This window comes from Aythya fuligula, chromosome 2, assembly GCF_009819795.1.
Source record: "Aythya fuligula isolate bAytFul2 chromosome 2, bAytFul2.pri, whole genome shotgun sequence".
Classification (NCBI taxonomy): Eukaryota; Metazoa; Chordata; class Aves; order Anseriformes; family Anatidae; genus Aythya; species Aythya fuligula.
In genome coordinates, this window is record NC_045560.1 from 133,130,095 (window position 1) to 133,202,183 (window position 72,089).

The window sequence follows — 72,089 nt, forward strand, 5'->3', positions numbered from 1 at the left end:
TTTAAATTGAAACACAGTGGTGATACTTATGCATATAAAATTAAATTTGCACAATATCATTTCAATTTAGTCAAGAACTGGAAAATATACAGTGAACGAAAACATTACGGACATTATCCATAAAATCATATACAAAATAGAATTGATTTCAGAAAAGAAAGATCTGCAAGGGGAGTTTGCTTCAAATAAAAATATTTCTTCAAAAATAAAAATTTAAAAAATGGAAAGTGCAACAACTGAAAATAACAGGTCATCTACAAGTAAATCAATGGGTATATTTTTAACAATGTATCAAATATGCCTCTTTTAAATAAAATTAATGATTACTGCAATGGTTTGATTACACCTGAAAGCCCTTTCTAATTCTTAAAGTATTTCCTCAGTAGTCTCCGTGTCCTCTGAAAGCAAGTTCTTGATATTGGAATGCATTTGTGGAATACAACATAGTACAGAAAAAAAAATGCAACAACACATGACCATCTTGTTTTGGCAGGAAGATACTTTGTAGGAAGATGTTACTATGACATTTAACAAAATATAAAGTGGGACTTTTTCTGTACTCTACCAGCTGCAATAGATCATTAGATTATAGTCCACAAACAAGATCTGACTTCACTTGCATAAGAGAAACTTTGTGGGACAAGGCTACTGCTGTTAAGCTTTTTTTTTTTTTTTTTTTTTTCTTTGTATTGTTCATTATTTGATGCTCTCTATGATCATTATTTGGTTTGGAAAAAATATTTGATTGGTGAATCATAAGTGATATATGGATAATTCCAGTTTTATCGTAAACATATGTTTCAATATGTGTCTAAGTAAAAATTCCTCATTATAATTCCTTATAATGAAAGAACAGGTTCTCAGTTCTCCATGCATTTTTTCATCACATCCAGAGTTATTCAGCTGCTGAGCTACAGAACAGGTCCAACTTGTCCCACATCCCTACATCACAGTTATGTTCCCAGATGCCATTCTACAAAATAATACAAACAAAACTAAGAATATCGTTTGTATCATTTACCTCTGAATATGGCCTACCCAGCAACTTCCAAATCCTGCACCCAGAACACAGAACACGGCAAGGTGGACCACCATGGTTGGTGCATTGTAAATATATATTAGAGAATAAATTATATCTTTAATTAACATCTTATATGCTTCCTGGTAATGCTGATTCTTTGTTTCTTCAACTTTTTACTGACATATTTTTCTTGATATGAGTGAAGTTAAACTAGGATTTAGTTGCCAAATTTGCTATGTACTGAGCACACCTGAGAAGTGCAGGATCCATCCCATATGCAGATGAAAAGAGGTTCCAAATGCTTCCAAGATTTCTATATAGCTAAATTTCCATGACTCTGGGAAGATCCTGGAAATCTGGCTACTGACATTTCTTTTATGTTACCACAGATCTTACTTTAGCTACAAAATTCTGCTGAGTATCACTTCCAGGCTGCTGAGTATATGTGTTAGAAACAGCAGAAACAGGTGTTGTAATCCATTTTTGTAGTTTTCTTAAGTTCACAAAACTTGCCCATTCTTACAAACTAATATATACACTTAAATGTGCATACTAAACTAAAAGAAGAAAAGCCAAAGAAATTATGCATTTCATAATAATAATAATAATAATAATAATAATAATAATAATAATAATAATAATAATAAAGCTTGTACTTTGCATGCCACCAATAAAATACTACTCATTAAGGTAGACTGATGCAATTGCATTGGACTGCCTATATTTTTGAATATAGATTTAGAAGTGAATTTATCACCCTTCAAGTGATATGTAGCCTCATCAGACTATTGTTCCCCTTCCACTCTTGAGCCCAGCATAACATTGCTAAAAAGGCTGAGATTCACCTAGTCCACTTTTGTGGACTCTGCTGGAATTGGGTTAGGAATGAATGTACACCAAAGACTTTGCAAGCTCTTCAAATGGAGAAGGAAAAGCTTCCTGGATTTGTATTGTCATCACTGCTGCTGTTATTAAGGATGATAATCTGGATTTTAGTAATAGGCTGTAGACATTCAATTAACTGTGTATGTGGTAACATTGAATTACCAGCCTGAAATTTCTTCTTTGCATGACACCAAAGAATGGATATTGCAGATCCTACTTAAAAGATATCTAAATAAAATGGGCAACTACCTTTGTTTGTCTGTCTGTTTGTTTGTTTTAGAAACTTAGTAAACAAGTCTGAATAGCAGGTATGGCAAACCTGAGCAGTGACAGCATCCAAAGTAAGGAGCTCAGCCATCCATGTGCTATCATTGAGGAGGCTTAGAGTCCAGTGATCTAGTTATGGTGGTTCTTTGTCTTGAGGATTGGTATGAAACAGTAAAGTTATTTTAGGGATGAAGAAAAAGAAGTAGGATAGTATCAGTGACTATGGTTCAAAAGCTTAAAGCAGACTAGAAGTGAGAGACTGGCAGAAGGATAGATAGAAAAACAGGTGAGACCCTGTTTCTAGGAGGACTTCAGAGTAAATTTAACTGCAGTTTCTCTCTTCTGCTTCTGTTTGGCAGTAAATGAAGATATCCAACAGACAAACACATGTTCAGCTCCTCAGCTGTCCTGTAGAGACATACATATAATTTTACAGAGGCTGCACTATAATCACATCAGGTCACCACCGCTTGTTAGTTCACAATCAAACATTACCATTTATTTTGGGGACATTCACAACATACTTTAAGTAGAATTCCTCCTCCCTTTTTTCTTGTGCTCTCCTCCTCCTCTTCCTCCTTCCTGTCTACAGCACTCTGTCATATATGTTGGGATATATTTGTTTGTACTGGATTTTAGATCAAGAAGACAATATACCTATGTAATAGGTCCTTACATGTTCACAAAGACCAATGAAAAGAAATTGTAGTACTTCAGTGTTTCTATGATTTTTGTGTGTGTGTCAAAGTGCACAGGGATTTTCTTTCTGATATCTCTTCTTTTTCTAATTGATTTAATTTCACAAGTACAAAACAAAAGTGTATTGTCTTTAGCTAATTGGTAGAAGAAGATTCCAAATACATTCATGACTTATACTGTTGCATGTTATCAATTTAATTTTACTTGTACATGGTTTTAAAGACCTTAATTTGCGTTTACAAGAAAAAGTGCCACAGAGCAGAGCAGCTACAGAAATAAAAATGACATTCTTCAAGCAATAAAAAGCTTCAGTAAAATCAACGTGTCTGAATTAAAGTCAGCAGAATAATTACATGTTTTCTTTCAGAAGTCAGGCTCCCTTCAAAGACTCGTTTGCAAGTGTAGAACTGATCTGTACTGGTGAAGTCAAAACATGAGTATGTTTGAATCATTTTTTAACCTGCAGTTTATTGGTTCTAGGTTGGTTCTAGAGGCACCAACTGCACTTGAGCAATGGGCAATTCCTCCCCGCTCTCAACAGACCCTTGTCAAAAAATGTTGATGATTTGTCTGTCTTCCATACCATATCACATACCATAGAACATGCCTGTTATTACTGTAAACCAAAAAAATAAAACTAGTAGGAGGAAAATAATATTCAGAATCTTAATGATTTCATAAATAGTTTTGCTATTGACCAACTCAAAAAACAGTCAGCATTTTTCAGGCAACATTGAATGTGAGTTGGATAGAACAAAACACCTCACACACAAACACTCACAAAATCCTACTTAACATGCAGCTAGGAAGTTCACTGTAGAGGAGAACAGCTGTGTAGACCAGCTACTGTGCAGTAAATTCCCAACCTGGCACTGTAACTTGCCTGTGTAGATAACCCCCCAAAACATTCAGGCAGGTCAATGAAATGCTTGTTTTTAGTGCCATTAACATGAATTACAGCTGTTTACTATTGCTGCAAGATAGTCTAAATGGAAAAAGCAAACGTTAACATCATTAAAGAACTATCCCACTATGAAATATGTCTCTGCAAAAATAATATTTGAAGTTCAATGTCTGTCATGTTTTCTATGTTCTTGGATAAAATATGTTTCAGAAATTAAAAAGTTTATTCCATCTGCCAGTCCTGCATATTCAACTTGAAATTTGTAAGTGAGGCTGTGTATTCAACTTGAAATTTGTAAGTGAGGATTCTGCTTTCTGGTTCCAACATCACTCATGGTAAAGATTTCATAAAATAAATTCTCCTTACATTTATGTTGATGACATGTGAATCACAGTACTGCCTCTCTGTGTGTGTTCTCCTACATGAAAAGCAATAAAAAGGGTAGAAAAAGAACAATGTATTAGTGTTGCTTAATTAACTAGACTTATGGTTTCTAGCATCTAGCAAAAGCTAAATATTTGTCAATGATAACCACTTTTTAGTAAGAAAGTTGTTTACTTTCTTAGCCCATTTAAATTACTGTGACAATTTCAACTGATCTGTGTCAACATTAAATTCTAGGCCATACCCATATACAATCTGCTGCCACAAAAAAAATCAGCATCCATTTCATCTGAGCTCACTGGTAGGTGTTTTCTCAAAGTGCAGCAATACAACTTATCAAATTGTAGAATCATTGTATGGTGTGAGTTGAAAGAGACCTTTAAAGATCATCTAGTCTGATAACCCTAACATAAGAAGGGACATATTCACTTGTCTTCAGACAAATAATATTAGGGCTAAATCTTGCAGTCTGGCATAAACAATTATATCATTTATAGTTGTTTTTGAAAATTAGAGAAATTAATCTCTGAAAAATAATTTCTTATTTATTTATTTATTTTTTTTTTAATGAAAAACTGTGACTCACAGTAGGGAAGGAGCAAAAAGGTTGATGAAGAACAGGATGTGATTCAGGTAAAAGAAATGAGAAGACAAAACTGACAAAAAAAAAAAAAAAAGTAAAAAAAGTACTTTTCACATCTAATGAAGGCTTCAAGAAAACATACTTTTTATGTCATGGCCAAAGAGTGAAAGTCAGGTTATAATAGTGTCTAGACTGTAATAAGCACAAGTATGTAAAAGCAGCATTTATAGCCGTAACACCAGCTTTACGTTTTAACTGAACGATATATATATAAATATATGCTGACATAACCATTACTTTTCTCCTGTGCATACTCAAGAAGAAGTACTGATAACGTGAGAAGAAGACAGGCTGTATGAGCAAATTATGAAACAAAGTAATTCTAAAACATGTTTCCAGTTCACATTAGGTGTGAAAGATGATGCCCTCTACTGACTTACTACTGACTGACAGGCAGGGAGGCTATCAGGCCTACTAAATTACAGGAGTTATATGTGGATTTTTTATAAAAACTTTCATGTTGGGTTGCCAATAATATCTTACACTTGACAAGGGAGTGGAAGGGTTGGAAACTGCATGTCTGCACACAGGAAGTGTAAATTAATTATTATTTATTTATTTTTTAATTATTATTATTATTTTTTAACAAGAACCCCTTTGAAGGGAGATGGGCAGAAATTAAAGCAAAGAGGGCAGAAAATCCCACTTTATTAGCATGTCTAGAAAAATACCACAGAACATTTGTTCAAATAAAAAATAAAACAATTCAAAACTGATCTTCATTGTGCATCTGTCTTTTGCTGTACAGGCATTTTGCAAATATTGTAAGTGATGTGATTTTATCTCGAAAGCTTAAAAAAGTGAATTTTAATTGTTTTTTGAAGCATTCTTTGGAAGTGAATTTGAAATATTTTACACTATGTAATCAAAATAAAAATATGACTCATATTCCTGAATCTTAAAAACAAAATAATGCATAGGCTGCATGCATGCACCTTAGTAAAAGATGCCAAGCTCTGCTTGGATTTGAATATCAAATATTTTTAAGTGCTACAATCTGCAGCTGAGGGAAAATTTGAAGATATTATTTGCTGAGTCACAATAAATAATATTTCAGAAAAGCATAAATAGCTTGCAGACATTTTAGGAAAAGAAAACTCATATACTTGGGATAATTAGGAATTACAATTTGATTTGAATTATTAAATTAGAACTGCTAATCACCGATAACATAAAGTCACCATTTTTTGCAGCTAAGAGAATTTTGAAACTAGGACTTAGGTGACTGCAGTCAAGTAAGAGTGAAATTCCTGGCCTTTTGCCAAACAGTTTGTTAGCAATTGTCTGAAACAGGCTATTATAATCTAAAAAACATACATGATTTGGGAATGCGAGGGAATATGACACAAGCTTTTCTAGTTTCTAATCACTTTGATATAAGTTTGTTAGGGAACATTGCTGGTTAATATTACTAAGTTAAAGTGTTTTTTTTTGTTGCTTTGTTTGTTTGTTTTTTAATATATTTATGAAGTGCAAAAAATATATTTTACTTTAATTTCCAAATGTTAAAGAAGAAATAAAATTTATATATATATATATATATATATATATATATATATATCATATATATATATATCATATATATATATATCATAGAGCTGGGTGTAAAGATTATTTCTGCAAATTTTAGTTAGTTGTGTGAAACCTACTTGCTTGTCATTTAAAGGAAACAGTGGGTTTTGTAGTTACTTTCATTTATTGGTTTGTTAATAAAAATTGTCAAATGCCGTGGCAAATTCAATGGAAATTGTGAGATTTTGTAAATAACGTTAAGAAGTCTGAATTGGTGCTTTTAACTATAACAAGTTCTTAATGTTAAATTATGGAGGTTAAATACAGAATAGGAGCTGATGATGGGGAGGAAGAATTACATCTGATCTACTCAGCCGTGTGACACTTCACATTCTTCACTTCATTCTTATAACAAGGAACTTGTAACCAATATAGGCATGCAAAGCTCTTACCAGACCAGCTGTTTTTAAATAATACCAAAAATCCACAAAAGAAAATATTTGTTCTTTATTTCTTATCTCTGGTATTTTCATAGATGTTTTATCTGAGTAATACTAGAAATAAAAATTTTAAAGGCAGCTATGTGAGGTTAGTTCTCAGATGATTTTTAAAAGCTTGGGGTACTTTGAAAAATGAAGTCTCCTTATTCTTTGGTAGAGCCTGACAGATGCCGAGTCCAAGAGAGCTGCAGAGCTTGGAGGCAGGAAGACAGTTGCTCTACATTGCTCAAAATCCACCTAGTACCACAAAGGTCATCTATGTGTTTCGTTTCTATCATCCAGCATTCATGAGGATCCTGTCAATTTAAAAACTAGAAAATATATGTCATAATTTCTTCCACAGGCCTTGGTGATTGACAGACTAAAATTCAGAGATTGTCCTGCCACTGTTGAGTGAAAGCAAACATGTCAGCCTATATACCCACATTAGTCTTTCTATCATGATTACTCCAACTTTACTAGCAAATGCCTTGTGAAGGTGGTGGAAATCTGCACTGAATAAACAGTAAACATGAGCAGACAGACATTTTAAGAAGTAAGTTTCTGAAGTGTTTTTGAATGTCCTCCTTGTAAGGGATCTCTGGATCACGATCACCTTCATTAACCTTTAAATTGGGATAAACAGGGATAGTTGTAATCTCGCATTCTGTTGTAAGCTTGCAATCAGATCAAGTTGTGCTTGTGTGTAACAAAACTGTTACAGAAGAACTTTCTGCAGATTCTGTTTCCCAAGGGAAATTTTGTCATGATATCCACTCCCCCAGTGGCTGAAGTGATGGAGGTAGGAGGTGGTGGAGCCCCACCTGCAGCCCCAGCAAGGGTGTCTGCCCTTGCAGACCAGAGCAGAACAGGAGGAAAGGTTGGCAGCAAAATGTGTGGGGGCAGCTGGCTGCATACAGAGAAAGGAAGGAAAATCAGGCCTGTAAATGCTTTAGAGGCGCAGATGGACTTTGACTAACACAGTCAAGTATGTGGAACTGAGGCCATGGAGTAACAATCAAGGACACAGTAGTTTCTTTCTTTTGTTTTGTTTCTGGTCAGATTCTCAGCCTGAAATCTTGGCAAAGTTTTTCCTGTGAATAATGGCAAGTGAAAAAGAAATCTATTATGCTGAGTTATTTCTAACAGTTGAGCTAGACAGCTCTGACTCATTCTGTTCTCATATGTACTGTGCATACACCCACTGTATATTGGCTGAGCACAGCTATAACCTTGCAATCATTACAGTCATGTCTTTAATCCATTTTTATTATGCTTACTGCCTTGATATTGAAATACCAAAAGAACTTAATATGAACTATTAAACAGCAACTTTAGTATGAATTAAACACACTCTACCCTTTAATCACATGTAGCAGATCAGACTGGCTATTTTCTGTGAGTGTGTACACTGACTCTTTGCCTCTCAGTGCTTTTTCCCTCCATCTTCAGGGACTGGTTATGAGTACAGTTTCAAGTAATATTTTGTAGGATAAAATATAACTTTAGACCTGTACAGATGTGAGTTGCTATATTCAGAATTACTATTTAGGAGGTAACCCTCTTTTTGTCATCTTTTAAAGCTGGATAAACTTAGGGTCAAATCCTTAATCTTAATGAAGGAAATAGTGAAAGTGTGTTTTCCTGGAAGAGATTTAGATGTAAACTTCAGATTTTAACTGTTTAATACATAACAGGTGATTTTAGAACATTCTGTTAATATGCTCACAGAACTATATATATATCTTTTTATATACAGATCATATAAAAATATTTTATATCCTTGTATATGTTGTATATGTGTATGTGTATAAATATAACAATTCATATATAAATGTATACACTTGTATGTGTGGTTATCCTGTTCTCCATCTTAAAAAGGACACTTTATGGTCCTCAGATATTTAATTTAATAGACTGGGAATCGAACCATCTATTCATCAGAAGAATTAAAATACATATGGGAAGAATGATTTGTTGGATTTTAAGATATGTTGTTTGTCAGTCTTGAGTATTTAAATGGTCTGTTTATAATTTGGTTTTCAGTAAGGAAAGTCTGTTCAAACATCTGGTAAGGGTATAAGTGAACTTTCCTCTCTTACATCATTCCATCCATGAAGTACTTGGAAGAACTATATTATGTGACCTCAGACTATACAACAATTACTGTTACTAGGTTCAGTGTTTCAACCTCCATTGTAAGATTTCAACAGTACTGTTTTGGTGCTATTGCTAAGGAATAAATTTATCTGAAATTTGAAAGGGATTGAATTTGTTTCAGATGGCCTTTCGGACCTGTATCTTAGGAATTAAGTGGTGTTTTATTTCTAAATATATTTTAATGGTCGAAATGTTCTCTTGCCATAAAACAGATTCTACTAACTTCACTCGAGCCAAAAAATCCTTTACGCTACAAGCAACTCAGGTGACCTAAGCAAGATCTTCAGGCAGTTGGACTCAAATTCACTGGTACAAAAACCAAATGTTTTTATGTAACTTGTAAATGGACAACTGATGATGAAAAGTCCCTGTTTCTCCTAATCTTCCCCTGCAATCCAGCTTGTGCATTGAATCCTTTATCCGTCACTCTGGAAAACATCATCATCCTGGCTTTCTTGAGACCTGCAATCTATACAACATCTCTAGTTCCACATGGCCAGATTGTATCTATTTCTCACATAAGAATCTTTTTCTTCATAACTAAGCTAGCAGACAGTCCCATTCTTTCCTAACCAGGAATCTTTCCCAAAGATTCTACTTATCTTGTATTTAAATTACAAATATTTATTTATTTATTTATTTATTTATTTATTTATTCATAGTCCCTTATAATACATTGTTTTACTGATTTTCCAGAATGCTGTTTGTATTGTGGCATGGCTTTGGTAGTGATGTGGGGGAGAGGGGTTGAGAGGAGGGGTTGTCTAGCATGGCCTCTGTGTGAGGAGCCCAGCAGCTGCCCCATGTCAGATCAGCACCAGCTCCAGTCAGCTCCAAAAGGGACCCACTGCTGGTCAGACCTGAGTCAGTGAGCAACACTGGTTGGGCCTCTAGGACAGCAGATTTAAGAAAGGGAAAAACAAACAAACAAACAAACAAACAAACAATACTATTGCACAACAGCAGATGGGAGAGAGGAATAAGAAGTAGCACTGCAGACCCCAAGGTCAGTTCCAAAGTAGGGCAGGAGGTGCTCCAGATGCTCTAGTTTGTATTCTTTCACTCCAGCACAACAAAGGACAGATAAGGAAAGTTAAGACAAAATGAAAGAAATGGTTAAGGCAGTTGTCTGATTCAACAGTTTCTCATCCTGTAATGGTATGTCTAGTATCAATAGCAGAGGTTTTTTTATGCAGCATAAGAAATGATGAGAGGAAGTAAAAGACCTGAATCAGGGACGGACATTGTGGTGGTTTTACTCTGCTGGGCAGATGAGCATCGCCACATCCACTCGCTCACTCCCCCTCCTCAAAGCAAAAGGGGAAGAAAATAATGATGATAAGGACTCAAGGTTTGAGATAAGGACAAGGAGATCACTTAACAATTAAAGTCATGGGCAAAACAGACTCAGCATAGAAAGATTAACAAAATGTATTGCCTATTACTAACAAGCTAGAGAAGTGAGAAACAAAGGAAAGAAATTAAAAACACCCTCCCCCTAACCACCCTCTTCCACCTCCTCCCCTCTGAGCAATGCAGTGGAACAGGGAATGGGTCTGAGATCAGTCCCTAATGCTTCGTCTCTGCTGCTCCTTCACGGTCTCTCTCTGCCCCTGCTCCATGTGGGGTCCCTCCCATGGGATACTGTCCTTCCCGAACTGAGCCTTTTCAAGAACTGCTCCCACATGGCTCCGTACCATGGGGTCCATCCCCCAGGAGCAGACTGCTCCAGCACGGGTCCCCCATGGGTGGCAGCTCCCCCCCATACCCCCTGCTCCTGTGTGGGCTCCTCTCCATGGGCTGCAGCTCTTTCCCAGGGCCTGCTCCTGTGGGGGCTCTCCATGGGCTGCAGCCTCCTCCAGGCCACATCCACCTGCTCCACCGGGGGTTCCTCCATGGGCTGCAGCGTGGAGATCTGCTCTATGTGGGACCTATGGGCTGCAGGGGGACTGCTGCTGCGTGCCTGGAGCATCTCCTGCCCTCCTGCTGCACTGACCTTGGGGTCTGCAGGGCTGGGTCTCACTCCTCACTCTCCCAGCTGTTGTTGCACAGGAGTTTTTTTCCCCTTCCTTAAATCCACTCTCACAGATGCACAAACAACATCACTTATTGGCTCAGCTCTGGCCAGCAGTAGGTCCCTTTGGAGCTGTCTGAAACCGGCCTTTATCTAACATGGGGCAGCTTCTGGATTCTTCTCACAGAATCCATCCCTGCATCCCCCTGCTACTAAAATCTTGCCACGTAAACCCACTGCAGATGTTCTTCAAGGAAATTTTCGAACAAAACAAAATGAGCAAATAGGAGTTGGAAGAAAAAGGAATTTAAGTGAAGAGAAGAAAAAAGGAGAAGATCACAACAGTAAATGAATTTGAGATGACTCAGACTGAAGGGGAGAGAATTTAACTGAAAGAAAAAAAATATGTAAAGAAAAAAAAAGATGAATCAAAAAAAGGAAGGGAAGGGAAGGGAAGGGAAGGGAAGGGAAGGGAAGGGAAGGGAAGGGAAGGGAAGGGAAGGGAAGGGAAGGGAAGGGAAGGGAAGGGAAGGGAAGGGAAGGGAAGGGAAGGGAAGGGAAGGGAAGGGAAGGGAAGGGAAGGGAAGGGAAGGTGTTCTTTTCCATCCTTTTTTTTTTTTTTTTTCTTTAACAAACAAATAATCAAACCCCTTGTTTCTATTGGACATTTATGTCCTGTGTTTCTTTCCAATGGAAACAAAAGTAGAATCACCACCCTGGACAGACTTTCAGAAAGTGTTGATGTTTTAAAACAAACATATACATTTTAAACATGATGAGAATATCTACTGAATTTAGTGGTACACATTTGGGAAGTTCTGTGGATTCTTTTCATTTTAAAGTTTGTTGTTATGTGTTTGTTTGTTTTTTTGTTTGTTTGTTTGTTTGTTTTTTCAAATCTGAACATATTTACTATGTCCAAGGAGAACTTTTTTATAGTCAAAACATTTCTGTCTTTTCTCAGCCATGTGTGGGGTAGTTCATGTGTATGTGCTTCCATTAGATGCGATACCAGCATCTGACACAAACATATATGCATGTGCTAGGAAGTACACAGACAGGAGATCTGATATGTCAGAACAAGTGAAATAGATTACCTTGAGTAGGCAGCCTGCAAACACTCAGTACAGCATGCATGTGCAAGGTGGCTGCACACACAATATTGCAGTTTAGAACTAATCTGCACATAAGCTTTTGTCATTTGTTGGGGAAATATCATGTAACCTTCATAGATATATAGCCCAGACTGCTACATATTTGGATATTTGGAAGTCCAAAAAAGTAATAATGTTTGTTTGTTTGTTTTCCTGAACAAAGTTTAGTCAGTGATATCTGAGGAAATCTGTAGGCACAGGCCTGTGTGTAAATTTGTCCAAGCTGGTATACTTAGTTCTGTAGGAATCTGGAATTACAAAGCAATTTGCAATGGAATGATAGAAGTTAATTTATAACATTCACCCACATGACAGCATTTAGATATGTGAGAGACAGACTCTTTGATCCTGCATTTAATAAGCATGTTTCCTCTTTCTGGTTGGTATACAGTTAATTTATTTCCTAGCAGTGGGTATGGTGCTGATGCTGTGTTTTGGATTTATGATTAAAATAATGCTGATGACATTCTGATGTCACAGGGCAATGCTTACACTAAGTCAAAGACTTTTCAACTTCTCATGCTGCCTTGCCACTGAGGAGTCTGGGGGAGTGTCCTGGTTTCAGTTAGGACAGAGTTAATTTTCTTCCTAGTAGCTGGTAGAATGCTACGTTTTGGCTTAGGATGAGAAGAGTGCTGATAACACCCCGATGTTTTAATTGTTGCAGAGCAGTGCTTATACCAAACCAAGGACGTCTCAGCTTCTTGCTCTGTCCTGCCAATGTGCAGGCTGGGGGTGCAGCAGGAGCTGGAAGGGGACAGACCCTAGCTGACCCAAACTAGCCAAAGGGGTATTCCATACCATCTGTCGTCATGCTAAACAATAGATAGGGGTGGCTAGCCAGGGGAGGGGGGCCGGACTGCTCGGGGTTAGGCCGGGCATCGGTCAGCGGGTGGTGAGCAATTGTATTGTGCATCACTTGTTTGTACACGTTATTAGGAGTAGTACTATTATCGTCATTATTGTTATTATTATTATTATTGTTATTATTATTTTCCTGTCTTAATAAACTGTCTTTATCTCAGCTCACAGGCTTCACTTACCCGTTTCTCATTTCTCTCCCCCATCCCAGAGAGGGAGGGGGGAGGGTGAGCGAACAGCTGTGTGGTGTTTAGCTGCCAGCCGGGTTAAACCACAACAGGGAGCAGCAGGATCTGAGGGGGAACATAACCAAGACAGGTGACCCAAAGTGGCCAAAAGGCTGTTTCATACCATGTTACAGTATACTCAACAGTAAACTCAATACTGTTACAGTATAATCAACATTAAAACTGGGCAGATATGGGCAGGAGAGAGCTCCTGTTGCTTGAGGACAGGCTGTGTATTGGACAGCTGGTTGGGAGCACTTGCATTTTGCATTGCTTATTGTTTATTCTTTTATTTGTGTGTATTCCTTCCTTCCTTCCTTCCTTCCTTCCTTCTTTCCTTCCTTCCTTCCCTCCTTCCTTCCTTCCTTCCTTCCTTCCTTCCTTCCTTCCTTCCTTCCTTCCTTCCTTCCTTCCTTCCTTCCTTCCTTCCTTCCTTCCTTCCTTTCTACCTCTTTCTAAACTGTCCTTATCTCAGACTACCACTCCTCACACTTTCTCCTTTTTTCTGATTCTCTCCATCATCCTACTTGGGAGGAAGTGAGCAAATGGCTATGTGGTACTTAAATTCCTTAAGTTTTCTCATTGGGTAGTTAGTAGGTTCAAAAGATGTGGCCTAATCTTCATCTTTCTGTTTCTTTGACTGTACCACATTATGTCAAAAAAATCATGCCAAAGATGTGGGCATCTTGATACAGAAGAACTTTGGTAAAAAATGGGCCTCTTGTCAAAACATATGAAAAGTTTAGGACTTGCATATCAAGAGGTCTCCTTGTTTTGTGTACTTAAGCATTTTGTATTTCTTCATCCATTCACTGCTGCAAATGTGCATGACTTTTTTTTTTTCTTTTTTTTTTTTTTCACTTGCAGGGATGTAACAGCATTATCCTTTGTACTCCCTCTTGGTATGAACTAAGCTGACATGTATTTCCAATAACCTTGTGCACCTTGCCCTTTGTGTTATAGCAAGTGAAAGCTGTAGTAAGGAAAAACATCCATCAGTAAACATTGCTTTTTCTTTTTTTCTTTCTTTTTTTTTTTTTTTTTTCCTATGTGCTTTTAATCCAGTTTGTACCTAGAGAGTCTGTGAATTCTTTTGCTCTAAAGGAAAGCAGTGTGCTGCCAACAGCTTAGCCCCCTAAGAATGTCAATCAATAGGGATCCAGGGGAAAAAAAAATCTGAGTACTACAGACTTGGGGTTTTAATTTCATTTCTACTTCCACCCATCAGTCTCCAAGTAACTGGTCTTTTTACCTGATTTCTATTTCTTTCTTTCCTGCCTAGACTATTTTCCTTGTACTTCAGAGTCCTACCATGTTCTATGACAAGGCCATCCTAACAAGACTCTAAGGAAAAATACCACAGTTAAAATCACAGTCTCTATTGTTTGTGTTGCTGTTCATTACTTTTCTGACAGAAAAAAATTGTCTCAGGAAAAAAAAAAAAAAGAAAGAAAAAAAAAGAAATGACAAATATTAATATTAATTGAATGGAAATCTACTTCTTTAGTACATAACTTACCACTCTCTAGCTCTCATTTCCTCATAACCTGTCCCTCATAACTAGGGACAGGCTTAATTGTAGCCAAGCTCCACTCCATTTGCTTTCATTTTAAATCCCAGTAAACTAGAGATCTTAGAGCTCCTGGGCCTCATGTTCATCAAGTGTTCATCAAGACTAATTTTATCAGTTTTCTGTCAAGGACTTCAGGGCTTCACTGTCTAACAAGAGGACCTGATGACCTGTTCTTGACACTGCTGGCACAAGAGGTTACTGGCCAGCCAAAGGAACCAAGCAGCCTGGATGCCCAGAAGTACATTTTGGTTCCCAAATTTCCTGTTTCATTGTTGTTGTTTTTGTTTCTTTCCTTTTAATGAACTTTTCCCATAGAAAGCAACACTTCTTATCCAATGTTACAATTTCCATTGGGAAAACAGTGATCTAAATATGTTGATATACAAAATCTTAACAAAACCTGACTTAGTTAAATGTCAATCTTTTCTGCATTAAATATATATTTGGTTTATAGAATGACCACTAGATATGCCATGTGAGCACTTGGTTATTTCATATTCAGCAGTCAGACATGAATTCTATATATTGGTGTATTGGTGTCCTGGTTTTGTCTACAACTGAGTTACTTTTCTATATAGAAGCTGGTGCTCTGTTTTGGATTTAGGATGAGAATAATGTTGATAACATGCTGATGTTTCAGTTGTTGCAGAGTAATGCTTACATTAAGTCATGAACTTTTCAGCTTCTCGTACCACCTTGTTAGGGGTGCATGAAATGCTGGGAGGGGACAGAAGCAGAACAGTTCACCCAAACTGCTCAAAGGGATATTCCATATATTCCATACCATGTGATGCCATGCTGGGCAGTTAATTTGGGATGGCTGGCTGGAGGAAAGAGGGCAGAGTTAGGGATGCGATGACCACCGCTCAGGGACAGGCTAGACATCAGTCAGCAGGTGGTGAGCAATTGCATTGTGCATTGCTTGCTTTGTACAATATTATTACTATTATTATTACTATTACTATTACTATTACTATCATTATCATTATCATTATCAATTTCTCTTTCTTTTCTGTCCTATTAAACTGTCTTTATCTCAACTCAGAAGCTTTTACATTTTTTCCCTTTTCTCTACCCCATCCCACTGAGGGGTGCAGGGTGGGGGTGAATGGTTGTGTGGTGCTTAGTTACCTGTCAGGTTAAACCACAATTGGCTATAGCTGAAATGTATTAGGTCATTTTACCAGAACCTGTAAAGCGCTCTTATCCAACATCTATATGCACAAACTGAACAGGAAGAAGAATGTATTGTTACTAGATTCTGCCTATTATTACATACATGTATATGTTCATGATACTAAATGTCTTTTCAGCCAATAGAAGTGAATATGTTTCTTAGAAACTGTGAATTCTAGTACCTAAGACCTGGAAGCAGAAGCAGTTTAACTCCCACATCTTCCTTCATTTTTATACCAGTCATCTCTATCTCTCTGCCAATGAAAAGTGTTTCCCTGTGGTGTTATCCTAATGGTATGAGACCCATGCAATGTAATTACTCTCCAGAGTGTCCTTGAAAATCTACTCCATGCTGACTGCTGTTTCCAAAACTCATCTTCTTAGTCTGGTCCCAGTTCCAGTTATACCTCCGTGCTTCATACTGAATTCCTCAGCCCTTAGTGTTTAACTGTTAAATGTTTAGATGGCTTTGTCCTTATAGAGCAGTTAGTCTAGCTATGTGTACGTAACTATTATCATATTCTCTTTCCCACCTTTTCCCATATATATATATATAAGTTCTGCACAGTCCAGAAGCTCCCTGAGGGCCATGATTGTTGGGGCCCCCCAGGGCAGCAGGGCAGAACCTTGCAGCTGTGGCACATCCAACCACCCCAGTCAGGAGCTGAGCAGATGCAGGGCAGCAGGGTAGCCCCAGTCATCAGGCACCTACCTGGGCATGAGGATGGACTGAGGCCAAAGCCAGGAGAGTGTCCTGAGGATGAAAGAAATAGGCCCAGTAATAGCAACCAGGACCCAGTACAGCTCCAGGCAGGACCACGATAATGTTAATGTCTTCAGGGCCCTGACAGCTAGTTTGTTGTTGAGTCCTGCCCTTTCATTTGCCAATATCTTTATAGTAATGTTTAAGTAGTGCAGGTGTTCTTAAATAAGTACCATATGTCATAGTCACACCATGTCAAATGCCTTTTTCTGGCAGGTCTACATTTCATGAGAGTAGAAAACAGTGTAAATTAATGCTGATTTTAAAACTAATTTGGATTTTTTGATCCTTTTTTCCTGTTAAATTTTCAAAGTTTTCTTTTAAACACGTTTTGGGTTATTCTCCAGAGATTTGGTTTTGACAAAGCTCATTTTCCCTTTCTCACCCTTTAATTCAAATTGAATTTCTTAAAGAAATTTACTCAGGAGAGCTTGAGGATATGCAGGAAATACAATACAGAAATCATAGTTAGTTTGAGATATACTGTGCTGGTTAACGGATAACACTGAAAACATCAGTCTAGCAAAAGTTGAAGGAGAAAGTAAGACATTTAAAGAAACAACAATTCAACTGAAGGTTGACTAGTATTGACAAGTTATGTATCAGATCCAGCTCATCTGAAGGCAAATGCTAAAATACATAATGTATTTTAATGTATTAAAATACACAATGTATATATGTGTATATATGTATGGCAGTGCATTTTTTAGGCTTGAGTTCTCTGAGGATAGTAAAAATGGCTCAGAGAAACTGAAAAAAGGAAAAAAAATGTCTTATTTTTTTCCCCTTCAGAGAGGTCATCTGGACAGTTCAGATTCCCATCTGTTTTTTTTTTTTTTTTTTTTTAAATAAAAGCTAATTTAATTAATTAAAAGCTATTTTTTTTAAAAAAAAAAAAAAAAAAGCTAATTTTTGTCAAGCACATTAAAGCATTTATAAAGGATGTAAAGCACTCTTAAATCCCCAGTTGAAAGATGAAAAAAAAAATGCAAGATGTTAGTGATATCTTATCCAACTACAACACAAAATATGTACAAATATGTGGCAAGAAAGCTTTGAACAATGGGCATCTTTACACGCGCAGGAAGGAAGTTTCTTAGAAAGACATTGAGAGTCTAAGATGATATATGAAGCATTATGCTGTTGATAGCTGAAAATATCCTTACAAAATATGTTTTGTATAAGGGAGATGAGTTACATGTGAGAAGATGTGTTGCATTGTCTTAAAATTACAGGATTTATAAAATAATTTAGAAGACACAAATTCTGTGCAGGCCGAAAACAGGTTGCATTTGTGCAAGGTAATCTCCTATTTGGGACTACACACCTTCTTTATTATGCAGTCATGAATCCTAATTGTTTAATACCCCATAGAAGTAATAAAATGGCTTTTTACATGACACAAATTATTTCAGGGTCTACCTGGCTTTCAGTGATATTCTCTGCACATCAAATCTTCACTGAATTTTCAAAAGGAACTTATTAAAGCTGTCATAATCACTTAAGAAAACTTGTACATTGCAAACCCTTTGTCTAAAGTCCTAACAAAAATTATGGAGTATGGGAGTATGCCTTTGACACCTGTTGGCTAACAGTGAGAAGAGTTTTGCTGGAGATCCAGGTGGAGAAAAGCCCAAAGAGTTACGACGTTCTGCCAATATTTCCTGGCAACTGAAGGCAACTGAAAATCTTTTATCTTCAAGAGAAAAGATTGTTCTTTAAAACTGTAGATAAAATCTGAGCTTTCAGAGAAGTGGTAAAGGAAGAAATAATATGTTTACACTGGGGACATAGAATTAGAGAATATCTTGTGTTATTAGGGACTTTAAAGAAATCATCTAGCTCCAACCCCCTGACCAAGGACACCTGCAACTAGACCAGGTTCCCCAAAGACCCATCCAACCTGGCTTTAAACACTTCCAGGGATGGGGCATCCACAGCTTCTCTGGGCAACCTGTTCCAGTAACTCACCACCTTCTGAGTAAAGAACTTCCTCTTAATCTCTAATTTGAATCTCCTCTCTTTCAGGTTAGAGCCATTCCCCCTTGTCCTATCACTATCTGCCTGAGTAAAAAGTTGCTCTCCATCTTTTTTTATAAGCCCTCTCTAAGTACTGAAAGGACACTACAAAATCTTCCTAGAGCCTTCTCTTCTCCAGGCTGCACATCCCAATCTGTCTCAGCCTTTTTTCAGAGAGGTGCTGCAGTCCTCTGAGCATCCTCATAACCCTCTTATTGACCCTCTCTAACAAACCCACATCATTCTTGTTCTGGGGGCCCCAGACCTGTATGCAGCACTCCATGTGGCCTCACAAAGGCAGAGTACACGGGGACAATCACCTCCCTTGACCTTCTGGCCACTTCTCTGTTGATGCAGCCCAGGATGCAGCTGGCCTTCTGGGCTGCAAGCACACAATGCTAGCTCATGTCAAGCTTTTTGTCCCCTAGAACTCCCAAGTCCTTCTCTACAGAGATGCTCTCAGTGAGTTCTGCCAGTCTGTACTCCTGTCTGGGATTGTCCCGACCCAAGTGCAGCACCTTGCACTCTGAATTGTTGAACCTCGTTAGGTCCACATGAGCCAAATTCTCAAGCTTTTCAGCATGGATGCCCCATCCCTGGAAGTGTTAAAGACAGGTTGGATGGCATCCATCCCTTCTGCTTTATCACCTGCACCACTCAGCTTGGTGTCATCTGCATACTTGCTGAGATTGCACTCAACACAGAATCATAGAATCATTTAGGTTGGAAAAGACCTCTAAGATAATCAAGTCCAACAGTTAATCTAGCACTGCCAAGTCTACCAGTAAACTATGTATGACGGCAGTCAGAGAGTGTAAGTTAAGAATGTATTTGTTTGTTTGTTTGTTTGTTTGTTTCCTTCTAAAATTATCCTAGATCTGAACTGAAATTTGGAAATCACTAGTGATATCTAAACTAGTAAAAAAAAAATGGGAGGGAGGATTGGTTGGTGTTGGTGATGGAGGAATCTATTTTTGAGTGTGTGTTTTGCACTCTTCTGTATGAGGAATTTAACTCATTTCAAAAAGGACAGCATTAGGTACATCCACATTTATTACTGTGATTGTCCCCACACAAATTCCCAGGGTTAGCATGCTTGCAATAGCAGGCTAATTCATTCTACCTGAACAAGTGCTTTTTCTCACTAGGATTCCCTCTTTGATTGAACACAGACATGTCAAAACAGCTTTCTTTTTCTACATGATAAACTCCACTCTACATCTATCCTGCTGTTTTCAGACATCCATAGGGCATTTGAACTGTATACTGATGAAAAAAATCTAGACAGTTGGGGAATCACTCACAGACAATTTCAGTAAAGGTACTGAATACGTGGATGTGCTTCAGGGAAGAAAGACTTCCCTGCCTGTTCTTAACTGTGTCAGTACATTCAAACTAAGATATTTCTCAGTAGATAAAGACAATGTTTCTGTAAGTCATTCATATGGTACAAACTCTTACTGGACTGAGAATATCATGAAAACAAAAACAAAAACAAACATAATTAATGCCTGTCGGTGGCTACCATTTCATAGTTTTATTTCTATGAAGAAAACATGATGACTATGTTTTTCTCTCTTCAGCAAACAGAAAATATCTTTTTTTTTTTTTTTTTGTTTGAACTCTGAACTGTGACAGAAAAATGAACTGAACTAAAACTTAACAAATTAATTCATTGCATCATGATGAAACTTACCTAATTTTTGCATTCTGTCATGGAATATAAACCTGAATATTTCATATATTCATTTTGTCAGGAAAAAATAAAAATTAAAATAAAAAAAATGTTTTCTATGAAAACCATATGCTTCATGAAAAAAGTGTGTTTAATCAAAAAACAGTTATACAGAGGAACTGTTTTGACAGAAAATATTGATCAGTCCTGTTTATCCATTGTTCTTGCTGAATGTTAAGTAGGCATATTGCCCAGACAACATCTGAAAAAATATCATGTCTAAACTTAATATTTTTACTAGCAACATTGCATAGCTCTGAATCTCAGTGATCCTTATTAATTTCCCAGCTCAACTGATTTCCCTATGGAAATGAGTTTTGATGCCCATGGAACCCATGGAAATGGAACCCATGGAAATGAGCTTTGATGCCCAAAGATTAATATAGACTCAAAGTGTTAACTAATGATAAACTACTATTAATGTATTTAATATGTTACTTGTACTTAATATGTTACTGATTCTTTGTTTAAAATTCAAATGTTTTCTCACATTTAAGATTAGCTGTCTATACTCAATTAGTGAAGGCATTCCAAATACAATAGAATTCTGCAGAAATTTTGCAGAACCACTATTTCCTTATCTAGTTTCAGGAAAAAAAAAAAAAAAAAAGCATACCAGAACTCCAGTTAAGATTTAGATAATTTATGTATATATACATGTAGATGTATATATATACACACACATTAAGAATTTTAAATTTCTGTAGAAAACACTCAAGATAGGCAGTGATGCAACAAGATTGCCTGTTTTGACTGTTTTGTTTTGTTTTGTTTTGTAATCTGCCAGGAGTACTGCCTCTTCAGAAAGAATGGAGACTGCTGTATTGAATGAATCATAGTTTTATAATACCTAACATTATTGGAGAAAGGATTGTTGCTTTGCTTGTTAGAAAACTGGAAAATCTGTAATCCACAAAACTTGAAGTTTTGTGGCTATAGAAGTAGTCTGGAATCTTGATCCTTAATCCCCAGCATTTCCTCAAGTAACTGATGATTTTTCTTATTTTCAAGTAACTCAGACTCTGAAACACATGAAATCCATTGACAGATTTTTATAAAAATAAATCAATTGATCTTTGTGCAACATTCTTTTGAATGAACATACACTGAAGAAGCCCAGTTGGAAATTTATACTTCTGTATTTAGTGCAGAAACTTGAATGAGTTGTGAATAATATAAGGAAACACACACTGACTGAAGATGTAAACCATTTTTTAATACTGCAATTGCTCATTCAGAACCACTATTCATTGTGTGCCTTGAATGAGGCAGGAGTTCTGTGGAAAGAGCAATATGCAATCAGAAACTTGAAATCTGTGTTAGTAAACACAAGGAAAATTAAAGTTGACCAGATCATCTGACTGAAGTTGACTCACATCCACCCACTGTGCATTACAGGAAATGCAAACATAAGCTTATCTGAACTCATGCATATATAAATATATTTTGCTCTCTTGCCTAATTGGCTCTGCAGTCTGCCAGCCAGCCTAGTAAAAAAGTATTTCCCTTCTAACAAGTTTAATGAATGAAGAAACAAGGATTTCTTCATTGATAAGCAAAATTTATAATCAGAATTCTGAATGACCTCAGCGTCCTCTGAAATGTTATTAATAGTTCACTATATCTGCAGCAAATACTTCACATGTGAGTTTCCAGAATCATAGTGTTTTTTTAAATAAAAATTTATGATAATGACAGGTATCACAGGATTGCCTCCTTCAACAGATGGATTCAGCTTTTAACAGAATTTGTTAATTCCTAAAAGCATGCATTTGCAAATTTCTTATCAGGTTTCTTTCCACCTCTATAATTTCAGTCTCAAATACTCTTCTTCTATGAAATCCTTATCACATTGGACCGAGTTAACTTTCCCCACAACAGCCTATATAGTGCTCTGCACTTGTAGCTAGAATAGCACTGATATCACAACAATGCTTAACCTCTTGCAGAGCAGTGCTGGTGCAGCATGAAGACTCTCTTCAACCACCCTCCAGAGTTAGTAGGCTGTGGGTGGGCAAGAGGTGGGGAGGGGACATAATCGGGACAGCTGACCTAAACCAACCAAAGGGATATTCCATGCCATATGATGTCACAGTCAGCAATAAAAGGTGGGAAAGGGGAAGGAAATGAAGGACCTCTTCTGATGAAGACATCCATCCTCTCAAACAACCACTTACATGTATTGAGGCCCTGCTTCCCAAGATGGGTCATATATAGCTGTATTTTTCTAAAACAAACAAACAAACAAACAAAAACATGACAACGGTAAGCATGGTTCTGGTGGGCTTTATGATTGGCTTCTTTTCTGACTATTGTTGGCTTGATTTCATCAACTGTAATATTTTGGTTGCATTTCTCTAACGGTCAATTTGCTTTGGGGCTATCCTGTACTTTTAGATGGCATTTAATATTCAGTTGCATAAAAATTTTCTGCCTCTCACACGGTGTTCTACAAATGCCTTATTACATCCATCCTCAATATGTTTTATGGTGAAGCAATGCCTGCTTCCCCTTTTTATTAATTTATTATACTATAAAATATATGCATTGCACTCTATCGTCTACATGCATTTGACATGGCAATAAACATATATCACTTTATTTTACATTTCTGTTCAAGTCAGAATTTAAATCTAATTTTGTGACCAATTGACAAATACATTTGTAGATGCAGTCGTGGTACCTTCCCTCACTGTCCTTCCAAAAGGTGTTGTTTATTCCAAGAATTCAAGGAAGTTGTTTTCTTATTTAAGCATATATTTGTAAGATATAGACATATTATTACCTTGCTTTATTTAATTACTCGCCATTGTTTTATACATCATATATAAACTGTTGTGGTGATTCTTTACTGTGAAAATTCTGTACAGATAAGCCCACAAACTGGAGAGGCTACTATATAAAAATAATTTTTGATAAAAATTCTGTAGAACAGAATGTCACTTTCTTTTCTTCATGTAACAAATCACTATGTAGAAGGCCAAACTTGTATCTTTGTTGTCATTTCCAGAAATAGGACTGCACCAGCTTTTTAAAATAGCTTTAAAGTAGCTGTGTAAATTATAAAATAATTTCACGGAAAGGATTTATTTTCCTCTCCACAAGAAAAAATGAAATGGAAGAAAGCTCAGTTATGCTTTTTGATTTAATTTTTTTTTTATTTACTGGAAGGCACTAGAAAATGTTCACTTTGTCTCTTTGCGAAGTCCTGGCTCACATAGAATCAATTTGAAGGTAGACATGCAATGAAATATTAAACCCAAACTAGTTAGCTCTGATTCTGTCTTTAGGAATAATTAATTTTGTGTATTTGGGAAAAGCTGTAGCACTCTGTATCACAACAAGTTAAGATTCAAATTGCTGTACAACCTTAAGATACTACAAAACTCTGGAATTTTGCCACCATCTCTATTCAGAGCTCACTTGCACCAAAACTGACATGAAGTATGCACATGTTCAGCAGCTTCAGTGCAAAGTCCAGTAGTTTTAGGCTAGACTGTTTGCAGAGATAAGTTGAAAAGTATAGTTGGGTACTGCTGTTCAAAACTGTTTACATACTTCATTCTGCAAATGTGAATCCATGGGATGACATAATGACAGGCTCTGCAATTGCCTTCATGCGCTGTGTTTTTAGATTATGATATATCTAAAGTAATGGTAGCTTGATTTAGACTGCTTTTACTGATAATTAAATAATTACTAAGGGTCTCACTAAGGGCTTTATGGGTCTTACATTATTACCAGTGATTAAAATATGGGCATTATCTTACTGGGCCACTGCAACTTGATTGGTGTGTGTGAAAACTCTTTTTCCCTATATGAAAAGTAGAGATAACATTTCCTCTCAGTTCTCACGAAGACACAGGGAGGATTAAGGTTTGCACACTGCTTCAAATGTAAAGTACTAAATAAAATGAACCAAGCATTAAAATGACACCACCCTTTGGAAAATATAAGTGAATACATTCAGTCTGCCAGGGAAAGCAAAGCAGTCAAGCATAACATGAATATACCCTATCCAGACTATGAAAGTGTGGTCTGGATCTCTAAATACTAGAATCTTGACAGAAGGGTCAAATATATAAAGCTTATGACAATAAACAAGGGATACAATCCTGTAAAACTTTTTGTCTAACTAGGTGTATGTGTCTTTAATGTGTGTGTATGTAGATGTATATCTAGTTGTATGAAATTTCCTATGAGTTTATTGTTGATAAATTATCTGACAGACAGTTAGATATTGTTGTGGAGGTGAACTTAATGCTACAGTCATTCTGTGAACAGCAAGATATATTTGTCATTTATCAAAGTTTAATATACGTAGCCTGTCTCGCAAAGAACAATAGTGAGGAAAAGAAAGTGAGGAAAAAGGGAAGTCTAGCAAACCAAGATATATGCTTTTGAAAGTGTCCCAGCTTTATTCTACTTGCTCTGTTAAAAATGAAATGATCAAAGGACTGCAAGTATGACCTCTTTCCAGAGTCACCTGGCAAGTGCTTTTGTGCTGTTCAAGCAGCAGTCTGTTCTGTGCGCTATTTGGACTTTCATTATCACTCATCTGTCAAACCTGCAGCTGCAAAAGAACTGGGGTGGAGGTTGACTTGTAAAGTAGCAGTAGAAGAAGCTGTGAGATGTGCTTTCCTCTTCAGTGAGGTGATTGTTGGTTCTCCTCTAATGCCATTAGTCCACTACCCTGGACTAAATAAGTGCTGAATGTTGTTTCCTGCCTTTGCACTGTAATCAGTGCTTAATAAGTGCTAAAGAAAATCTTTTATTTTGGCCATTTCCCCACGACTCCATAGGAATTTGTAAGCCAAGGACTGAAGCATTACCAGTATCTTAAGGCTTGATCTTGTCCTAATCAAACTTTATGCTTTTATTCTTTTTTTTTTTTTTTTTTTTTTTTTTTTTTTTTTTTCCTGTTAATAATTGAAGTATAAATTGAAGTATATCTACAGGATATACCATATATATACCATGTGTTCTGGTTGTGGAAGAAACATATAACACCTATTGAAAACTGGGTATTTTTGCTGAAAACAATCAAATCACCTGAAAACTGAAGAACCCTTTAAAGTTTTGGAGAAACCTAGAAAAACTTGATTCCCAAGTGCAGCCTCCAGAGCTCACTGTTGCTATTATCTGCTACTGAGAGTTTGTTGCCAGTCTTCACAAAGCTTTTTTGTCTGAAACTTCTGTCACTGATGTAATGTGGAGTCAGTGAAGAAAAATTACTTATCAAGCATCTTTCTAGTTCACCAAATTGTTCAAGACAATGTTTTGTAAATAAAATTAGTATCTTGTATTTTATCAGGGACCTTGGTTTGTCTGGGCTGAAGGTTTGGCCAATGTGAGTTTCCTTTGCCTTCTACAGATTAAATAGAAAAAGTGATCACGGTGTTTATCAAGCAAAGCTGTGTCCAGTTACTTCCTCTGTCTAAATGGAACAACACTTTGATATCGCAAGAAAGAACAACTTAACCTGCTTTATTTTCTAATTAGTCTGACTATTTCATGTGGCCAAGTATGTCCTATTTCTAACTTTTGAAAATATCAAGAAATCATTCTCTCTCCCCTTTTTTCACACTACTTAGTAGCTAGCCCTCATATGTTAGTCCAAATATTGTATTTGTCCAAAATTAGCAGATAAAGAAAAATGAATTTTTACATATATATACATGTATATTGCTTCTTGTAACAGTGCCACTTACTGAAAACACACTTCAAGTTTATTTGAAAAAGACATCCTACTACAAAATGTCTTTTTATTTTTCCCTTTTTAACCAAAATAGGTGAAATCTTCATTTCTCATTTGGATTAAAAATTGTTTACACAACAGACAGTGAGTAATAGGAAACAAGAAGAAGCTAGTATTGAATACTAGAGGGGCAGAATGTGCTACACTCATTCATATATGAGTGAGTATATACTAATATATACTAATATACACATTAATGTGAGAGATAACTGGGAACATTAGTAAGACAAAAGAAATCAATCTTGATTTCCTATAGCTTGATCTCAATGCCAGACCTCCATACAGCCACCTTTTACAGCTTAACACAGAAAGGAACAACAGTAGGTGAATGTCTTGAATACTACATGAAAGGATCATTTAACTTCTTCCCCTTCTTTAAGGCAATAATAATTACAAGCTGTAACTCTAACCCCAACCTGGGTTCTTTTTCCCAGGTTGGGAAGAAGATATGGGATCCCTCATATTCTGAGGAATATTACCTCAACTTCCCTGGTCTTCCTTCATTACCTAAGCCTGGAATTACCCATGCTAGGTTGGACTAGGCAAGGGCTTGGGATGCACTGTTGCTAGGGCTCAGAACTGGTGGTTGAGGAAAAAAAATATTTAAAATTTTCCGTCAAAAAACAGTTTCCCTCACACTGATATATTTCATAAACTTATAGTGATGTCAACTAAAGCTTGCCTGAGAAGATTTCTTGGATCTGGGATAGACTTTATGAGGAAAACTCCATAGATAATTACCCAATAGAAAGTTTTTGCTTTCACTGCAAATATAGTAGATAAGACTTCAAGTCCCTTGTCTCCCAGGAATGGATTTGAACCTACAAATTCCATGCATAATATGAGTGTTGGCTCCTCCTCTGAAATTGACACTTTCTCCCTTTTCTTCCCCAAAACACTTGAAAGCCCGTTTTGTTCATGTCAGGAACTGAAAACAAATGCCAGAACTCTGACATTTATCATAAGATGGAAGTCTTGTTTTCCATCCGGCTTTATTCAATACTTCAGGGAGAACAGACAACAGACATTCATCTTTATTTTTGTGTATAAATTGAGAATGAGATACATTAAAGAACTATTTTTCTGGAGACTTTATGGAGTTTGGAGTGGTTAAGAGGTAGTTAATGTTGTATGCAAGAATCATTCTCAAAAAAAAAAAAAAAAAGACAACTGGGACAGGTAATAAACTGAGTTTATTGTTTATTTTATATAATCAAAGACTTCTGCTAAAATAAGTGAATGTGGCTGTTTTACTTGTGCCATTTTGTATCAAGCCGACAGCTGTTCCCCATGCCTGACTGATCTGGCTGGTTTATCACAGAATCACAGAATTTCCTAGGTTGGAAGAGACCTCAAGATCATCGAGTCCAACCTCCAACCTAACGCTAACAGCCCTCCACTAAACCATATCCCTAAGCTCTACATCTAAACGTCTTTTGAAGACTTCCAGGGATGGTGACTCCACCACTTCCCTGGGCAGTATATCACTAAATTTAGGTTTGATGGGCCACTTTAAAGATTGTCCAATGTACAGAGAATGATGACAGCAAACTTAGTCTGAAGAAATAGCTCAGCTTCATGGGGCAGCTCCCCAGTATCACCAGCCTGAAAGGCAGAGTCAGTATACAGATTTAGAAACATGGGTGTTTGTGAAATAAATATGCAATGCAAATTAATTCAGTCAGTCATATAATGTGTATATATGTATATATTTATTCATCTAAATTATTAGGTTCTTTCCTTCTTTCCATAAGATTTACTTTTTAAAGATTCCTCTTTCACAAAAAAAAATAAATAATAATGAAAAAATGTGGCTGTGGTATTTTGAAATCTAGCAATATCGCTCTCTGTGTATCAAAATTATAGATGCTGTCAGAGACATCTGCCTTAGCAAACAGATCAAGGACTAGTAGACTAGTAGAGACATCTGCAGATTGGACATTTGCAGTAATATATGATGCTTATTTAACTGTAAAGGAGTAGTCGTCTTTCTAGATGGCTACTATACAAGTATCCAAGTACACAGGACTGTTGCTTATGCAAGACCAGTTAATGAATACTAGGAAGAATTCAAGATATTTCATACTAAAACAGTAATTGACAGTTGGCATCATTATTTTTCTGAGTGAGAACTTTTCTGACATTCCCTTGTGTTTTTCTTTCTAATAAAGTTATGGTAGGAGGAATATTAATTAAAGACTGTAAATCATACTCTACTGAGTGAAAAATCAACTTAAATTCCAATAGCACCAATTTTAGAAATATTGAAGAAATCTGTATTGCCTCTAAATGTTTGGTTTCATTTAAGTATTTGCATTAATTTTGCTTCAACATAATTTTAATTTCTGCAGGATTGATGGGGAAACCTGAGCTTAATTATAGGGTAAACCTGATAGAAATTTAATAAAAGATGGATCCAAAAGTAACTTTATTTTTCTGTTTTATTGAAAATAAGCACACATTAGATGCAACATTCACAGAGTAGAATATTTAATAAGAGGCAGCTGACCTTGATCGGCCTACCATATCTCCATGTTGCTGTTCTACCTAGAAGAATATCTCATATATTTCTAGAAAAGTAAAGCTACAGCTGTGATTCTGATGAACCATTCTACTATGCGCTTGCAATACTGCCATGGATATGCAATCCCTGGGAATCTGATGGAATTTTTCCCTGATACCAGCTGTCACAATTTTACTTTGAAGTGCACTAGGGACGCTTTAAAATATTTAAATAGGTGTTTGTAAATGTAACCAACATTCATGCTAAGACATCAGGTGATATATTTGTTACATATGAAAGATTTTCCTTTTGTCTTCCTTAAAATGAAGCTGCAGAAGAAAGAGTAACACAGTAGTTGGTTTGTTTTTTTGTTTTTTTTTGGACAAAATATTATGTGATGTGTATTCACATCACTAGACTTCTTTGGGAAGAGGCCTAAACTATGAATATCTGGTGCCTTAAATGTCTAGGTGAGCACAGTCTGAATCACCCATAAGAAAAACATAACTGAGTTTACAGGCTTCATTTTTTTGATCTTCATTTAGACAAATACTGAAACTACAGCTACCTGTTTATAGAAAATGTTCACTGTGTTTCTTGTGTCTGCTGTATTTGTACCACTGTAGAGTAAAAAATACCTAGATCAATATCAGTGAGTCATCAGACTATCGAAAATTTTTGAGTATTATTATTGTTATGATCTTAATATTTATTATTACTTTAAAAGAAAATCCAATTTCACTGGTTTGTATCCTCTTGCAAAGAAATAAATATATGTTATTTTAAGAAAAGACTAGTAGTTTTCTTTGTATAGCTATTTTGTAACTGTTATATATTTCAAACATTAAAAGATCACAAGATCACTCTTGTAGTTCTAAATTGCTACTTTAGTTCTGCCAGAGTCAGTTCTCTGGGAAGGAGTGAACATAGATTTTAAAAGTCTTGATGTTACACAACTTTTAGACTAGAATTTTCCAGTTCTATCCAGTCACAGTTTGTCATGAACAGCATAAGAATCAGAAAAAAGTTTGTTGTTGTTGTTGTTGTTGTTGTTTTTTCTGTTGTTTCCAGTGTTAGTGATATATCTCTAAGGAACTCCTAATGATCTGAAAGTTTTTCTTTAGGTGTAGTGTATTGCTATTGTATAACAATGTGGGCACAAAAACATGAATCACACTGACTTCAGGTCATCATTTGCCAAATGGAGTTAGACTTTGCCAGGAATTGTTGACTGATAGATGGAGTTATTGCTGCATGAAGGAACCTGGGGTACTCATGGGCTCAATGACTAATGGGAATGTGCACTGTCAAATAAAGTATATTTGATGATGGCTGCACATAAAGTTGAGTGAATAATGATTTGGGGGGGTTCTGAGGCCAAGCAAAAACATTTGTTTTAAAAATGCTGAAGTAAACGGGGGGGGGGAAGGCTTTTTTTTTCTGACCAAAACCATTTTCCATATGAAACACAGGCCTGTGGTTTGTCTGTGTCCCATTCCTCCCCCCTCTTAAATTCATATTTCAGAAAATTGATTTGCTGATAGAAAAAGCACAGGTCTGGCTAATTATGTTCAATACTATTACATCAAGGACAGGCTTTATTTATTAACTAACCCCACATGTTAATAATAGATACTGTTAGATACAGTTCTTTTAAAGTTAGTGAAGATTTCAGAATTTGCATATATGTTTCAAAGGGTCTTTTTGCTAACTTGATGTTTGTACTGTAATTTACCTCATAAACAGCAGTTCCCAGATTTCTCTCTAATGAAAATGTGCACTCAACCAGATGTTCATAAAAAGCTGGTTTTAATTGCTCAGTAGGTCTGTTTAACCCACAAATTAAAATGTAAAAGCACTCTTAAAGTTGCAATAAATTGGTTACAAATATTTTACATGTCTGTCTCTCATGGTCTTCTTCAAGGCCAACTATGAAGCCTGCAGAGGACACTTATGATGAGCAGCTACTCATACAGTGCCATTTGTCTTCAAGAGGCTCTGATAAGTTTTAGGTTTATGCAAATTGCTCTGTTAGATGTTTTAATGAATTCTTCTTGACATGTTAGTAATACAAATCTGCTTTTATATATACATTCATTCTATTCAGAACAAAATAAATTTTTCTCATGCCAAATTTTAACTTCTTGCAGCTTAAACCAAAAGAGAACAAACAACATTTTTCATCATTGGTCTCTTTTCTTAAACCTACTTCCATCTCCTAAGACATTTCTGGATTTCTCTTCCACTTCCATAATCATAGAATCAAACACTTCAAGAGATGGGGCATCTACAACACCTCTGAGCAGCTTGTTCCAGTGCTTCAATTGTATTTGCAATTCTCTACCCTTCATTTTCAGTCAGAGAATTGTATTTCTCTCTTTAAAACAGTGAGTCACTTCCACCTTTCATATTTTTGCTTTTAGACATTTATTTTTTTCTAGTTTATGACTTACACTAGATAGAATATTGTTGTATTTCATTTCAGTTATGCTACATAAAAATAAATGGAAATGGCAGAAATACAATGTGCAAGGAGACGCAAACATGCCCTTTTCAGCTGTCAGTAGTAAAGTTTCTCAAGTCAATTAAACATTTTTTTTTAAGTGCTCTGAATACTTGTATCAGAATGTTAATGAATGGTAGTGTGTTGACATTAATAACTTCAATCAACATTTTATTGTTTAAATCTCTTTTTGAATATGTTGCAAAAGTAAGTAAACATAAAATAGTTGTCCTGAAATAGATTTCAGATCATTTCTGGCATTTGATGAAAGATTAACAGCATACGGCCATCAGGCAGCAGTGTAAGTAGATATGGAAGGTCAAGTATGACAATTTTTATGTTGTAAAAGGAGCTACTTAACATTTAAAATGTGCTCTTTAATTTATTTATTTTTTTAGCTATCACATTAACAATGTGATCTAAAAAAACCCTCTCTTTTCAGGTGTCATTTACCCTGTTTTATGCAATTTATGTTTTGCAGATGAACTTTTGTAAAGACAATAAAATTTCTGTAACATGCACTAAGAGGATTTTCACTGGCTGCAGTTGACACAGAAGATGCTTTAGAAGAACTAGAATGTGAGAACTCAATATTTGCAAATATGTCCATCACATGACACAGCTCGCCCTTCCTTCTTAATGGCTCATCTGATATCAGTGCAGCGCTTAAGGTGAATTACAGTGGTTCAACTGATGGTTAATCTTACTTATTTTTAGCCAGTTTAATATCTTTCACACCACAATGTGTTTTAGAGTCTTCTTTAGCCTCTCTAGCTGCTACACAAAACCTTCACAAAACCTACACAAAAGATATGCATAGCCCTGGACAGTGAATAAAGTAAACTGTTCCGGGTGATCTCCAGCTGACCAGGGGCTGAGTTCTATAGCGATGGAAGCAATAATTGGTTTGCCTGCAGATGGTGAACTACAGGAAGCAATGTTCATTTCCAGTTCTCCACAGGACTCACCAATAAGCAACGACAAAATGAAGTTTTAGAATTTTGAATCTAATACAATGTTAGTGCATGCATACTGTGCGTGCACATTTAACTGAGATGTAATGCACTTGTCCCTCTCTGCTATTCCTCTGTAGGATCTGGATGAGAACATATAGGTACAAAACTTAAGGTTAAGTTTGGCAAGCCAGAAGACTTCAAGTGCTGGTAAAAAATGTACTCAAAGGAAAATATCAGCTATTGATGAGATTAGGATAGACTGGCTCTGAATTTCTTAAGTTCAGGAGGAAGGAAGAACTAATATTTTGTAACAATATAATCAAAGACAAATAGGCTCACAGAAGACAGCATATGTCTCCCTAAATTATCGTTGTATTCTGTTGCCTCCCCCTTCCTCACCTTAGTCATTTTGACCGCCTGCTTTGTTTCAAAAATCTTTGCACGTATCATTTTTATCTAAATTACTTCTGTATGTCATGAGTGTGCTACAATTTCCATAAACACAACATATTATGAATGACCTTCCATTTAGATTAAGGAAAAATAAGGAAATAATAGAAATAAGTAAGCAGTGCATGACAGAGAAATCACAGTGTTTGTCATTCGTTCTGAGAGCAGTTTTTTGAGTCAAACAGTCAGCTCTAAATCAGAAGAAGGATAATACCCTTCCCATTTAAAGACACAGAAAATGATCAGAGAATAGTATGAACATCCCACTTCAAAAGTCCATTGTGTTGGTTTAGCCCTGACAGGCAGCTAAGCTGCTCATTCACTCTCCCCAGGTGGGATAGAGGAGAGAATAGGAGGGGTAGAAGTATGAGAACTTGGGCATTAAGATTACAGACAGTTTATTAGGTAAAGCCATATACACAAGCAAAGCAAAACAAGGAATTAATACACTACTTCCCATTGTCAGGCAGATATTCAGCCACTTCCAGGAAAGTAGGACTCATCATACATAACAGTTTCTTGGGAAGACAGATACCATCACACCAAATGCCTCCCCCACTTCTTCCTTCTCTACCCCAGTTTTTATTGCTGAGCATCACATCACATAGAAAAGATTATCCCTTTTGTCAGACTGGGTCAGTGACCTTGGCTCTGTCCCCTCCCAGATCCTTGTGCACCCCCAGCCTCCTCGATGACAGGGCAGCAGGAGAAGCTGAAAAGACTTTTTGTAAACACTTCTCTGCAACAACTAAAACCATCAGTGTTATCACCACTATTTTCATCAAAAATCCAAAACACTGCACTGTGTTTGTCAGCCTCTATGAAGAAAAGGAACTCTATCCCAACCAAAACCATGGCAATTTTTATAATTAAAAATAAGCAAATAAATAAAATAAAAATATTTATAAATTTAAGGCTGTAAAGGTCAACTATCTCAGTGGAATATAATGAAATGTAGAGAATATTTTAAAGACTGTAAAAACATTTGTAAAATGTGTAAGATGTGTAAAATGGAGCAATATATTTATATCATTTCCTCATCAGAACTATCCAGGGGTAAAAAAACGAGTTTGGTCTGTACTCCCTTTGAGACATTAGAAAGAGCCCTGAATTTTATGACATGACATAAATATACATCAACAGTATCAAAGATTTTCTGCAGGGTTCCTGAAATCTTTCTCTTCTACATTAAGGTCTTTGGAGATCTCAATTTTCCTTCTCCTAAGGTTAGAAGCTAAATGTAATTTAATTACAACAAACTGTTTAAATCACGGAAAGCATTTGCAGGCTGTGGCTGCAAAACCAGGCTGATTTGGCTAACAAAACTTTACTGTGGACTATGGAACTAAAATGTAGGAGACTGAGGTCCAGTTCTTTAACTGATAAGAGCCAGTCAATAAAATTAAAAGGACTGAAACTCAAAAATGTTAGAAGCAATCATTCAAATCCCAAGTTTAAATCACGCAGAATCCAACAAGAAAAAGAGGAGAAGGAAAAAAAAAAAAAAAAAAAGAAAAAAAAAGAAAAAAAATCACACACACACACAAAAAAAAAACTTTTAGGAATAGTTTCCACAGTGAATTAAACAGACAGTTTGGAAAGAACTGAAATGAACATTGATAGGCAAAGAAAGTTAGATTTTGTATTTGAAAAATACAGAGCTAAAAGGAAAATCACCAAAATTTAATTTGAGTTTGCCCTTGAAAAGGAAACAAAAATGATAGAACCAGAACAAAAAATAGATTCCCTGTGAAATCAATGCATTACCAGTTGGATAGTTATAAAGACAGTTAAGCATAATACAAATCTAGGTCCAAATTTAAATAAATACTTTCCAACAGTTCTGTGGGAAAGATGTTAGTGCATCCTAAACAAAAGTTTAGGAACAGAGGAAGGTATCTGCTGTTCTGGAACAATGAGAGAACTGCCAGTCCTCTCAACACAGATTTCTAATTTGTCAAATACGAACAACATATGACTGGACGATGTGACGTTTATGTTTAAGAAACACAAAATTGTGTTCAAGTAAACTACAGGCACATTGATCACAGTAATAAACAGGGCTTTAGAACATATTTTGGAGATGATAAAGACAATGAAAGTTATGGGTATATAGTTTAAAATGAATATTTAGAAATTCTATTGATTTCTCTTTTTGAGAATTATCGTATTGTCCTGTTTTTAGAGAATAATGATACAGCAGGACTAATCTGTTTCAGGGAAGTATTTGATGTTGTATTTCATGGGTATTTATTTACCATCTTCAAGCAGACAGATGGGGTGGGAAAGAAACTGGTTAAAGTTGAAAAGAGACGCTTAGTTACATTGAAAGAATTACCACGCTAGAGAAAGATTATTACAGGAGCTCCTCATGGATCAACCTTGAGTTTGGTATGATTTAATATTTTCATTTATTACCTTTGCACACAGAAACATTTCTAGTACAGTTTTCTGATGACACAGTTATTAGACTTCGTCAATGCAACGGTAATTTGGAAGAATTTAGGACACACAAAAGACTTGGATGACTTTGAAAGGTCAAGAAATGGTAATGGGGTAAAGTATAGTAGTACAAAGTGCAAATTCACACACTGACAAACTAATTGTGAAGCACTTTTCTATAAACTGGAGGATTATCAGTTGAGAGTGACAAGAAGGGAAAAAAAAAAAGCACTAGGTAACACAGGACCTTACTGAAGATGCACACAGTAGCTGCCACTGAACAAAAAGGGTATGAAGTAAAGAAGTAAAGCTGAGAAATGTGGAGCACAAAATAGAGTGCTGTTAAACACAAAGGTAATGTAGGTAATATCAGATTACTGGCATATGTATATTAAAAGTATGGTTGCCCCAGTAACTGTAGTTATAGAATCAAACTCATAATCACATAGACAGATGTTGCACATAAGGATTAGAAGACAAATCAAAGACACTAGTCCTGCAAGGAGAGAAAACAAGTTTATCTCCAATTTATGGTTCTCACCAAACATTAGGGACAAACTTGTTTAGAGATCATCACTCCACCTTTTTGTTTCCAAATAATTACAATTATGATTTCACTAATTCTACTCTGAAAAGCTTGAGAAGGTAGATAAGCTTAGATACAACCTAGGTGACTCTCTGCAAAGCTCTCCTATTGCAAGCTAAATTTCCACTTCTGCAGCTCTAGAACATCTATTACACCTGGAAAAAGTACAAAATAGTGCAGTTTACTACAGATAATCATAAACGAATAGATGAGGATTTATTTGCAAAGTTACAGACTGTGGATCAAAACCATAAAGGGATAATCAGAAAACTATCAAAAAATATATATTTAAAAAATCATCAGTTTATAAGAATTAGTCAGAAGAGTAACATATTTGTGAGGTATTCAACACAATGGAAAAACTACCAAAAAGTAATACCCAAAATTAAAACATTTGTAAGGCTTTCTTTCCTATCTTTCAGTAAACTCAGCTCCGGTCACACACCTGAAAATTAAGATCACTAACAAGACTGAAGGAGAAAGATGTCAAGTTGTAATAGCAGAACAGACCTGAATGCTGTTGTTTTGGTTTTATGGCAAGATGCTTCTTGCACTCTCAGTCTCACTCCCCTGAATTTTACTTTCCTCATCTCAGATGAGTGCCTTACTGCAGTCACTGCTTCCTTTATGTCCAGTATGAAGAGTACAGAATTGCAGGGAGAGCCAGTTCAGTGGCTGCCCTGACAGAAAACTAGATGTCAGATTAGGGTTTAAACCCTCCATCTCTTTCAATCATCTGTATCAGTTGAGGCATGAGCATAAAGTAAGGAGAAAGAACTCATACCCAGGTATCAGTTCTGAAAAAATAAAATAAAATAACATAGATTTAAAGGAAATGTGTTAATTTTCTGGGTCCTGCATTTCAGAAAAAATAAAGTCTAAGAGAAGGATCAGAAGAAATCAGTGCAATTTACTAGGGTACAGAAAACACAACACACATGGACTTAAATCTTTCTTACTGAAACTCAGGATAAATTTTCTAAAATACTTGAATGCTGGAATAAATTGGCCTGGAGGATTGTGGAATCTCCAGTATTGGGATATCTTTAAGAACAAGGGCAAATACATCTGTCAGAAATGGCAGAGCTATAAACAATCCTGGCTTTAGATAGGAAAATGTATGAGATGACAAAGCTGAGCTTTTCCAGCCCCTCAGAACCATTATTTTCTTTATCTCCACTTCCAGACTTTGAGATGTGCATTTTAAAACATTTTCTCATGTTAGTATTCACAGGAGTAGATATTTCCAAGTAAGATTAAAAGTGAAAACTGAAAACAGACCAATTTCAATACTCTTTGTCCTGTTGTATGCTAAAAAACCAAAAAATGCATAAAAAATATCACTTAATATCACTTCTTATTTTATATGAGATTATTTTAGAGAGCTGGATGATAGAATTATGAAAACATAACACTAAATATTTAAAATTTGTATAAGAAGACAGTGATAACAGGCTACCCTTGTCTGTTGAAACTGGTGATCTTATTTAGTTTCACTGTCTCCCATCCTTCCTTCTGTTTATAGCATTGTTAAACGTTTTCACAACCTTCTTAAAATATAAAAATGTATATGAGAGTTACAAGCACTGAAGATGCAATTACACAAGTTTCAAATAATTAGAGGGACACTAATACAGCAATTAATATTGGAATATTAATAATCCTATATATAACATTACAAATTATCTCAGGTTAAACACCAAATACATCAATTGCTTTGTCTCAAGAGATAACATAATTGTTGTCTTGTTTAAGGAGGAACCAAAAATATTTTATTTTAATATTCAGCTTAATCCTATTTGCCATTGTATTACTGTTAGATGAGCTGTTTTTATCATTATTAAAAATAATAATAATAAAAAAAAGTAAAAAAGAGCATACTTTGATGTATTAAAGGCAGCAATTATCAACCTACATGACATTTGCTAAATGTCAGGCATAGTTTATTTTGTCTCTGAAAACATACTCAGGAAAATGAAACATTGAGTAAGTCAATGCATTTTTGCTGTTGTGGTTTTTGTTTGTTTGTTTGTTTGTTTTTTTCTGGGTTTCACCAGGAAAAATGAAATACAATCATGGAAGCTACAATATGTCTCATATTCTCAGCCTCGGATAAATCATTGATGCTTGTTTGCTACAATGCTTCATGTCTGAAATACATAATTTGTTATCTTTTCTTCATTTTTCTTTATTTTTCTAATCATCTGACTCCAGTCTGTAACTCCCATTCATATCTATAAAAGGCTAACTTGTCCATGTGTGCTTTGGGCAAAATCCTCCTAAACATACGAGTGGATTCTCACAAATGAATTGTTAATCAACACTTTATAACTGATGACATTATTTACTTGATAAAAAGTTCAGAATGCCTTCTCTATTTAATGTGCTAAGACCAAAACATACCAAAAGTTCTCATAGGTAATTAAAGCAGTGCTCTTCTCATTATAGAGATTTTTCTACTGAACAAAAAGACACCCATTACTGTGAGGGAGCCTTGTCAATTGATAAAATCTTTAAAAATTTCCTTTTTCTTTCCTTTTCATCTTCTGAAGTGTCAGTTCATGCAGACAACTTAGCTTCCGTATTTCACTTTTCAACATTTAATATTTCAGCCCAAGTACTTTTTTTTTTTTTTTTTCCCTTCACTTGAATTTTTCTATTTCTCTTTCACATCTTGAATTTATAGCTTCATTCACGTTTAGAAAAGTCCAGAGCATCTTTGGACTGGACCATAGCTATTGTTTGACTTTCAGTCAATTTTTCTAAACTCATCATTTTTTATTTGTTTTTTAGTCTCAAGTCTCACACTTAAGTCTATGCCTTTCTTTTTTTTTTTTTTTTGGGGGGGGGGGGAAATTTTTTGTCTTTTTTTTTTTTTTTCCCTTAAGTTTGTTTAGCAGTCCAAATTGTGCTTCAAATTCCTTAGAATTCAAGCTCCTCTAAAACTTTTTTTTTTTTTTTTTTCAATGTAACATAATTATGTGCACGCTAGTGCTCTAGAAGAATTTAGGGAGTTAGCCCTTTTTGTTAAAGTGTAACAAATACTGAACTGAAAGCTTATTTCCTATCAGTGAAATAGATGATGGGGCAAACATCTCCACAGAAATCATCTATACAAAACTTCCTCAAAAAAAGCAGCTAAGGGGATGGGTAAGCATGTACATGACTGCTTTTCTATGGTAAAAATTTCATTTTTATGTAAAGGAAATTCCACAAATTATATTTGTACTTAATTCTCTGCATAAATATGTTAATGTACTTAATGATAACTACATCTATTCCAGTGTCAGTGGAAATGACAAAGGAGAGTCAGAAAATTCCCTTAAAATGCTACAAGGATAATTAATTTTTCCTTTGTAATCTGTAAGATTATTCCAATGCAGATTCTGGCTAAGGCATATAGTACCTCTCTGGGTCACTATAACAGCCTGAATTCTGGCTTTACTAAACAATATCGGGTACAAGCAGTCCTAATTTAAACGGTTAAAATATGTCAGTCAATAAAACACAAGGTCATAGTATTGTTACCATATTTTATCTGTACTTTCTTGGCTTTCAGCCATATTTAAATAAATTAGCACATTTACAACCTATCTTCAAGATTCCTCTCTGAGTTAAATCATCCCATGAGGCAGATGATGCATGTAGGAATTCTCTCCAGAGATTTAGTCTAATTAATCATGAAGCTTATGCAGAATATGGCCCTTTGTTTAATAAGTCATGTGTCAGTCAGTGATGGCATGCACCAGTGCTCTGCAATTTTTGCTGGCTATCAGCACGTGTTGGGATTAATTCAGGATGCCAATTTTAACATCAGTAATTCAAAATCATTCCTGCATATGGAAGGGGGGGAGGGGTTAATGGGGTGTCAGCTCTTGGTTTTCTCTGGAAAGTTGATCTTATTCGTGAAATAATTGTGCCATGCATGCAGAATCAAACAAGTGGAGATCACTCCCACTAACTTAAGTTGGTACTTGTTTTAGTGTTGGTCCATGACTTCAGAGCAAACTTGTGTCTGCCCATAGACCACTGTGTACTATATTACACCAACATAATATCATCAGAGGGGTAAAAAATTCTTTGGCAAACAGCTATTTAACACCAATAAAAACATGGGTTGTTTAGAAGGTACAATGATTTAGAAGATACATGTTTTTTGCTTTTTTGTTTGTGTTTGTTTGCTGAAAGGTGGAAGCACTGAAACATGAACCTGTCTGAAAGGGATGGAGAGTTACTGATGCTTCCCATGGAAGGGAACTGACTGATTGTCTCTGCTAGTGCTAGTGCCTGCTGCAAAATTAATTTTTCAGATATATAAAGGTTGACAAGTACTGTGCTTAATGTGTAAGGGCTTTCACAGTATCTGTAGCCTTGTTAAAAACAAGACTTCATTGTTAGATCAGAACTGAGATCTTGTTTTGCACTAACTAGAGCCTTGGCTGTGGTTTACCTATCTGAAAAATTACTGCACAGGAAGAAGATTCCTTTGTAACAGGGTGGAGTCTTCAAGATGTAATTTAGAAAATCTAAATTAGTTTCCTGCTCTTCATGATTCCCTCAAAAAGTCTATCAGTCTCCACTAACTATAAATAAATCTGAAGGAGACCAGACCAGGACAGCCAAATACTGTCTTATGAATTTTTTTCTGAGCACATTCAGGGCTTGAGATCACATCAGTCCTACTGCAGTGAGGGATGCCAACCTGTACTGCAGCTGAGCAGCTGAATTTTCACAGTAGTAAGTCTAGAATCCCAGGGACACAGATGAAGCCTATCCCCACGCTAACATGGCTGTACAGCTTGGGAGACAGAATTGGTTGGTGCCTTGTTGGGATGTGTGAGGATAGGTGAACTGGGCAACTGTCAGCCCTGACTCCATAGTCAAGCATTTATTGCATGCCAGGAGAACCTTCACACACTGCCTTTCAGGGCAGCAGTTTCACTATGCTGTCAAATATACACACAATTAACTAAAGACTGGAAAAAATGGATTCCAAGCATATCCTAAATTCATTTATCTTCATAAATTTTGTGAGGGTCAAGGGAAAGAGAAGTGATCATTTACTTGAATAATGTTCATTTGCTTATATCTGCCACTAAATGCATCACATACCTTGTAAACTACATTAACAACATAATACTGAAGAATTTTTGAAAGTTTAAAAGTCATGAACTTCAAACAGGAGGTCCCAGTCGACTGGCGGCTAGCAAATGTGACGCCCATCTACAAGAAGGGCCGGAGGGCAGACCCGGGGAACTATAGGCCTGTCAGTTTGACCTCAGTGCCAGGGAAACTCATGGAGCAGATTACTTTGTGTCATCATGTGGCACTTGCAGGGCAACCAGGTGATCAGGCCCAGTCAGCATGGGTTTATGAAAGGCAGGTCCTGCTTGACGATCCTGATCTCCTTCTATGACAAAGTGACGTGCTGGGTGGATGAGGGAAAGGCTGTGGATGTGGTCTACCTTGTCTTCAGCAAGGCTTTTGACACCGTCTCCCACAGCATTCTCCTCAAGAAACTGGCTGCTCTTGGCTTGGACTGGCGCATGCTTCGTTGGGTTAGAAACTGGCTGGATAGCCAGGGACAACGAGTTGTGGTGAATGGAGTCAAATCCAGTTGGAGACCGGTCACTAGTGGTGTTCCCCAGGCCTCGGTGCTGGGGCCAGTCCTCTTTAATATCTTCATCGATGATCTGGACGAGGGCATTGAGTGCACCCTCAGTAAGTTTGCAGATGACACTAAGTTAGGTGCGTGTGTCGATCTGCTCGAGGGTAGGAAGGTTCTGCAGGAGGATCTGGATAGGCTGCACCGATGGGCTGAGGTCAACTGTATGAAGTTCAACAAGGCCAAGTGCCGGGTCCTGCACCTGCGGTGCAATAACCCCAAGCAGAGCAACAGACTGGGAGAGGATTGGTTGGAAAGCTGCCTGGCGGAGAAGGACCTGGGAGTGATGGTTGATAGTCAGCTGAATATGAGCCAGCAGTGTGCTCAGGTGGCCAAGAAGGCCAATGGCATCCTGGCTTGTATAAGAAGCAGTGTGACCAGCAGGTCTAGGGAAGTGATTGTCCTCCTGTACTCAGTTCTGGTGAGGCTGCACCTCGAGTACTGTATTCAGTTTTGGGCCCCTCGCTACAAGAAGGACATCGAGGTGCTCGAGCGAGTCCAGAGAAGGGCGACAGAGCTGGTGAGGGGTCTGGAGAACAAGTCCTACGAGGAGCGGCTGAGGGAGCTGGGCTTGTTCAGCCTGGAGAAGAGGAGGCTCAGGGGCGACCTTATCGCTCTCTATGGGTACCTCAAGGGAGGCTGTAGCGAGGTGGGGGTTGGCCTGTTCTCCCACGTGCCTGGTGACAGGACGAGGCAGAATGGGCTAAAGTTGCGCCAGGGGAGTTCTAGGTTGGATGTTAGGAAGAACTTCTTTACCGAAAGGGTTGTTAGGCATTGGAACAGGCTGCCCAGGGAAGTGGTGGAGTCACCATCCCTAGAGGTCTTTAAAAGACGTTTAGATGTAGAGCTTAGGGATATGGTTTAGTGGGGACTGTTAGTGTTAGGTCAGAGGTTGGACTCGATGATCTTGAGGTCTCTTCCAACCTAGAAATTCTGTGATTCTGATTTTGTTAAGCTAGTTGGATCTTTCTGTCTTACCATTTGTTATGTTTTATGGGTATTTCAAAATAAATTATATGTGTTAAAAAAAAAAAAAAGTTTATGTCTTGTTGCCAATGATGTTGAATTTCTGTCTATAAAATCTAGTAGCTTATTTAGTACTCTGGAAAGCATTGCATGTTACTTTCTGAAAACGTGGAACACCTTTACCTTTGAGAATTCCTCACTTTGTATTATTTTTCTTAGGGCTACAAAGATAGTGAAAGCTCTAGAAAGAATTGTTTGAGGTCACTTGGTTTGTTCATCCCAGAGAAGAGGAGACTAACAGGAGGCCTCATGCCAGTTCAGGTTGGATATCGGGAAAAGGTTCTTCACTGAGAGGGTGGTGGGACACCGGAATAGGCTCCCCATGTAACTGGTCACAACACCAAGACACAAAATGTTCAAGAACAACTTGAACAATATTTTCAGATGTAGGGTCTGATTTTTGGGTTGTCTTGTATGGAGCAAGGAGTTCAACTCAAAGATCCTTGTAGGTCCCTTCCAACTCAAGATTTCTGTGATTCAATGATTTTATGATCCTATGTAATCATATTTCCTGTTTTTCTAAAATCTTACCTACACATATTAATGCTCTGCAAGAGAACACCAATTCTCCTTAAAATTTTCATTCCTAGATGCTAGTCCTACCAGACAGTAAAACCAGTAGAACCAGAAAGTTCTAAAAAGTTGCTGGTCATCAAAGTTCCAAAGAAAAACTTGAAAACATAAGATTTGAGAACCTGGAACATAACATAAGCAAAACCGATGTAATATTTTTTTTTTTTTTACTATTTGTTTTTGTTATTGTTGTTGTTGTTGTTGTTCCCCTAAGAAATCTGGTGACTTTTTAATTTTAAACCTGTTGTTAATATTCCTTAATCTATTATGTGTTTTTGTCTTTTTCCCACGTGATTAACAATATTCTATATTCTTCATCCAGAGAACATTATGGAAATACTTTACCAACACAAATAACTCTGAGGTTAATTTGTCTGATAGAATATTACAAGACAGCAGATGCAATGTACCTGGATTAATATATCAGTGAGATTTCCTCAAATGAGTTAATGTAAATTCTGCAAAATTATTTGCTATGCCTTCTGAAAACAAATCATAATTACAATATTTTTATGACAATTACTATTCACTGGACTGTAATGCAGTGTTGCATCTTTTAAAAAGGGTAGTTAGTAATTTACTTTTAAATAATATTTCTATTCAAATGTATCTGTGCTAGTTTTATAAAATTATCTCTTACAGAGATTCAGAGAAAAAGTTATTTTATATCACTAGAATCTAATCTTTCATGTTCTTGTAGAGACTCAGAATATTCTGCTTCTTGAAGAGACCAAGATTTCAAAATTTTATAGTCTCAAGTTGTTTAATATAAAATTATTTTAGGTCATTTTAGAAGTTTAGAAGTCTCTTGAAGCTATGAAAAGTTAGGCAACACTAAGTAACACAAATAATAAAAGAAATACATAGAAAAATAAAAAGGATAAAGCAAAATGTGTTTATGTATAGAATATTTGAGAAGCGTGTGGTTTTCATGCACAGAAAAAAGTGCAAAATAATAAAATTTTTATAGGCACTTTTTTTTTTTTTTTTTGACTTCCTTAGATGGTAGCTTATCCATCCCAAAACTTCTGTTTGTAAGATTTTGCAATATATAGTGCTATCTTCTATTCTCTAGCTATGAAAAGCAATGAGATAGAAGTGACAAATTGCTAAGTCATATGGAAACTATATTCCTCATTTCTCTTTGCTCACCTCATTTTCACTCTGCTAGCTTGTCTATCTCCAGTTAAACTTTGAACTTTTTACAGCTCTGAAAATCTTTAAACAGCAATTTATTTTTTAATTTTTATTTATTTATTTTTTTTTAATCGGGATGCTGTATAAAGCAACATCTTTCCTGAACAAATGCAATATTTTTTGCTTACACTTAGAACAAAACTTGAGCTTTCCTCAAGCACAAGGGAGGCAACACTTCTTCCAGGAACATTTCTTTTAAACTGCTAAGCTAAAAGAAATTGAACTGAGGATAAACGTAAAGCGTCAACTTTATCATAGGTAATACATGAAAGATACCCATTTATATATGTAATGTACCTAATATACACATATTATCATTTGTGTCTACTTATGTAAATACAAGTTATATATGCACAGAAATAGTAGTAGTAATTTAACTGTGTTTTTTAGCTTTGTATTTTGCTTACTTTGCTTTGTTGCACAGCTATTAGATTCAGTTTGTAAGAGTTATATTATAACATCACTTTGCAAGAAACCCTCCAACTACTAATTTTGTACTCCATTTTTGAAGTCATGAATTTTATGAAGGCCCTGAAATGACTGATATTATAACCTAAAGGCAAAAGATCAAATGCTTTTTACAGCAGGAAAACATCTAAAATGAGATGTTTTACAAACTTCTGGTTCTGATTGTGTTGGAGGCTGAGGTGTTTACTGTTTGTTCAAACAGTTGGCTTTTTGTTTTAAACTATCACAGTGCACTCATCAAATGCCAGCATTAAGATATATCTCAACTCATAAATGGTTCCCTACAATTATTTCAGAGCAAGCTGTCAAGTTTTCAGAAAGATGACTTGTGTTCATCTTGAGAACTGTAGTATAGATAAGGTGACGAAATTTCAAGCATTATTGCTACATTGAACTACATAAATGGCACTTAAGTACTTAAACTTGTTCTAAGTCTTATAGGTGCTAAAAGTGAAAATCTGTTTGAAAATAATGCAGAAGTAATTTTTCTCCTGTGTAATCTTGTTTTCTTTATGGAAAAAAAGATGTCACCATATTTACAGACTACACATAAAACTTGCGAATATATGTGGGTTTCAGATAATATATAGAACTGAAACATTCTACACAGAGGTGAATATCCCTCAGTGGTAAATTAATAATTTCTCCTGTGTTAGCTTGGAATGTGCCTAGCACAGCAAGGACTTGAATCTGATGAATGACTGCATTATTGTTTTATTTTGTTATTATTGGTAATCAAATTGTCTAAATATATTTTACTGTTCTCTTCTGATTCACTGATGATCTGCATCAAATGAAATATGTTTTCTCATAACCATTATGGCAAAGAGAACAGTAAAATTATAAGTATTGATGCTTAACAGGTGCTTTCAGAAGTGTTTTCAAGCCACAAACTAATAATATTTGACTTAATTTCCAAAATATGTTGATGAATCTATATACTCTAAGGTCTAGTGAGTTACATATTATTTCAGTAAAGTTTATCCCTTTCCTCTCTCACGTTTTTATTTCTAGTATTCCTCTGTCCTTATAATATACAAGGTGGAGCATTCAATTATTGTGTATCAAAGAAAAAAATACCTATGTAAACCAGTAAGGCAGATGAATTAGGGTAGCAATTTCCACTTTATCTCCTCTAACAATAGTGCAGTCCTTCCTGTTCACAGTGAGGGTACGATCTGGGCAGATAGAATCTAGACAACTCATGAAATCAATGTAAACTCCATAGGGCTGTGCTGTCATAGGGTGCCCACACTCTTTGTATAATCACATGTAATGAATGTTTGTGTTTCATCTCCCATGATGTCAGCTTGCTGGTGAAGATTAAAAGATTGATCTCAAGCATGTAAAGGAGTGATTTCTAGGCTGCAAAATACAGAAGGAAACAAACAAACAAAGCAAAACAAAAACAAAAACAAACAAGGCAACAAAAACAAAATAAAGAAGTGATCACAGCAAGGGATTGAGAGCCTTCATCTCTAATAGAGGGGGGGAAGAGAGAGAGCAGAAAGGAACAAGAACCAGACAGCCAGACCACAGAGGTGGCAGAAGACCAGACAAAAATAAACAAAGTTTTCTGCTGTTCAAACAGTCTCTGAGCAGCTTCAAACTAAGAATGCATGCAAGGATATTCAGTCAAAGAAGAATTGTTTATAAACCTTGTTTTGGTGTGCAGACATAGTCATTCTAAACTTTCTGTTTTAAAGTTTATACTCCAACAAACCTCTTTTTCCTGTTAAAAAGCCAATATTACAGTTCTTCTAGAAGAGGGCAAGAGGACACTGAAAGGGCAAGTTCTAGGCCCTTCAGAGATTTGACCATCACATCCAACTAGGTTTGAGTTTCCTAGATATTCTGATACTGGAAACTGTACAGCTTAATTAGTGTACTTCACCACTGAAGCTAATGAGAAGAACAGACTATACAGTCATGGACAGAATTCATCAAAACCAGGATTGTTTTCATCTGGCATCCTGGCTAACTCTGATGTGGTTGGTTTGGATAGATCGGTGCAGTTCTTCACTATCTTACACAGTTATAGGTTCACTAAATATATAATTTTTACAGGCTATACAGTCAGAAAAAGCCATACAGCAAATCAAAATAATCTATGAGGAGCAATATAAGAAAATTATGTCTTTACTGTTAATATAACAATACCTATAAGTCATTTTCTTCTGTTGCCTTAAGGTTATTTAAAGTTTCCCCATCCAGACCTATCCAGGGTTAAATACCTGCCTTCTTTCGAGAATAAAATGATACCGGTCATTAAACAAAATCATTGGACTCAATATAAAGGTGAGCTCTGCAGAGCTGTGTTAGAACTTTATCCCATTCCCTCCATCTGTATCCTCCATGTGAATGAAAACATCTATCATCTCCTTCAGTCTGGATAACAGCAACACATTCACCATCTTATTTCTAGGCAGAAAGAAATGAAACTCAAGGGCAAACAGAACCCTATTGGAAACATCTGAATAAGTTCCTAATGGATGGTTGTTATCAAAGCACTCCAATTTTGCCATCCTCAGACAATTTTATGTTTTGTAGATGGATGGCAGCCTCTTTTTTCATTTCCCAACATCTATAATTAGCATTTAATCTTATTAGTGTTTCCAAGTGCCCTCTTCAGGGTCATGGTACAAGTAATACTGTATCTATGGAAAAAATAAATTTACTTATCAGAAAAGTATTTAGGTAGAGATAAGAATTCTGTGCAGCTGAAGGAAAAAGTGAGATAGCTGAAAGCTGGAGTATCTTGGATCCAGTACAAATGCAGACACATGCATCCACAAAGATGCAGATGAGATGAATACTATCAGACTTTTTCACCTTGTCACGAAACAAGAGGTGAATACAAGCAGATTCTCTAACAGGGGTGAGATGGGGAAAATCTGCAGGAATCTACTGAGCAATACTCACCTTGTCTACACCCACCTCTGGAAGAGCATCTAGGTAAGATAGATACTCTCTCAAAGGGCTTCCAGGGTTGCTTTCCCAGGCTGTGACACTAGCCATTTCCCAAGGGGTTTACAAGCAAAGATACAGGTTGGGTGGAGAATGGATTAAGAGCAGCCTTAATGAAAAGGACCTGGGTATCCTGGGGTTGATGAGAAGCTCAATATGAGCTGGCCATATGTGCTTGCAGCCCAGAAAGTCAACCATGTCCTGGGCTGCATCAAAAGAGTGGCCAGCAGGTCAAGGGAGGTGATTCTCCCTCTCCACTTTGCTCTTGTGAGACCCTACCTGGAGTGTTCAGCTTTTGGGCCACCAGCACAAGGACATGGACCTATTAGAATGAGTCCAGAGGAGGTCACAAAGATGGACTAGAAGAGGTCACAAAGAGGACTAGAGCACCTCTCTTATAAAGACAAGGCTCAGGGAGTTGGGGTTGTTCAGCCCAGAGAAGAGAAGGTTCTGGGGATACATTATAGCAGCCTTCCAGTACTTAAAAGGGGCCTACAGGAAAGCTGGAGAAGGACCCTTTATCAGGGTCCTTCCCTGGAAGTGATAGGATGAAAGGGAATGGCTTTAAACTAAAAAAAGCGTAGATTTAGATTAGATATTTTGAGGAATTTCTTTACTGTGGGAGTGGTGAGACACTGGAACAAGTTGCCTGGAGAAGTTCTGGGTTCCTGGAAGTGTTGCCAAGTTTGATGGGGCTTTTAGAAATGTGGTATAGTGGGAGGTGTCCCTGCCCATGGCAGAGGGTTGGAATTAGATGATCTTTAAGAATATTCCAAACCATTCTATGATTCTATGGGTTTTACAGTCTTGTCTTTCCTCTTAGTACATAATTTCTACTTCTGAAGCTTATTTTTTCTGCAGTATATATGACAGTTGACCATAGTTTCTTCCTGCCTCATTCTTTATCTTCTAAAATACTAATAGCCTATAACAAGTTATTCAACAGCCTTCTGTTTGCAGATAATGGATTCAACAAATACTTTATGAAAAGTAGATCAGTGAACATTCCTTTTCCTGAAAATTATTCTTTCTTTTCAAGTATATGTAAAACTGTCAAAAGTGATGTAAGCACTTAATTACCTAAACTGAGTTGACTTTTAGTGAAACATAAATACCCGAACTCTTGCATCATTTTTGAAGCAGAATTTCATTGCTAAAATCATCTAGCTTTTTTTTTTTTAATTACCATCTGTCTTTCAAATAATTTTCTGTGTGAATATGTTCTTTAGTTTCTTTAAAGAGGTACATTTAAGTCTGACTAAAGTAGTAGAATGGAGACTTTGAAGTTTGTCTTTTAAAAAAAAAATACAAATGACAAAACCAGAAAAATATTCTAGGGGGAAAAAATCAAAAAGAAATGAAAAATATAAACATAAATGTGTATTAGAGGAAATGTTTTAAGCTTCTTCTTAGAAAATTCTAAGAGTCTATAAAATACATTGTTATTTGGATAAGAACAAAACATAACAGAAAGAAAAAAAAAAAAAGAAAGCTGAGTATGTCTGGAGTATAATTGGAAATACATAAAAAGCAAGGATTTTATTTGGCCTTCAGCAAAACTTGAAATGACATAACACATATGTCTCGTGAGGCATCAAGCTCAGTACAGTTTTTTTCATAGTTAATATCTCCCTGATAGCAGCACTTGCAAATTTTTCTTTTCATGCAGTCACAGTATTTTTGTAGATCAAGATGAAAGGCATGAACAGAAATCTCATCTAGCACATTGTTTTTGAGAAATGTATCCCATGCTCAAGCTTTTCCATGTATTTCATTAAATTTTAATAAATAATGTTACTTGCTACTCCATACATTTCTGGGGGAAAAATGTAATTGTCTAAACAATTTCACAAAGAAACCTAATTCTCAGCTCAGGAGGAGCAATTCTTGACCTTCAAAAATTTTTCAGATTTTATTATTTTTATCTTAGAACATAGAGCTAATCGTTTTTCACAGAAGGTTAGTGCTCATCCAATTTCATGGGGTTATTGGTTCATATCACAGATGTAAAAAATGCAAGTGTTGGTTATTTCATCTTTTCTAAAAATACAGACTACTGCAGGACAGAGTAATGGTATTTGGCTTATCTCTCAAGCACAAATATAACTTGGAGACCACTGGTGCATTTTAGGAAAGTAGTATCAATTTCTCATGTAAAACTCCAATCTCATTACAGCATTCTCTCAGCAGCAGTCCTCTTAAATAGAGTATTAATACTAAGTGCTTATATCCTTTTCCTTCAATAAGCAAAATGCATGCGCAGCATTACTGAAGTTTTTCTAGCTATTGATAGGTCACCTGAGGCCAGCTCTTAATCTCTCCAAGCCCAAAGGAGGTAAGGTTTCACCATAGGAAGGATCCTTAGATTCTGGTAGATAGAAACAGGTGAGATCAGGTCTAGCATGTTGTATGTGTCGTATCCTTTTGTCTTTCTTCAGATCCTAAGGTAGGGACTGATTATCCTCTCCAAAATTTAACTATTTGAATATAAGGTGCTATAAGGTGCAGAGTCTGAACAAGATAGTTGCTTTCATTTGGGAATTTCAGTTTAGTTTTACAATGAAGTTAACTTTAACATGAATCCCACTTATTTTAAAGCTGAGTGGAATACTAATTTGTATGTCCATCTGCAAAATAATCTTTTATTAGTGTTTAAGTTTCAATCATACTTCAGTGTTCATACTACACAGATATATATTCACATAGTTCAAGGTAGCTGGCAATGAGTGCAGAGAATTGGGATCTGCTGCTACAAAATACCCTAAAAAAAATAATCCACAATCCTCGGACCCAAAAATATATTTATTTATTTATTTATTTATTTATATATATAATAATAATTAAATAAATGTATATAAGATAATGCCATAGTACATATGGCACATAGGAAATAGTTTGTGAGTGACTGAGTGACAGGAATAGAGAGCATGGTTCTCAGTATACACTAGCTTCAATAAATAATCTTTATATTCATTAGAGAATAGTTCTTCCAACCCAGACAGACAGTGAGGCCACTGAATAAAAGCAGCCATTACACTGCTTTCTGCCAGACCTGGACAGGATGGCAGACAGGCCAAAAAACAACTTCATGGACATCAACGATGAATATATGTATATGGATACAGGCCCTGCCTAAGGACTCAGGCTCAAAGCAGCAATATCTGGTAAAAGCTAAAAGCAGCATTAGCAAAAATAAACTAATAAAAAGTAAACTAATAAACTTAGCCTGTAGGTTCATACCACAAGGCATGTGAATCAATTTCCATGGCATTAGTTGCTGAGGAACCTGATAATTTTTCACTCAGTTTTTAAGACCAAAAGTGTCAATCCTGTCTGTCACCAGTAGAAAATGACTAGACATTTTTTTTTTATTGCTTTATGGTGTTTTTTGTGTTTGTGTGGGTTTTTTTGTTTGTTTGTTTTGTTGTTTTTGTTTTTGCTTAGTAACTGAACTCATTTCATCTTTTCTCATACACTCTAGCCATAGATATTATTGCTTAACAATAACAAGGATGCCCAACTGCTTTCTAAGCTGGTAGGTGATTCATTACTTGGAGTGGAGCAAAAGTGAGTTTTCCAATAGCTCATTTAGCTAAAGGTCACCATTTACTCTGATAACCTACACTGAAACCAAACAGGAGAAATGACTAACATTCTGAATTCAGTAGCAAAAAAAAAAAAAAAAAAAAGTTACAATTCAAAGGAGAAGAAACATATAGTTATTTCTTTCAGACTGAATGGCAATTCAAAATCTTTGGTCCTGAGTTATTTTGATTGGGAGGACGAAAAGTAATAATGAAGCCTGGTTACCTTGATGCAAACCTATTCTCACATACATGAGGCACTAGAAACACTGCTTTGCACTATACTTGAAGACATAAAATAATAGAAAATGGTGAACATTAACCTTAAAATACCTAGGTTTCACCTAGGTTTTATCTCTTTCATCTCTTTCTCTTCATTTCTTTTTTTCTTGGCTTTTTCATTGTTCTCAGTATTTGCTGCTGTGATTTATGTAACTGCTTTTATTCTTTCATGTGCTTACCTGTACAAAAATAATAGCCTGCCCAAAAAATGGCATTACTTGTGACTTCTTGATTAGCTGAGTACTTTACAAAATGAGCCTCACTTGGTATTACAAGGTTCTATTCAGTTCATGTTGCAAATTTAATAATACTGCGGTATTAGTATTATAGTGATATGTATACTGTACATATCAATATAAACTTTATATACCATATAAAATTTAACTCATCAATGAGTATTGGTAAATACTTTGAACTGTCTTAATAAGCAAACTTTTGTTACTTGAATCAGATGGTCATATGAAGAATACCAGCTATAGCTGATATAATCAGAATGTCAGTGCAAAAATTAAGAAAATATTCATTCTTAGCACATGTATACCCACCACTAAAATTAAGATCTCAGGATTTCTAACAAGACCAGTAGTTGGAGTAATAACAAAGAGCTGGTAATGAATGCAAAACTGGAAGCAAATAGTTGGAAGTGTCACCAACATAGTACCATAGCATCTGTATATATACAAATGAAATGATCTCATTATTGATTCACTGATACTAAAGAAAAAATATCTGAAGTGGGAAGGAGGTGTTAGAGAATTAAAGCAGCAGGTGCACATGCCTTCCTGCCATTTGCAAAACAGCTTCAGCAGTGACTCATTAAGGTGTAGTCTTGATTTCATTGATGTATTTCCCATACTCTTAGACAAGTATTCATTTCCAAAGCACCTAGCAGGCAAGAACAACACAACCTATAGAAATTTGATGGATTAATATTATTAGTAATAATAATAATAATGTAATGCTTATATGGAGCATGTTCTATATGTATATATCTATACAAATATTAACTAACTAATGCAAAATAATGTTATTCCTTTACTTTCTCATGAGAGTAACAAAGCATATTACTCATTCTCCATCTACTCTTTTGTGATTTTAGGCCTTTACAGTATGTTACAGTAAACTCTAGAGATCAATTTGTACAGCACAGAAAGGTACGTGCAGGCATATTATATTTTACAAACTCCTCCATAAGCACTGTCTGGTGAAGAAGATAGACAAAGGTTCTTAAAATCAGGCATCATATAAAGATTATACTTATAGGATATTATGAGTTAAATATCAATGGAACCAAAAGAATTTCAGGCAAATTTAATGCTAGTCAGAATTCTCCTGAGAGTAGTTTACTCTCAGAGGATGGCAGTCTCAGAAATCTTCAGATGTGTAGTCCAGCTCACCTGCTGGAATTTTCTGGGGAGGGAAAGACTGGAGAAAGGGTTCAAGGGCAACCAGGGCCCTTAGCTCTGAGTAGCCCAGTAGGTTTAATGGTCCAGAGACATATAGACTAGAGTAGCAAATTCTATCTGAACCCAATGCCTTTCCAAGCTTCACAGCATGGACATAGAAACTTATGAATCTTTGAGCATTTTATACTTTTATTTTAGCCTCCAAGTGTGCCCTTGTGCTGCTGTCCCTTATTGCTCACACTGCCTGCCTGCTGACTCATGATCTGGATTCTGAATTCAGGATAAGCCAGCTAGGTCTGCTGATGGGGAAGTCTAGAGATAAAAGGAATAGAAGTGTTGCTTGTTTCCACACATTACACCATAGACAGAGCCAGTTAGTGCAGAGAGTTCAAGCTGAGTTTAGTTTCAGCAGAGTTACTAACAGCATCACTGAAATATTCTGTGACATCTAGACTTTGATCTCAATGAGGACAGCCAAAAGCTGTCCATTTGTACCTCTCAGAAATCCTGGGGAAAAGAATCTGATCCAGGGACTTTGGAAGTTGAGCTCTTAGGTGGAATTTCAGATCTAAAAGAAACTTTATATTTTATAATTTTAAAAGAAAAAATGTTTTGTTTGTTTGCCTGAAACTTTGAAATACATATTTGTCATTTTAAAAAGCATATTATTTGTGTTCAGAATTTCAGGATACTGGAAGGAGCTATTTCTGGTTTTCAACAATATTTAAGCAAAATTTAGTAAACTTCATGGCTAAGATTTTCCTTCTCCAGATTCAGATATTTTTATGAGTGGGATGGGAAGTAGGGAGTAGAGTTTTTTGCAGTGGATGTTTATAGATTCATTGTTAAATCATTGCACTGAACAGCTGGGGAAAAGTAATAATGACTTAGTCATTGACTTATTATTTTGAAGATGGAAATAAGGTATGAATACTAAGTATAATTACTCCCATGTTTTTTTCTTTTCTGTAAGGTTTCCAGTATTTTACCTGTTGGTGTTAGTGTCCTGGACAGTTGCCAAATAGCCTAAATAATTTCAATCTGCCTACATTTTTTTTTATTTATTTATTTAATTGCCTGAGAACAGGAGAAGGACATTTTGTGATTCTCTTTAAGAAGCATGTACAAGCCAAATTCAGATGAGGAGTGATGAAGAAAATAGATAGATGTGGTAGATGTGGGAGGATGGGCACTGAATGTAGCAATGCACTTATACAGTTACTCAACTAAGTGCAAGCTAGACTGCAATGGTTTTACCATTTCATGGTTTATTTTGCAAATAAAGTACATGGATAAATGAAGATGTTTATGTGTTCATCCTTACACAGGCTAAAAGATGTAAGTCTTGCGGAAACTTGTTGACAATAAAAGATAGCTCAGGCATAATATTCTGTGTATTCTGAGTATTTTGTGCCAATATTTACCATCCAATGCAGTAACTCTTGAGTTGTTGTACATTTTTCCAATTATTTATCCAAGAATACAATTTAGGAATTTATGAATAGTTAATATTAGGGTGGGATAAGAATGAATCTATGCTGATGGAACAGAAAAAGTCAACTGTGTAACTGGTGGAGGTAACCTATGCCGAAACAGAGAAGAGATTTGTACTGAGCACTCAGCAATAAAATTTGGAGAGGAGGACTAGTTAGATTTTAACTTGTTAGAAAGGAAAAACAAACAAACAACAAAAAAGTTTGTTTTCTTTTGTAGAAAGCTAAGGCTTTGGGTACTGTTTTTACCTGTGTAAGTGACCTGTGTCACTTCCTGCTCTAATTATTGTAGTAATGTGGTGGTTTTACCGTGCTGGGCAGCTAAACCCCACAACCACTCTCTCACTCCCCCTCCTTTAGATGAGGAGGGGGAGAAGTAAAGCAAAGAACAACTCACGGGTTGAGATAAGGATAATTTAATTAAAGGGATATAATTATAATAATTAAATAAAGACTACCATGAACTAAACAATTTAACCAGGGGGAAATAAAAGGGAAAAAGGAAAAAGGGAGGAAAACAAACAAACAAAATAAATGAAAGCTATATGGAAGTGCAGAGGAAAGAAATTACTCTCTACTTCCCACAAACGAGCGATGATTGACCACGTCCTTGAAGCAAGGCCTCAACGCACGCAGCCGGTGTTCGAGAAGAGGACCAACGTCTTCTCAATGAGAGCCCACCCCTCCCCTCTTCTTCCTGTTTCCACCTTTTATTGCTGAGTGTGACACCACATGGTACGGAATATCCCTTTGATTGGTTTAGGTCAGCTGCCCTAGTGATGTTTCTCTCCTCACTTTTTGCCCACCCCCTAGGAGGGTTAGAGAAAGGCCCAATGCTGTGCCACTGCTGCTCAGCAGTAGACACAACACTGGTGTGATAACACTGCTGTTCCAGCTACAAGTACAGAGTACGGCACTGTATGGGCTGCTGCCGGGAAAGTTAACATTCCAGCCAGACCCAGTACAAGTAAGAAAGCTCTCCTATGGAAAGTCACTCAAAAGTTTGTTCTGGAAGAGACAATAGCTTTCTGCTTAGGAGGGTATATGGCACATGATCTCCATGGCTGGTGTTTTATGTAGGCTTTCAGATCATTTCCCAGTGCAGCTGGAGGAATCAGATTTCTTTTATCAAGCCTTTTATGCTTTGTACCTGCTTAGCAGTCAAGACTGTCTGGAACAAGTGTGAATCCCCCCATGGAGACACAATATTGCCTTGAGTCTTTCTACCTCAGCTCAGTCCAGCAGACATCCAGCTTCACTGACACTGAAAGCACACAATCAAACCTTCTTCTTTATGCTTGCTTTTACCTAAACAGTGAGCTCAACAGGTTCCCGTGGGAAGACCATTGCCTTTATGGCCTATGTTGGAGAAAAGGCATACTACATAAGCAGTACATACAGACAAATATTTTAATATATTCCTCGGATTCTATTACTTTTAGGGGGGTTCTAGGCTGATAGAAACACACTATGATAAGCTCAGAAGGGAAAAACTATCTTTACAATTTACTTCTGGAAACTAGATGCCTAAAACTAAGTTGTACAGTCCCTGACTTTATCCCTGTAAGCATTCAGTCGAGTTTGGCCCTTTGAGTGTTTCATTTTCTTTAAATTATTGAAATAACACCTTATTTACTGGGAGGCTGAAAGCTTAATTAGGCAGACATTATAGAAAGTTTCTTAAAGGTTTGGATATAACCACCAAGGTTTATTCCTTATCATTTCAGTTTCATTACCAGTTCCAGTTTGCTAGTTAGCCTCTTGCACAAGCCTCACAACACAGCGCTACTGTTGCTACATCTTCACTGCCACCTTATGTAATCTATATGTTTGTCCAGTATTTTGCACTACAAACATTTTGCACTGTAAAGTCCATTATTTCTGTTTGTATAATGCTGAGCAAAATAGTACCAAGTTGGCTTCTCTGCAATGTGCTCTATAAATACTATGCACCCATATTATCGGTACAGTTGTTATATTGTGGTTATTATTACGCTTGTTGTTATTATTGCTATTATTACTATTATGTAATGACATACTTAACATCTGTAAACCATTACATATGCCTTGAACTTCTGTTATACTGCAATAGTGTCTCAAGACTACATTATACACATCCTGAGTATTTTACAGATGTGCTTATATTGTGTTTATAGATGCGTTTAAAGTATGCCTACATGATATACATTGCCATAAATCAGTTAAAAGCCCATATACCACATTTATGCATCTGTATGTCTGCTTTATTTCTCTAGACATTGTTGACTTTCTGGGAGCTGGTTGATCCTGTCATGAAGAAGCAAGAGAGGGTTGATCTGCAAGGAATAGGAGCAAGGAATCAGACTGGCAAAGCAGTGCCCTCACCAACGCAGATTCAGTCCCAGAGTGCTCCAACCAGAATGGACCAGGTCCGGTGAGCATAAACAGGGGCAGTCAGGATCCCAGGTATCCCAGTATGCTCCAAATATTTCTCATAATATTGTTTTCTTTTCTCCTTGTCCTGTTTCTTAATCTTTACCAAACAACAAGCATCCAGAAGAGACTAATCCCAAATGTACAGTATCCAGTGAGACCTATGGCTTCTCCTGCAACTTCCTGATTCCACCAATATCCATCATTGTTTACCCCAACTCTGAGGAGACTGTGATGAGCTGTCACAGGTGCTTCTAATTGTTGTCCTATTTTTTTTAATTATTCCTCAAACCCTTAACAACAATATAAACCTCTTCCTATTGAATTTGATATCAATCACATTCTTCGTTTTTGCTCTCTTCCTAAGTGATTGAAAGAGTCAGAGAAGAAATTCTGATTTTTACAGTGCTTGGCATATCTCTTCAAGTATTACAAAACTCAGTTCTGACATGGGTGATAAAGTTCATTCTGATCTGAGCCCAAACATTTATGTTATCAACTGCCTTATATCATAAGTTAAACTGGAAGGAGAAAATAATGCAGAAGAAGGGAACAGCTTGTGAACTCCTACAGATGTGCAAGAATCCAGATGTGCAAACTTCTGGACTTGTAATTATAGAAGTTTGGCAGCTTTAGGTGCTCAGAAGATTTAATGTGGATGCATAGTACATAAAATGCATTGCCCTCAGAGACTTGTTTTTGTAGTTCATACCACCTTTCTTAATACTAGAAATGGCTGAACATGGGCATAAACATTTTTGTTGAGAAGAACATGAATGTATAGGTCAGCAAGCTGATGGTGGCTCTGAACTCTTGGCTTTGGGGATAAACTCTCAGTCTGCCTTTTGGTTAAAATAAAAAATCACAGGAAGCAAAAGGTACCAGGAAATATCTGCTTCTATTTTTTATATTGTATTTAGTCTCCTCTCAGAAGTATTGCAGTATCATGGAACTGGAATCACGTGCAACCTATACTGTGCTCCCTCTTTTTTTTTTTTTTTTTTTTTTTTTTCTTCTATGTTCCCATGAACTTGGACCTCCATAACCTGACTTTTTAATGTCATCATATGAGATGTTGAGAGGTATATACTTGTAATGCTTTAGCTACTAGGATGGATAAGGATTTGTACTTTACTAGTGCATCTTGGACCTGTGATGGTATATTTGAGTGACATTGGGAAACAGATGAATAACTAGAGGATGAATGAACAAATTCTGCTTATTATCCCTCACCTGGATTGGACTCGGTGACTTAAAAAATGTGCAGTTAAGTTAAATTACATACTTTCTACTATCAGTTTGTTTCTTGCGCACTGTGTATGTAAAGGTTAAAAGTTTCTTCTTTAACAAACCTACAAAATATCTTCATGGTATGAACATTTCTCAGGTCATTAAGACTCTTTTTTCAACAGTTCTTTGATAACTACTTACTTGAAGGATGAAGCCTTCTTTAGATTATTTTTTTAATCTTATATTTCAACTTTGTATTACTTTTACTATTTATTACACAGAAAGTAACCTTGATGAGAATTCCAGAAACTTCATTCTTGAATAGATTTATTAATTTTTAAGTTTTAACTCTCTAGAAACTATAGCTCTTTGATAGCATATACAGGATTAATACATTAGTTGCCAAAAAAGTGTAATTTAAAAGGTAACAATAGAAAAATGTAATTTTCCAGATACACTATGAAAATATCAGATAACTTTTGGATGCTGTGCTAGAAGTTTCATCTACAAATTAAATCTAAATATAAAGCCATTACAGAAATGACAAAACCTTCTGTAATCAACATGTTTCAGAATACTTTAAAACTTTTAAAAATTAAACTAAATTTAAAAGCATTATATATAACTTATAGACTAGATATCACAACTACCGTAATATCTTTATTCATATGTGAATGTTAGATGTCTATCTGAGAAATCTAAAAATTTCTATGTGGTAATGAGATCTATATAATCTTTATAAAATAAAAATATTTTAAATTTTGTCACTCAGAATACGTGTGTAAACTCCCTGTTTGAGTGCCCTTCAAAAGCTGTATCTTACCACACCAAAGCACTTTCAGCTTCTTACAGCCCTGGCATTTATTCTGCATCTGTTGATATCATCATCCTGTAACACTTCGAAGAAGGAAGTTCCATTTCCAAGTCCAGGGAAGAGTGATTATGAATTCAGTGTGCCAGCAGAGAAATTCAGACAGAGGTCAAGTATCCTGTATCCTATTAGTGTGTGGGACTGCTATAAGTCATCCAGATTTTTTAAGTCATCTCGGTTCATCTTTAGGAGAACTTTCGGACACATCTGGTTTTAGGTTTAAATTTTAAAAAGACAACTTCCAAAAAAAAAAAAAAAAAAAACATGCCTTTTTTATAAATCACTCACTGTAACAACCAGATTTGAGGGAAAAATATATTTGTTCCAGAAGCAACTGGTCTAGTGAAATTCTGTCCACAATGAAATGAGCTGCAAATCCCCAGGTATCTTCATAGGAGTGAAAGTTTTACCAGATTATGAAAAGCTAGTTTAGGTTTGTATTTATTCCTGTGACTGAAATTTTGAAGATGAAATTAAGATACTGTGAAGACTGAGTAAAAGCTGATCCCAAGCCCTTGTTCCGATTGTGTTCTGTGTTTTCCTTTACTGTCAATACCAATGATATTCTAATAAACCAGTCAGGACCTGCAGGTGATCTAGTTGAAACAAAAATACAGGACAGGAGAAGGGGGACCAATAAGGGAAAGAAAAAGGTGACATCTCCTGATTTGTTGATCGGCAGTCGATCAAATCAAATTGTGATTTGGCTGGTAGGTAAAGATAAAAGTTACATTTTTTCAACACAAATAGACACACAACATTGAAAGTGAAAAGCATGAAGCACTTTAGAAGATCTCTATTCGAATTGGTAAGAATCTCCTGACTGAATTTAAGAGCCTGTGTTTCAGGCTTTGATTGAACGCCCAACCTTAAATTAATACTGTTTGCTTAGCTGAACAACAACAACAAAATGTTATTGATGGGTCTTTATTGCTATTTATGCTCTGTATGACTATTCTTCCACCGTTTGATAAATAATGGAGAGCATTTTAACCTTGTGAGGAGCTGGAAAGTCTTCAGAGAGATAAAGCTCCATCAGTGAACAGTGTCTATTAGGTAGTTGGCACTATGGCAATGACTGATTCCCAGGTGATTCACCTTCAAATATACCTTTCAAATCTATTTGCCTGATAAAAATCTTGGTGACCTCAGCAAGGCAAGGTTTGTAACATATTATTATTTATGTACTCTACTCACAACTCAACCTACCACTTCTCTAGGAACATTAGCATTTTTACCTGTAAGTATATGCAGTGCTTATGAAATATTAACAGCACAAGCCAACATTTGTATTAAGGAAAGTTTTGTGACTGTGGTTATTGGTATGATTTGACATGATAACCCAAGAAATAAAGAAATTGATATAAGTTTTATAAGGACATCAGGTTATAATACCACTCCCAACCTAGGTTTGTATAGAGCAAAATGCAGAAACCTTACTTCAGCAAATGCTGAAACAGAATAAAAAATGTTCTTCATTTAAAATTCTGCACAAACCCTCCTTCTACTCACTGATTTTTCACAACAGAGCTGTTTTATCTATGAAGTAAAATAGGACTACTATATCATATGTGGTGCCTTCAAAGAAAGTCACCTGTAATAATTCCCATGCTAACTGGATATTTTTTGTTTTTCCATCACCATAGAAAATAAACTATGGAAAGAACTACACAGGTAACCCAGTAAGTATATAATAAACTCACTTTTTAACAATGCCAATTTGAACTAATAAGCAGGAATCTCCAGATAATTTATATTTAATATGAATTTGATATATTTTTATGTATAAAAGATACACTTACATCAACTTTTGTTCAATTAGTTTGCTTTTCATATAGGGAGAATTGCAAATTGTTCCATCAGCACATGACCTCAGCTCATGTTGCACTTGAATACATTATTTCTATGCAAAGTTGTCTATTTAAATCTGTTTCCTGGTAAGAAAGAAATTGCTAGTATGTAACAGAAATCACCATCTCAAATGTTGCACACAAGTAGGATTTAATCATCTAACTGCCACACAAATAACGTGTGCAAATTTCAGATCTTGAAAAGCTGCTTTCAGTTGCATCCAAGTCCATGAGGAGACACCTATGTTTTTGACATTACTCCCCTCCAGACAGCTGCAGTTGAACTCTGGGCCTCTCAAGAAAGACAACCTTTGCTAGTTTTACTGCTCTGAGCAGCCTGGTATTTCTTTGTGATTCAGTGTCTGTGCTCCACACACCTTCCCTGCATGTTGGAATTACTGTATTCATTAACAACTGGAGTCTGCACACCACTCAATCATAACACGTGGGAAGGTGCTCCAGTGAATATCTATAATGCCTTCCCCACAAAATAAACATTTAGTCATGGTTACATGTAAACAAAACACAGCTATGTGTCAGAGTATGGAAATAAAGGTAATGACTTGAAAGTTTCACAGCATTTCATTTGCTTTTAAATGAAAGCCGCTGCTGACACAGTGTCTAAAATAGCCTTCAAGTATCTTGGCAATATGTAAATTAAAAAGGGTATGTAGCAGCATTTTAAAACTCTTTTATATTTAAATTGTCTACTGTAAAGCATATTTAATAGGATTTTTAAAGATTAAAAAACTTAGTTTGTATGAAAAGTTAGCTAATATTTTCTTGTTCTTCCAATTCACAATGTTACAGCAGTAACTTTTTCTTCCCTAAGAATGCATCATCCTAATGGGAGCTGGTGCCAAGGTGTGCTGCTTTCATGTGCAGTTTGTACCTATGTTAGAAGGCAAGGAGTCCTACGTAGCAGTGTGCTGAACACTGCCACATTCTCCGAACAGGCTTCAGAAGGCAGAAATCTTTTTCATTCACATTAAACACTTGGATTTCATTTTTAATCCAGCGCATTAAAGATCAGAGAGAGGAGAACTGCAGCTCCCTTACTTTGGTCACAAGCCGGATCTCTATTAAAGCCATTCTGTGACAGGACACTCTTGCCTGCTTTTATGAGATCTGTTCTGTCACAAGTGTAAATTAGAAGTAAATAACATTCATTAGGTTAATGAGAAGACCATAAGAGAAGACCATAAGAGAAGACCATAGCCCACAAGTTTTTGGTTACATTGCTCATCATGGGTGGCAGACTCAACAGAAGAGCAAATACAAGGGTTCTAATGAAATACATTTCTGAAAGTATGGCTTAGCTTTCCATAATGGAACTAAACAAAATGAAAATATGGAGAAAACTTGTTTTTAGAAGAGTATTTTCATTCTCACAATGTTAATAGACATCTCATTTAATGAAAATATGCTACATGTATGATTTTAAAGGAAAAGTAAAACATATTCTTTCTAGTGAGCCAAACTAACTTTTCAGTCATTGTACTGTTTTACCATAAGACACAGGTAAATTGAAGTGAAATTTATAGATAGGCTAACTATGATTTTTATGTGAACACAGAATTAAAATTTTCAACATTCTAGTAGGCAGAGCATTAGAGGATTTAAAAATTCATATTTAGTTCTAAATGCCTATTTTTGTCATCTAGCAAAAAATTTGTATTTTGAAGATCAAGTTTTCATCATACTCAGTAAAAGTATGTGCTTTTATGAAATGTTAATCAAAAAGCATGTCAGATCTGTCTGGAAGGCAATCTGTGGATCAAAGGACTAAGAAGAAAAGTAAATTTTTTGGTCAACTATACTTCCTCCTTGTTCTTATTATAAATATCTTTGTTCCTTTTTATATCTAAAACAAATTTACACTATTTTGAAATGTCAGTTTAATTGACTTAAATATATAAAAACACACACACTGACTTAATAAGATAGGGATCAGGCCCAGAATGTTTAATTCTTCATTAGCTTTCATTGGATGCTGTTTGAACATATATCACTCTATCATAAACTATTTTTAAGCCTGGATTTCTGCTTCAAGACACTAGGGAGAAAAATCCCACCCTGACTACATTTTAAATTATTTGACAAATACACTTTGGGATGAAACCTGCCACAAATAAGGATGCACAGGTGTTAAAAGTGAGTCACACTGAACCATCTGAAGGTAATAAAAATTACTTATTGTCTAAGACAATCAATCCTTCTGTTACCCACCAAAACCCGGACTTGGTATCCAATATTGTATCTGTTATTTGTCAGGAAATCCTGCCAGGAGCATTTCTTTTTCTGTGCAGATATAAATATGAAAAACAGACATCAGACACATAGGGGTGTCATTTCTTTTCATGTCTGCAAAACAAATTTCTGTGTCTGGAAGGTCCCTTCTGCAAATGAATTGTGCTCTGGGACAGGGATTTCAGAAAGTTTTTAACAACTCTGAAGGTGGAAAATGAGGGGGAGACACTCCTCCTCGAGAGTTATGTTATATTTTCATGGATTGTGGCCACATGCCAGAAGACTTGGTAATCATTATTCTGAGCCCCTAAATGGTTTCTAGGGATTAAGTACAAAATAATTGCTTTGAACAAATCATTTCACCCTGAAGTTAATTTTCCCGTGAGGCTTGTGAAATGGGACACTTGCCTTCTGATTCTAGAGAAATGTGATTAGAGTAGTTCGATACATTGCTTGAAATAGTTCTCTGAAACTGCAGTGATTTCCTGAAGTCCTCATATTTCCGATACTTTACATTTTTATTATTGTTTAGAGCCAAACTAATCCTTTCCTCTATTTCATAGTTTTGTTGTACAAAGAGATTGTTGAAACACTCACTATGGGGTCAGGGTTTTGCATGAGCTGGAGACAGTCCAATAACTACGTTTGGAATAAACTTGTCTTTCCATATATGATCATTAGTTGACCTGAACTTCACTAGCATTAGGACCATGATGTGGACATGACAGTCACCACTACATGATTGAAAGTAAGTGTGGGTCCAGAGACCTTAGGAGACCTTCTTCATTCCCAAAGTCTGCTACAGACTTTGTGGTTAAGTCTATTCTTGCAAATCATACAGGACAAGGTCTTAGGTATGAACATAACCTTTACTTTCATGTGTTGGCATACATCTTGCTAGCATTTTAGCCCAGACCAGCTAGCAGAGCCCCACACAATGAAAGAGAGCAGTTTTGAAATTTAGGTGAATAATGGAATAATTTTCACCATAATTTTACCAGGCATTGACATTACCAGGGTCTTCTGTCTTGCCCTTCTTGAAAAATGGAACATTTTCCAGCTTCCAGTTGACCAGGACCTCTCCAGATTCCCAAGACCACTGACAAATAATTGAGAGATGTCTCATGATGATATCGACCAGTTCTTTGATTGTCCTGGGATGAATCCCAGATGGACCCATAGCTTTATATGCATTGAGGTAAAACACCAAATCTCACACAAGTTTGGGGTTGGCTGGAAGTTCATCATTATGCTCTTATAAACTCAGGGCTCCATTGATCCCAGGACTTATCATCAGTGTTGAAGACAGAGGCAAAGGCAGCATTAAATGTTTCTGCTTTGCCTATGTGCCTATTTGTAAGGCAACCATTTTCCAGAAGTAATGGAACAATGTTTTTTCTGGTCCTTCTTTTGCTGTTATCTTGTTTAAAAACAAAACAAAACACTTTTTATTACTTCCCACAGTACTGGCCAGCTTCACCTCTAATTGAGTTTTTGCCACCCAATTTTGCTCCTAATAATGTCAAACAGCACCTCAGTAGTCCTCTCATGTCACTCAACCTTGCTTTTAGTAGCCAGACACTCTTCTTTTTCTGCCTAAGCTTTAAAAGAAGATCCCTATTTTGCCAATCCTACCTTCTGCCCTGGCTGCTTGACTTACGACATTTTGGAATTGCCCGTTCCTGTGCCCTTAAGAGGTGGTACTTATAAAGTGATGAGCACTGATGGACCCCAATGTCTTCAAAATCAGCTTCCCAGGGGACCTTACTGACTAGTTCTCTGAGCAGCCTGAAGTCTATTCTCCCCATATCCAGCATTGAAGTTTTGCTGGTAGTTTTCTTCCTATCATCAAAAATTTTAAACTCAACTACTAGCCACCACCTGCCACTTCACCCACAAGACCTTATCTGTTTACCAGCAACAAATTTAGGAGGGCACCTTTCCTAATCAGCTTCCTTATTATCTGTACCAAGAAGTTATCATCAAGGTGTTTTAGGATCTCCTGGACCTGTTTGTATCATCTCTGAAGTATTCCAAGCTCACGTTTGACAAGTTGGAGCCACCCATAATGACAAGAGTGGCCGATCTAGAGGTGTCTCTTAGTTCCTTAAAGAATAACCCATCAGTGTTATCATCCTGGTTGGGTGGCCTATATTAGACTCCCACTGTGATGTCTGCTTTATTTGCTTGTCCCTTAATCCTTACCCAGAGGCTCTCAGCTATGTCTTCACCAACTGCAAGCTCCATGCAGCCCAACCTCTCCATTAAATACAGCACCTCCATTAAATACACCCCCTTCCCTTCCCTGCCTAATCCTTCTGAAGAGTCTGTAACCGTCCAGTGTAACACCCCAGTAACAGGGCTCTTCCCAACAAGTTTCACTTATGTCAATGATGTCATAGCACTGGGACTGAGCCAAAGCTTCAAGCTCCTCTTGCTTATTCCTCATGCTGCATGCATTGGTATAGAAACTTTTCAGATGTACTTCATTGTACCCAGCACCTCATGGAGCAGACTGAAAGACAGCATGCAATCTCTCACTTCAGCTTTAAATCCCTTTCAGCAATTTTTACATTTTCTGAAAGTTATCAGCTGAGGGCAGGCCTCTACATCCTCTCATATGCTCTAGGGAAGATGAAAAGAGAAAATTTGTAGAAAACAATTATATGGGACACATTTTCTGTAAGACTGACTTACATATCTATTCATAGGCCTTGGTCAGAGTTGATAGAAGTGACTTTTTTGAGCTTAGGAAGGAAAAAAAATAAAAGGGGGGGGGGGGGAAGGGGGAGAGAGGGAAGAAATGAAGTAATGTTTTGGGAGTTAATGTTGAATAACTCCAAAATATAGCTCAAGCCCAAAGTCGGTCAGTCAGCTGCCCATATTCAGCAGGGAGCTTTTAGAAGGGATGTCCTCCTAAGGGCCAGAGTTAGCAGCTTACTTGACTCTGCATTACAGTCTGGAAAAGATTAAACTGATTTGTTTTGCTATCCCCAATTTGTTCTATGGTTTAAATTGTTGATTCTAATAGTTATTTGCATTTTTAGGAAGTTGGGAGAATTATAGTGATTGCTATCAAAAAGTCAGCCATTAGAAACATCTACTAAATCATGGTATTTGAGATACCATAATGCTTCTCTGTCATTAGAATAGGAAATAACCGTGGTATCACAGATATTGTGGTAAAGTAATTGTTGGTAAGTGCTGATTTATTTTTTTTTAAATAGTAACCATGATGGCCACTAGTTTATAGACAAGAAATAATGGAATTACTATAAGGAGTGTTTTATTTGTTTCATTATATAAATGTTAATAGTATACTGTCATTTACTGTATATGAAGGTGTATTAACTACCCCGTAATCAACAGGTGATTAAGAATGCACTCTATTGCCAGTCCTTGTCTCCTCAAGAACTGGGAGAAAATATAGTTATTTAGCAATTCTTGATGTGGTGAATGTAGAAAAGTTTTCCATTTAAATTATTCATTTCCTGAGAGACAGCCCATAGCATTTTGCATGTGTGTGTTGGTAGGACCTTCTCAGCCCCTCAGCTTGCAGTGGGATCTGCCTTTAAAAGGATCTTCCTTGGCTCCTCATTGATTTTTGTACATCAGAATGAACTTGAAAAACCATTTTAAACACAAGTCTCTGACCCTGAGCACTTCTGCAATTTTGGTAGCATCTTATCTCAGCTAAAGCAGTGCAGCATGTGTGATATTAATTTTACTAATGTTTTAGTAAAGCCTATGCCCTTAAAAGCAGGGATCTCCAGACATCTTCCTTGCCTTTCAATTAAGTTATTCTGACATAAAATGTCAGATGTAAATGAAAAATGAATCAGGCATATGACATTTGTCATTGGTACTGGACAATAATGTGGCTATGCTACCCTTTCTTCGTTAACTTTAATTCCAATCATTCAAAATAACATTAAACAAACAAACAAATAAAACCTTTATTTGTCTTGGAAGAAGATGATAAGAGGACAGTGTTACCCATTTTACCGGTAAAACTAAATTGCAGGGGTAACATTTTAAACCATTTTCAAGGATATTAAAAAAAATAAAAATAAAAATCCAAAGGAACAGTTCAAAACTGAATTTACTTAACTCAAAGCAGCTGGTTTATACCAAGTGACCATATATGTCAACATTTTGCACTCTTCAAAGACAATTATTTTTTTTATTATTATAAGGGAAGAAGATTGCCATCACGAACAAATATAAATTCTTTTTTTTTTCTTAAAAAAGATTTTCAATTATTTCTCTATAATGCTGGATCTATTTTAAAAGGGTTTGATGAAAAAAGTCTGGATGTTGGACAAATGGAATAAAGGCATAGTGAGAGAGTTTGTCTGAATTATCCTGCTGAAGAACAGCTGAAAGAGCAAGATCAGTGCATTGAATACCAGGCTATAGTCTAACACCTTTCCTAGTATATGCATTTTATAGGTTTGGCTCAAACAATATAGACTATATTATAATAATCTGTTTAAACAAGTAAATGCAATATATACTGAACCAATACACCTTGATTTAAATGATTGTTGCTTTCATAATATTGTATTGACTTTATATATTGGGCCTTATGGACACAGCATGGATTTGTGGCCATTTAGTGGAATATTTTTAATACAGTGTAGAGCACAAACTCAAATAATGGTAGACACTAATGGGTTTTATGCATAGTTCTCACAGACAACTTTAGGAGACTGTTTCTGTAATGGCCTTGTGATATGTTTTGACAGAAGCCACAAGGCAAGTACCTGTAATTCCTTATTGTGTTGAAATTTCTAAGCCTTTTTTTTTTTTTTTTTTTTTCCTAAGGAACGTCCTGTTGCAAGACAATTTTTGATGTTTTGTGTGCTGTTTTATCTTGCCAGGAAATATTAAAATATATTATTAAGAAAAAAAAATACTCTAGCTGTTTATTTCCCACAGCAGTGATAATATAACATCCTATTCACCTACCTCATCTTGGATGAATTTTATTCTAGCCATCAAGGGACACATATACAGATGCTTATTCTTTAAGGCTTTTTTTAGTTGGAATATTTCTGCAAGATTTATTTCTGCTTTTGGCCATTGTCATTGCCCATGTATGGTACACGACAAGCCAACTATTCCTCTCTCTGCCACCCCCAGAAGACTCTTGGGATATTTGTTCTACTTTCTTTCTGCATTTGAGAGCTCATTTCTCATCGTTGTGCTATAATGCCACCACAAAATTGTGGTTAGCAAGGTTTGTCAAATAAAAATAGCAGATGCTGAATTTATTCAAACATGGGATTAAACAAGTATGTTTTCATTCTGAATCAGAAGAATTATTTGGTACTAATTGTGCATGCAAGTTATTTTTTTCCTAGTAGCAAGGTTATTACTGTTAATAACTGGAGTGTATTTTAGAAAGAAGGTGTTTTGATCAAGATTTAACACAGTAAAATTTTGCACCAGCTTGAGGCTGAACACAGCCAAAAAATTCTTTTTCTTCAGCTGCCCATTTGTCTTGGCTTGGCAAGACCAGCAGTAATGAAAAGTCACTCTCCATTTCACTGTACTTTCCTACAGTTCCCTCCCCACACCACTGACTCAAAATGGAGTTGATGGCTCTCTAGACAGATTTTCAATGGGCTCAGCCCTGCTACAGTTTCACATGAAGCACTGTCAATTGAGATTAAAGAATTTTTTGTATGATAACACTTAAGTTTATTTCAAGGTGGAGGAGATCAAAACCAGAAGGTGCTATACTCACAAATTTAATCTCCAGCTCATTGACGTTGACAAGGAAAAAAAATTATAGCCTCTATTCCCCAAGCACATCTTTCTGGAGTTCAATCTTAATTTACTAACAGAAATGGAGTCAACCACCCACTTCCTTGCCTCCTCTGCTCAGTACCATTTTTCTTCTGTTCCGTTCATTTAATTTTTTTCTTTTTTTCTTTTACTGTATGTTGCTTTTTTTGTTGTTTTTTTGAGGTTCATGTTCCACAAATCCTCACAAGTTTTACCACATTCTTTATTATATTCTTTATCAGATCTGTTTATGGCTTCATGAGACGATTGAGTGATTTTACGGGTAACTGGAATAATATCAGATTAAACAAGAAAAGAAAACTGTAGGGTAGCAAGGTGAGTAAAGAAAGCTGCAACAAAAGGATCAGAAAGTATATTTTTCTGAGAACTTGCTTCACATCTGTTAAGAGGAACACTTTTGAAAATCAACAGATTTTTTTTCCTTTTAATGTATAGCTCCAAATAACTTGGTTACCATAGATACATTGTTGACCAATTTCATGATCTTGAAGTTAATTAGAAGAAGATGAAAATTTTACATTAATATTTCCCAAAGAAAAAAGAATGTTATTTTATTTGAAAAGCCATAGTCTTTCTCATTTCTCTTTTTTTAAAAAAAAAAAAAAAAAAAAGTAATTTAGACGAACGAAATGAGAACTACTTTTTTTTTTTTTTACACCAAAAGACAAAAGTCAAACTCAAAAACAACAACAAAATACACCTCTGCTTAAATTTCTTTAACTGCCTAAAAATTAAAATCCTTAGAAACAGTAATAGTCCTCTTGTGACCTGCTGCTGAGATGATAATGGTATTTGAAGCATTGTGTTCATGAAGAGAGCCTGCCTAGACAATGCGTCATTGGTTCATTGTAATTTTATCATGTGTTAGAAACTTAACTCCTAAGGGAGCCTGAGGCACAGCATGGTCACATAAAACAAATCAAATTTTGTATGCAAGTATGCTACACAAGAATGTAGAACAAACCACACATAAACCTGCTTTACTATAACATTAGGTAATCTCAGTCATTTTGAGATGCCATCCCAAATTCTTACTCTGTGTACCTATGCTTTAAAATCACCTTCACGTCTCATTTAATGTTGCTGAAAAACAACAACAACAACAAAAGCATCACCAGCATATAAAACACAAATTTTGGGAAAAGCAAAGAGCTACTGTAGTTTTTCCCTATTCCTGAATGCCACTATGAGTCCTGTAAGACTCTCAGCATTACTGGGGACAAAGATTTCAGGAAAGGTGATAATTTGGGGTTTAACTGCTTTCTGAGTCATGCTTTATTTGGTTTTCAATTCAAACATTCTGGTGTGTTGAACACCCAAACAAAGGTACAGAGTTCTACCCAGTGACTGTTATCTCTAATGCCTGTGTTTTTCTGCACGTGCAGAGAAGTAAAAAAATCTCAGTTCCTCACCATCCATACACATTTAAATGGTGAAAGCAGCTGTCCTTTCTAAGGACTAGACACTTGTCTTTGTTTCCTGTGTAATGGAAGATATTCTTCAGTGGAAACTCATGCAGGTATTTTTCTTTTGTGCAGAGAAAATCTGCTTAAATGCAATATAATAAAAGGTATTCTTGCTCTGAAAGAGCAGACATTCTGTCTGCAGTAGACCTTAAAACAAGTATGTCACACCAACCTAACAGGTCCTTCTGGGTACGGACAAGCCAAATACAAAAATATTTCCACATTTTATAAAGATAGAAATTGGTAGATATTTACAAACTCTGCATCTGAATTTGAGTCCTTTAGAAAGTGACCATTTTGCAGAACAGCAAATATCACACAATTAAAGAATGGTTGAGGTAGAAAGGGACCCCTGGAGGTCATCTTTTCCAATATCCCAGCTCAAGCAGGGCCGCCTAGAGCTGGTTGCCTAGGATGATGACCAAACGGCTTTTGAATATCTCCAGTATTAACTGATATGTTAACAGACACTTGAAAAATTTGAAGTCTGGACTTCGTTTGCAGATTTTTTTTTTGATTTTTTTTTTTTTTCTGGAAGAGTACCCAGAATGTATCCCATGGTAGATAACGTGACTAAGTGTCTGCAGCTATAGAGATGAGGTATCTCCACAAAAGCCTAGTCTGTACTGCTTATGGAAGAGTATTCCATGGATTAAAAAAAAAGAAAAAAAAAAAGGCTGGGATAGCAGGATTTACCCCAAACAGAATCATTGACCAAAGCATCTGCAGTACTCGCAGTACTCCTCATATTTTACTCCAGGTTTCATTTGATTTTATGACCTGCCACACTTTTCAATTCCTTTTGCATGGGCAAAGCTAGGCTAATAAATGGAGATATGTGAGAACTAGATGCTTGTATAGCTACACAGGAATTTAATATGAATCTCTGCAGACTGATATTTTGAAAATAATTACAGCAAAAATAGACACAAAATTATATATACTGACATTATACTGACATGCATAACATAAGCAGGATAAGTGAATGAACTGGAATGTGATATATTCCAGATTAACCAGCAACTGCCCTGGATCATACCTATTATTTTACAAAAATTGCTACATTTCTGTTTGAAATCATAAAATGAAACAAACAGTGTTTTAAAGCTATATTTTCAGATTATGCCTCTTGATAAATGACAAGTCATTCTATTTTCAGTTTTTTTGTGTTTTTTTTTTTTTTCTTGTTGTTGTTCTTTTTTTGTAATACATTGTGTAGGACAACAAATAAGTAGGAAATACTAAGTTGATGATGAAAAGGTTTGTTCTTATACATGTAGGGCAAGGCTGATTCAGATATTACAAAGTCAGAAAAAACAATTGTTTTGACTTCCTACATAATGCAGATGATATCACATATTTGAGTTAATTCTCATCTGATGTGAAATGGACTTCTGAAATGCACTGAATTTTGTTTTCACTATTTTCAATATTCAGTTTTTTTTATCTATTCGGTTACCCACTGTACCTCTTCAAAAGGTGTTCCAGTGGTCAGTAATGCTTTAAAAAAATAATAAAAGAAAAATAATCATTAAAAAATCAGTTACCTTGTTTCTGTATTTACCTTTCTTCACCTTCCAGCCACCTGAACTTGTATTTTTTCTGAGTAGCTTCAGAACTTTCAGCTGTCAAATGTTTCCTCCCTAAGAAGGTACTTGCAAACTGTAAGTTACCCCTTGGTTTTCCCTTTCTTAAACTAGTGCATTTAACCGATATTTATTTATAATTCAAAACAAAACAAGTTGCTCCGAACAGACCCACTGTTATAAGTGTATGTATGTAATATTTGGTGAAATTTGTCCCAGCTACATCTAAGCTGGCACTTACTGCCCTGAGCTATATATTCAGGTGTACAACCCCC